Raw genomic sequence first — 72089 nt, forward strand, 5'->3', positions numbered from 1 at the left:
ATAATAAAAACAAAGTACAGAAACATAGAAAGAGTGAGAAATAAAATACGTTAATAGAGCATTAAATATAAGGTTGCAGCATAAAATAATGATTTGCTTTAAAATCATTAAAAGGACATAGAGTGCAAATGAAAGATAAAAATTAAAAGTGCTTTGAAAGAGCTCAATCATAAGCACAGGAGAAGAGAAGTGTTTTTAACCTGGATTTAAAAATATTCACAGTTGGGGCTGATTTCAGTTCTGCTGGTAGTTTGTTCCAGTTGTGTGCAGCATAACAGCTAAAAGCTGCTTCACCATGTTTAGTCTGAACTCTGGGCTCCACTATCTGACCTGAGTCAGTAGAGCTCTACTGGGTTTATATTCTCAGGGCTCTCAAGTTTTGAAGTGAGTTCAGAGTGAGATTTTACCAGCGGCAGCGGGGATTTGGTTGAGCTGGGGATGGATGTCTGACAAATGACGCATAACGCATAAATTCATTCAAACAAAACTATTTATTGACTTCAGATTAAACTTTGTGAGCATTTTACTGCATGTGTGTGTGTGTGTGTGTGTGTGTGTGTGTTACAGGGATGTCACGGTTATAAATCTTCTTGGCACAATTATTGTCAAAGAAATAATCACGGTGTTAAGATTATCACAATTATTATGCAGTAATTAATTTCACAACAGTATGAATACGTAAAATCAAATATAGTCAAAATATAATTACATTACTCCTTGTATATATTATCTAATATGACCAATTCTTAATCCCCAGGGGAAATGTTTGAAATATTCAGATCATAAATTGTCATGTATACCAAATGTTTGCATTTATTTTAATCGTATTTTGTTTTGCTTTTTTTTTTATTAATAAATGACACGTTAACATTTAAATTCCCACCAATTCAATGCTACGTTAGTTAAATGGACCAGTATCTGTGCATTTACCTTTATTTTTGCACACATCTGCCGATATGGTTCCAACATCATCTTTTTGTGAAAGTAACAGTATTTAAGAATCTTTACGATTAATTAATTGTGACGTTTAATACCACAATTAATTGTGAAGACAAGTAATCGTGACATCTCTAGTGTGTTATTTTAGTGCATGTGTGCGTGTGTGTGTTGTTTATTGTATGTGTTTGTGGCTTTCTTTGAGGCCTTCAGGACGGGGGTTGGTGTGCTGCACCATTGCAACAGCAACCTTCACCTCAGCTCTCCTTGTCTGCAATAGAAACAACTGATTAATAATCATAAACATTAGATACGTTTTTATGGAAATACAACAATTTGATGGACACTGCAATTAATCAAACATTAGCCATTTGATTTTCCTGTGCTATATACTTTGGCCTCTTGTACACTCATGCCTCCAACAGAAGTTGCTGGTGTGTAGAACTGTGTAACACTGCTGGCTGAGTTTAGAGCCTGTTTTTTGGCACGATGTCCCTTGCCTTCTACATGCCTGCTTATGTCCCTCACGCCTTGATGGGCACAGGAGTTTTCTTGTCTGCAGACTGAGCACCAGTAGAAGGAGCTAGTGGTTCCCATTGTGATGAATGGCCATTGGGTTGACCATTCCTTCTTAAAGGTACACCTATAGGTGGCTGCTCCACTTAATCCTCTGTTCTTTCTTGTTTCCAGTGGCTTTTCCACTGTCTCATCTATGGTGTCCTCCACAGTTTCTTCCACTGATACATTCTCTACTGGCACCATAGCTGTCTTCTTCACTGCCTCTTCTACAACCTCTTCTACAGTGTCCTCCTCAGTTTCTTCCACTGACTCATTCTCTACTGACACCATAGCTGTCTTCTTCACTGCCTCCTCTACAGCCTCTTCTACAGTGTCCTCCACTACTGCCCTCTCCACAGTCTCCTTTTCTTGGCCTAATCTGGCCACCTTTTTAGGGAGCTGGGAGAAGCATGAAAGGATGCTTTTTTGCCTCTTCCCTGACATCTTTGAAGGCAAATGCAAAAATTACTACTATGCATTGTCTGGATAAAATACAATGAAATATTTGTCTCACACACACACACACACACACACACACACACACACACACACACACACACACACACACACACACACACACACACACACACACACACACACACACACCAGAGATGGAAATTAACTTTTTTGTAAATTTAAAAATCTACCTTCCACTACCAGCCACTTTTATACTCAAGGATTGATGTGTGCATAACAACCTAGAAACTTTTTTTTGTGCAAGACATGAACATAGTATTCCCCCATCAGTACTTGTTACCATAACGTTAGCTCATTTACATTATTATGCCATACCAATAAGGCTAGGGGGGATCTTAATCTTGCCTTGACTTTAGTTCATGTAAACTCCGACAAAAAAAATAGCTCCTCCTGCCTACCTTTCTTCTTGCACCTGAAAAATACTTTTTACTGGATCTAAATAGATTTGTAGAACCCAGATCTGACTGGAATAAATTAACCTAATCTGCTGCTAGCTGCTAACTACTAGGCTAACTTCCATCCCTGACACACACACACACACACACACACACACACACACACACACACACACACACACACACACACTCGCTCCCACTGCTCTGCCTGGACAAAATATTCATAGACAGTATAAAAGAGACTATTCCACAGCAACAAATAAATGATGACGTGACTTACTGTAATCATTGGGTCTTTCTGTCCTTATGAAACCACCTGCTTCATTTCGGCGAATGTCTGGATGTGTTTAGTCCGTCTCTCTTTTTTTTTTTTTTTTACCGCGGAATATCAAAATACAGCAGTGCTACTTTCTGATTGGCTGTTCTGTAGATATAGATTTATTTGATTGGCTTGCGCGTGGCACGCGCACGCAGCTTCTGATCTCTCGGGGGAGGGGGAGCTTGGTTCCTACCTGTTGTTAAAGCGGTGCGGGTGCAACTTGGTGGACGTCACCGTGGTAATTTAAATGCGTGAGAAATGCAATGTGTGGCGTGTGAGCGTGTGAACTGGTGGGAATGCGTGTGTCACACGCCAAATGCGTGAGACTTGAGAGCCCTGTATTTTACTAACATGTCATTCATGTATTCTGGACCTAAACCATTCAGTGATTTGTAGACCAGTAGCATAACTTTAAAATCTATTCTATAGCTGACTGGGAGCCAGTGTAAATACTTTAGAACTGGAGTAATGTGCTCTGATCTCTTTGTTCTGGTCAAAACTCGAGCTGCAGCGTTCTGAATGAGCTGCAGTTGTTTAATGCTTTTTTGTTGGAGTCCAGTCAGAAGACCGTTACAGTAGTCGAGTCTACTGGAGATGAAAGCATGAATCAACTTCTACTGGTCTGTTTGAGACATAAAACCCTTCACTCTGGATATGTTCTTAAGCTGATAGAAGGCTGTTTTGGTGATTGATTTGATATGACTGCTGAAGGTCAGATCTGAGTCTATCAGCACGCCAAGGTTTCGGACTTGGTACCAAGTTTTTAGAGAGAGTGACTCGAGATGTTTACTGACAGCAATCCTCTTCTCTTTATGCCAAAAACAATTACCTCAGTTTTGTCCTGATTTAATTGAAGGAAATTTTGGTTCATCCAATTTGTTACTTGCTCTAAACAGTGACACAACGACTGTATTGGACTGTAGTCATCCGGGGACAGTGTTAGGTATATCTGCGTGTCATCTGCATAACTGTGATAGTCTACATTAGAGTTCTGCAGAATTTGACCCAGAGGCAGCATATATAGACTGAACAGAAGGGGTCCAAGAACTGACCCCTGAGGAACTCCACATGTCATAGCCACTCGATCGGATTCATAGCTTCCAATGGTCATAAAATAACTCCGCTCCTCCAAGTAGGACCTGAACCATTCTAGGACTTTTCTGCTGAGTCCTGCCCAAGTTTCCAACCTTTTCAACAGTATACTGTGATCCACAGTGTCAAACGCAGCACTGAGATCCAACAGGACCAGAATTGACACCTTGCCTGAGTCAGTGTTTAACCTTATGTCATTTAACACTCTAATAAGAGCTGTTTCTGTACTGTGGTGAGGTCGGAAGCCTAACTACTAACACAATCTAATGGTTGTATCTTATTTTGTGTCATATATTCTTCAAATATTTGAGATCGATAACCACAGTTTGTAATTTAGTTACATTTGGTGAAACTGGGCGACTATTACAGTGCTGAGTTTGATGTCAATTTAGATTAAGAGACCCACTGTATTTATAGTACTTCTATATTAATGTTATACTTTTCTTCTTCTTTTCAGGGGAGCCAAGCAGACATACACATTCCCAGAGGCTTATGCTTTTGTTGCATACCTTACAGAATTTTTTTTTCTTTCCTTTTGTATCAATTTTGAATTTGATGACATAACTGTTATCAGAAGAGCTATATAAACTGAGTTGAGCCTATGTGGTTGCTATAGTAACACTGCATGTTATGGTTTAAGGATAACCAGACTTCATGAGTAAAAGGCTGATTTATGCTTCTACATTGGGTCGATGTCAAGGGGTGTGGGGGGTCCCCTACTCCGTCTCCTGACGTGCACCTCCCCAGAAATGTAACTATGCATCGAGGCAACGCAATCAAGTTAACATCATTATTATTATGAGTATTTTATAAAGGCTTTTTATATGAGACTTTTTCTTGTCACAATGATTATTATAATTTATTATGATTTTATGTGTAATTCTAAATACATACAGTATTTACAACTTAATGTTACTTAGCATGTAAAAAAGTTGTTTTATGAGTGATGAAAAGTTTGATTCCTTGTTTTTATGCAACTGATTTTGCCAAGAAACAACGGCAGGGAGTAGCTTTGTTTTGAATGGAAATACACTAACAATAACAGTGGCTCATGACATCACTACTGTGTTTATCATAAACTAGTCTGGATTTCCTTAAATCTGTAACAATATTATAGAAAATATCGGGGGGGTTTTAACAGATCGCAGAGATCAGTTGAAATCTGCAGCTGAAAAATAAGTCAAGGCTTTGTTTGATTATACTTTCATATTTACTGATGCATAAAACAGAACTTGTTCTTCAAATAATAAAATATATTCATACAATGGAAAGTTGTTTTTTTGCATTTTTATTCCCAAAAATGATCCATTATAGCTTTGAGAATAAACATCACACATTTATTAAACAACTGGGATCAAGTTTCCTGTGAGACTAACCATAAAGAAAATTGCTGCAATGACCTTACTGAAAAAAACATCTGGCCTCCACCTTGGAAAAAGTGAACATTTTCTCTGATATTCCTCCCCATAAATTAATGTTTAACCGTTCACAGATTTCTGCTCCAGCCATCTTGTCCTTTGTTTTTCTTTTTTTGTTTTCTCACTAACTGAAGAAAACCACCAGAATATTATATTTCATCATTAGAAACAAATGTTGTTTTTAGGATACTGCCAAAAATATTGACACTCCTGCACTTCTGTCAGATAATGCACCACTTCTCCCAGAAAATTATTCCAATTACAAATGTTTTGGTATTCACACATGTATTTCTTCTGTTTGCATTGGAACAACACAGATAAAAAGTCAGAACAGATAAACATGTCATACAGAACTCAAAAAAAGGACTTGGCAAAAATGACTGGCACCCTCAGCTTAATATCTGGTAGCACACCCTGTGGAAAGAATAACTGAAGTTGAACTGAAGAACAGTTTCTTACACCTCTCTACTGGTATTTTAGACCATTCTTCTTTTGCAAACTACTCCAGCTCTTTCAGATTTGAGGGATGCCTTCTCCCAGCTGCTGGTTTGAGATCCCTGCACAGGTGTTCTCTGGGATTCACCATTTTTGAGAGTTTTTTGGGTCATTGTCCTGCTGGAAGACACATTACCTCTGGTAGAGACGCTGCTTTCTGACACTGGGTACTACATTGCGCCACAAAATCCCCCCCCCACACACACACACACACACACACTAATAATAAAAACAAAGTACAGAAACATAGAAAGAGAGAGAAATAAAATACTACAATAGAGCATTAAATTTAAGGTTGCAGCATAAAATAATGATTTGCTACCCAACAGGGTAGGGTTAGGGTTAGGTATAAGTATAAGTATATAGTGACTATAGAAGGTATAGTAAGTATAAACTTTAGATACATTGGGAATTGCATGTCGACTGAGGCCGCTACACTGTTCATGAATGCCATGATCATATCACACCTAACTTACTGTTTAACAAGTTGGTCACAGGTAAGTAGCTCAACCTGGAGGCCACTGGAATCACTATATAAACAAACCATGAAACCCCTCAACAAGAAACCCTAATAGCTTTCACCACTGCAACATACTGGAAAAAATATTATCTTTTGAGCTGGTAAAACCTGATAAAGTAGCTTTGTGCGTCATCGAATACATTCAAATCAGATTACCAGATAATTAACAACATGGTTTATCAATCTCCAAATCTGTCAACACTAATCTGGATGAACTCATCACTTGACAAAACATTCAGAACTGCTCTCCTGTCACCCGTATTTGTTTTTATCTTACGATTTTATCTTTTAAAAAATATTTTTATCTTTACTGGTTCCTGTGAGTCTGTCTTAGTGTAAGCTGATGAATTGTCTTGTTGCCTGACCTGCCCTACTGTTATTTTATCAGGTTTATTACACTTGTTTTTCTTATGTCAGGGACTACAGATGAAGACTAGCCTTTGGGATAATTCTGCCATATTTACAGGAATGTTTATTTATATGCACTGTCCCTGACAAATAAACAAATAATAATAAAAAAAGAGATCCCTTGGTGGCTGGTTCTGGCCCGCAGGCCGTATGTTTGACACCCTTGATCTAAGCAGATGGTGCCACGATAACAATGTCTCTCTTAATGACAGTAAGATAAAAGAAATCCCTGTTGACTTCAGAAAGATGAGAGAAAATCACATTCCCAATTCCATTAATAGATAATCTCTTGACATGGTTGATAGTTTTTAGATTTCTTGTTAAATACATCTTAAACACCCTCACATACATGGTCTCTCAACGCCAAGGAAGCTCAGCAGAGACTGTACTTTCTGAGGTGTTTCATACCCAAAAAAACAATTCATACATTTTTGCTGCTGGGGTCAATCTCATGTACCAGGAAAACCAAACCTGGAAAGTCCCAGGCACACCATGTTATGCAGTCTTTCAGGAATAATACCTTTGTTCTGCATATTCTACAAAAAGCCAGAAAAATAGTTTCACGTGGAGCAATAAAGACTCCTCCCTGCATCATCCAGACTTATATAAACCCTCAGCAGGCATACCCTGATGATCCTCGAGGAGTAAGCACATCTTTCATTCTTATTGTTTGTATCATCATTTCATACACAAACATCAATCATGGCAAGCAAACCCTCATTTCTCCGCACACCAGAGCTATCCAAGGAAACTGTCTTTAAAACGGTGGTGCACAGGATTCCTGCTCTAATCAAGCTCGCAGACGTCCTATGCAGAACGCAGGAAGACAAATGATGCCAGCCAAGCAGTGCTGGACATGAGAAAAGGAAAGGTGAACAGGAATAAGGAATCCAATCCTGAGGTGACGATTAAAGTGATTATCTACAGCAACTGGTTTATTTGTATATTACTTGTGACAACAGTTTTAAACCGAATCAATGCTAAATTAACCATTATATTTACACTTACTGTACACAACTTCAGGACCAGGAATAATTTAGGATTGTATCTGAACAAATCCCCAAAGCATCCAGAAAAATGGAGCAAACCCTCGATCATCAACAGTGGACCCAGTGTTTATTTTGAGTTTTATATTCCATCTTATATTACATTAATGTTTTTTTTTTTAAAATTGCTCTACACTTCCTTTATGTTCCTTTTATGTGAATTAATTTACTATACACATCAAGTTATTATTATTATTATGGGTATTTAAAAAGTCTCTATATTAACTTTTTCTTGTCACAATGATTATTTTAATATGCTGATTTTATTGTGCTATTGATGTAAATTCAACACATACGATATTTAGAGGGAGCTTAATATTGCTTAGTATGTAAAAAAGTTGTTTTATGAGTGGTGAATGGTTTTATTTCTTGTTTTTTACAAAGGAAACTGATTTTGCCAAGAAACAACAACATTAACATCACATCACTACTGTGTTTATCATAAACTAGTCCGTATTATTGTAAGTCTGTAAGAATATTATAGAAAATGCCTGTTTGTTAGAGATCACAGAGATCTGTTGAAATCTGCAGCTGAAAAATAAGTCATGGCTTTGTTTGATTGTACTTTCATATTTACTGGTGCATAAAACAGAACTTGTTCTTTAAATAATAAAATATATTCATATAATGAAAATGATGTTCCTGAAAATTATTTTGGAAGAGAGAGAAGGTTTTGATGGCGATGCAGAGGATGAAGTTTCAGAGTGTGAGGATCACATCTCAAATTCAGAGTCTGACACTGAGTTGGAAGAGGAGGAAGAGCATCAGCCAGCTCAGAAGCTTTTCATTATTCAAGATTGTGGCCAGCCACAAAAAGATACAGAACAGAAACAGAGAAACACAATATACATGCACCCAGTGCAAGAAGTACATTTGCAATGCACACACGGTGAAACTCTCCACCTTTTTTATGGTATAGTCTGGTATGAAAATGGCTGTGTTCAATGGGGCTAATGTGTTGTTCAGACAGATGTTAGGTTAAATGCTAATAAAATTCAAATAAAACACTAGTTTTGGAAAAAATTCCTTCATTTGTACATTTGTTGATTATTTTCTAGTTATTCCTGCTTTATGATGCATTTTCTTATTTTGTTGCATTTTAATAATAATTTAAAAAAAACAGTGACATTTCTATTCATAAATGTGATTTAACCAGGCGGGGAGTTCCAATCCTCTGAAATGATGCCAATGCAGAAGTAACTTAAAACTGCATTCTATCAAAAGGCCACCAGGGGGCGACCGTTTTGGTGTCAAAAGGACTTCCGTCTCTATACAAGTCAATGGAGAATTCACCAACTTCTCACTTGATTTCTAACCTCAGTAAACGTTTTCAAAATGTGTTTATGGTCTCAATCGCTAGTTTAAAGCCTTCTTCAATGCAGTATGATGTTCATTTGTGAAATTTTGGCCTCCCTGATTTTATATTTGACGATAAAGCAGGGTATGCATTAGGGCGTGGCTACGTCGTGATTGACAGGTTGATTGGTTCACAGGTTCAGGAGGGCGCCTCATGCTCCTCCTGATGCCCATATAAGTAGAATCCGTGTTTTTATTTTAACTGGCATGAACCGGAAGTTTTCAAGATGGCGCTGCCCAGATCCTAATTCCGAGCAGCAGTCCACACACCAATGGGTGACGTCATGCATGTTACGTCCATTTTATATACAGTCTATGGATTTAGAAAAGGTAAAGGGAACAAATTTAACATACAGTAAGTAACATACAGTCTGTGTTGTTTATATTACTCGCAATTGGGATGAAGTAAAGATCTGCTGAGTATTTTAACACAAAAAGGTTTGATTATGTTGAATTATCAGCCAGACCCAGCAGGACTCCCTGTGTAACAAAAAAACGAAGAAGGGTTAAACAACTGGGATCAAGTTTCCTGTGAGACTAAATATAAAAAAATAGCTGCAATGACCTGACTGAAAAACATCTGGCCCAGTCAGCCTTTACCATGTCTCCCTCTAGTGTTTAGGAGGAATATTACCCTTTAACCAAATCAAATACATGGCTCCTACAACAATAATAACCCTTACATTAGTGTCTGCGAGTCATGGTATCATAGGTTTATCTGCCCAATCAAGCAACAATTAAGGTATGTATTATTTCTTTAATGATTTATGATTCATGATTTTATGATTCTTTTTTAAATATTCAGTCTCACAGGAAACTTGATCCTAGTTGTTTAAGAAATGTGAGATGTTTATTCTCGAACCTGTAATGGATCATTTTCATGAACAAAGATGCTATAATTCAACTTTTCATTATATGAATATATTTTATTATTTAAAGAACAAGTTCTGTTTTATGCATCAGTAAATATGAAAGTACAATCAAACAAACCCATGACTTATTTTTCAGCTGCAGATTTCAACAGATTTCAACAGATCTCTGTGATCTCTAACAAACAGGCATTTTCTATAATATTGTTACAGACTTACAATAATACGGACTAGTTTATGATCAACACAGTAGTGATGTGATGTTAATGTTGTTGTTTCTTGGCAAAATCAGTTTCCTTTGTAAAAAAACAAGAAATTAAACCATTCACCACTCATAAAACAACTTTACATACTAAGCAACATTAAGCTCCCTCTAAATATCGTATGTGTTGAATTTACATCAGTAGCACAATAAAATCAGCATATTTAAATAATCATTGTGACAAGAAAAAGTCTCATATAGAGACTTTTTAAAATACCCATGATAATAATAATAACTTGATTTGTATAGTAAATTAATTCACATAAAAGGAACATAAAGGAAGTGTAGAGCAAGGTTTTTTTAAAAGATAAGAAAAGAAAGAGGAAAGAAATAAAAACATTACAAATACAACTATCTAAGGAGGAAAAAATAAAAACATTCATGTAATATAAGTTGGAATATAAGACTAAAAATAACAACAAAAATAGTACATGGTTACAAAAAGAATAAAATCAAGTAAAATTCAACTATTAAAAGAAGTGCAGTAGTAACTGATAGAAGAGCTAATTAAAAGCTAAAATGAAGAGATACGTTTTAAGCTTTCTCTTAAACATATTTAGTGAACTGGTTTCCCTGATATCTAAAGGTAGTTTGTTTAATAGTTTTGGGGTGTAATTGACAAAGACTGCATCCCTGATTTTCTCTCTGCTGTTTAGTCAGAAGGCTTCACCTCAGACTACTCTGCAATGGCCTGCTCGACATCATTGTAGCTAAAAATCCGACAAGCTATCTGCTCAGTTTCTTTATCCTCCCCACACTCCATTAAACAAACAAACCAACCATCACCAATGTAAGCCAGGTCTGAATAACCACTGGGTCCACTGTTGATGATCCAGGGTTTGCTCCATTTTTCTGGATACTTTGGGGATTTGTTCAGATACACTCCTAAATTATTCCTGGTCCTCTCAGTCGGGTGGCTGTAGAGGAGCCACTTGTTATGAACTGGCTGCACTTCACTTTGATCTGGAAAGGAGACTACACTTCCCTGACAGCCTGAGTCTGTGTCCACAAGTTTAGACTTGTTATCAGAACTGGCGGGTTTAAACTCTTCTCCTCCATCATGGCTGACAGCTTCTACTCGATAATTATTATGACGGGCATTGCAGTAGATTTTGCTGCCTTTATCATCAAAAATCTCTGCCATTTCACATTCATTTGAATGCGTTTTAAGTTTATTGCCCAATTTCCAAGTGTTACCCTGATCATCACTGTACAGGCAGAGGGAGAAGCGAGAAGACTTTTCACGATAATAAGCATAAAGTGGGACAATCAATCTACCACTCTCCATTTGAATACCATGGCCTGGCGCAACAGCCATTGTGTCCCACTTCTTGATTTCAACCAACTCATATTCAGTGAATACAGTCACCTCACTCCAGTTTTGGCCATCATCAGTGCTTTTGATGTAGCAGAGATGGGTCTCGTTTTTGTTGTTGCTTATCTGCCATTTCTCTGTGACTCCGTCTTTGACACAGATGAAAAACAGGAACAGTGTTTTGCTTTTCTTCTCATACACTGGGCAGGGGTTCATTGGATGGCATCCATGAAGTTGGGCCTCCTTAACTGGATTTGGCTCTGACCACTAAAAAAACAAAATCAGGGATGTGTAAATATAATGATTAACTTAGCATTGATTCGGTTTAAAACTGGTGTCACAAGTAATATACAAGTAAACCAGTTGCTGTAGATAATCACCTTAATCGTCACCTCAGGATTGGATTTCTTATTCCTGTTCACCTTTCCTGTTCTCATGTCCAGCACCGCTGGGCCAGCATTCTTTGTAGACATCCGGTGCTCTGCAAAGGACAGGATCTTGTCGTCTCCGAGGTAGATTAGAGCAGGAATCCTGTACAACACAGTTGTAAAGACAGTTTCCTTGGATTGCTCTGGTGTGCAGAGAAATGAGGGTTTGTTTGCCATGGTTGATGTTTGTGTATGAAAGGATGATACAAACAATAAGAATGACCTGCTGAGGGTTTATATAAGTCTGGATGATGCAGGGAGGAGTCTTTATTGCTCAACCTGAACGTTTTTGGCTTTTTGTTTTCCTTGATGACTAGGGGGAAACAAATATGCAGAACAAAAGTATTCATCCTGAAAGACTGCATAACATGGTGTGCCTGGGGCTTTCCAGGTTTGGTTTTACTTGTTCTATCTGTACTTGAGATTGACCCCAGCTGCAAAAATGTATGAATTGTTTTTTTTGGGAATGAAACACCTCAAGTACAGTCTCTGCTGAGCTTCCTTGGTGTTGAGAGACCATGTAGATAGATAGATAGATAGATAGATAGATAGATAGATAGATAGATAGATAGATAGATAGATAGATAGATAGATAGATAGATAGATAGATAGATAGATATACTTTATTGATCCCAAGCTGGGAAATTACAGTGTAGCAGCAGCATTACACAGACACATAGTGACTATACGTAATAAAATAGCAATAGTAAATAAAATCAAATGTAATGTACAAAAGTATATACAACACATTGGCAGTGTTGATTTTAGTGCAAAGTAATGTATGTGAGGGTGTTTAAGATATATTTACCAAGAAATCTAAAAACTATCAACCATGTCAAAAGATGAGCTATTATTGGAATTGGGAATGTGATTTTCTCTTATCTTTCTGAAGTCAACAAGGATTTTTTTTTTTTTAATCTTACTGACATTAAGAGAGACATTGTTGTTTTGGCACCATCTGCTTAGATCAAGGGTGTCCAGCCCACCAAGGGATCTTTTTTTAAAAATTATTATTTGTTTATTTGTCAGGGACAGTGCATATAAATAAACATTCCTGTAAATAAGGAAGAATGAACCCAAAGGCAAATTTTTATCTGTAGGCCCTGACCAGGTGTGAATTGGCAGCCTAAACTAACTGCATAAACAGGGACAGACATAAGAAAAACAAGTGTAAGAAACCTGATAAAAAAAATAACACTTAGGCAAGTCAGGCAACAAGACAATGTATCAGCTTACACAAAGACAGACTCACAGGAACCAGTAAAGATAAAAACGTAAGATAAAAACAAATACGGGTGACAGTAGAGCAGTTCTGACTGTTTTGTCATGTGATGAGTTCATCCAGATTAGTGCTGACAGATTTGGAGATTGATAAACCATGTTGTTAATTATCTGGAAAATGACCAGTTTTATCTTGGGACCTCTCTGGTAATCTGATTTGAATGCATTCCTTGACGCACAAAGCTACTTTATCAGGTTTTACCAGCTCAAAAGATAATATTTTTTCCAGTATGTTGCAGTGGTGAAAGCTATTAGGGTTTCTTGTTGAGGGGTTTCATGGTTTATTTATATAGTGATTCCAGTGGCCTAAAGGTTGAGCTACTTACCAGTGACCAACTTGTTAAACAGTAAATTAGGTGTGATATGATCATGGCATTCATGAACAGTGTAGTGGCCTCAGTTGACATGCAATTCCCAATGTATCTAAAGTTAATACTTACTATACCTGCTATAGTCACTATATACTTATACCTAACCCTAACCCTACCCTGTTGCAGACCTTTTGAATCTGAGTTTTAAAAGAAAGATTAGAATCTATCACAATCCCAAATTATTTGACTTCTACCATTTCCAGTCTTTGTCCAAGTATAAATATTTGTGGCTCAACAGTATTACTGGCTTTCTTAGTAAAAATACATGCTAGTGGTTTTTGACACATTAAGTTGTGGACAGCAATGGTTTAACCATTCAGTAATATGAGTCATTGCATTGGATTAAGATGGAGGCAACGTGACTTTTTGTATTGCTGTGTACATATATTACAGTGTCATCGGCGAACGTTGCAGTCTCTATCTCAGGGCATACAGATGGCAGATCATTTAAGAATAGGCTAAATAGGAGAGCGCCCAATATGGGTCCTTGTGGGACACCAGTGGAAAAGCTGAGAGCAGTAGATTGATGATTATTAACTCTAACAATTTGCAATCGGTTGGAGAGGTAAGACTTTATCCAACTAAGGGTGAGAAATTAAAAGAAGATAACTTAGACAGGAGGACAGCATGAATTACAGTGTCAAAGGCTTTTCTAAAGATAGATCTACAAACACAGCCCCAACAACACCATCCTCATCCAATAATGCTTTAACTTTCTCTATAAAGAAGCAGCTGGCCATCTCGGTGGAGTGTTTGCTCTAAATCCAAACTGCATTGGGTGCTGGGAGAAGGTGTAGTTCAGGTGTAAAGTCAGATTTTCTGCAACCCATTTCTATGCTATCTTTGATACTACAGGTAAAATACTGATTGGTCTATAATTGCAGGTAGAGAGAGGGCTACCAGATTTAGGAATCAGTGTAATGATGATAGCTGTCTTCCAGGCACTTGGGAAGACTCACTGGGAAAAGATGACTGATTTAGTATCTTTGTGAGAGGAGGGGCCAATGATGCTCTTAAATGAGGCCTTCCAAGGAAAGAACCCGGTCTCTTTGGTCAAACATGGTGGAGGTTCTCAGATGTTTTGGGTTCTATTTTGCTGCTTCTGGCACCAAATGCCTTGAATGTGAATTTTATCATGAAATCTGATGACTACTAAAGAATTTTGTGGCGCAATGTAGTGCCCAGTGAACGGTTAAACATTAATTTATGGGGAGAAATATCAGAGAAAATTTCTACTTTTTCCAAGGTGGAGGCCAGATGTTTTTTCAGTCAGGTCATTGCAGCAATTTTCTTTATGGTTAGTCTCACAGGAAACTTGATCCCAGTTGTTTAATTAATGTATGATGTTTATTCTCAAAGCTATAATGGATCATTTTCAGGAATAAAAATGCAAAAAAACAACTTTCCATTGTATGAATATATTTTATTATTTGAAGAACAAGTTCTGGTATATGCATCAGTAAATATGAAAGTATAATCAAACAAAGCCTTGACTTATTTTTCAGCTACAGATTTCAACTGATTTCAACAGATCTCTGTGATCTGTAATATAACAGACATTTTCTAAAATACCATTACAGACTTAACGAAAAGCTTCTCCCTGCCGTTGTTTCTTGTTAAAATCAGTTTTATAAAAACAAGGAATCAAACTCTTCATCACTCGTAAAACAACGTTTTCACATACTAAGTAACATTAAGTTCTAAATATTGTATGTATTTTGAATTACACATTAAATCATAGCAAATTACAATATTCATTGTGACAAGAAAAAAGTCTCATATAAAAAGCCTTTTTAAAATATTCATAATAATAATTATAATGACTTGATTTGTATGGCACCGTTTATATAATATACACCAAGTGCTTCACATAAAAGGGAAATAAAAGAAGAATAATGTAAAAAAAAAAAAAAAGAAGAAAGAACATAGAAGAAAGAGGAAAGAAATAAAAGCATTACAAATACAATTATATAAAGTGGAAAAAATAAAAATATTAATGTAATATAAGATGGAATATAAGACTAAAAATAACAACAAAAATAGTACATGGTTACAAAAATAATAAAATCAAGTAAAATTCAACTATTAAAAGAAGTGCAGTAGTAACTGATAGAAGAGCTAATTAAAAGCTAAAGTGAAGAGATAAGTTTAAGCTTTCTCTTAAAAATATTTAGTGAATTGGCTTCCCTGATATCTAAAGGTAGTTTGTTCAATAGTTTTGGGGTGTAATTGACAAAGACTGCATCCCTGATTTTCTCTCTGCTGTTTAGTCAGAAGGCTTCACCTCAGACTGCTCTGCAATGGCCTGCTCGACGTCATTGTAGCTAAAAATCCGACAAGCTATCTGCTCAGTTTCTATCAGCTTCCCACACTCCATTAAACAATAAAACCAACCATCATCAATGTAGGCCAGGTCTGAAAAACCGTTGTGCCCATGGTTTATGATCAAGGGTTTGCTCCATTTTTCTGGATGCTTTCGGTATTTGATCAGATACACTCCTAAATGATTCCTGGTCCTCTCAGTCGGGTGGCTGTAGATGAGCCACTTGTTACGAACTGGCTGCACTTGCATCTGTAGGCCCTGACCAGGTGTGAATTGGCAGCCTAAACTAACTGCATAAACAGGGACAGACATAAGAAAAACAAGTGTAAGAAACCTGATAAAATAACCCTGAGGCAGGTCAGGCAACAAGACAATTTATCAGCTTACACAAAGACAGGCTCACAGGAACCAGTAAAGATAAAAACGTAAGATAAAAACAAATACGGGTGACAGGAGAGCAGTTCTGACTGTTTTGTCAAGTGATGAGTTCATCCAGATTAGTGCTGACAGATTTGGAGATTGATAAACCATGTTGTTATTTCTCTGGTAAATGACCTGTTTTATCTTGTGACCTCTCTGGTAATCTGATTTCAATGCATTCGTTGACTGACAAAGCTACTTTATCATGTTTTCCCAGCTCAAAAGATAATATTTTTTCCAGTATGTTGCATTGGTGAAAGCTATTAGGGTTTCATGGTTTATTTATATAGTGATTCCAGTGGCCTCCAGGTTGAGCTACTTACCTGTGACCAACTTGTTAAACAGTAAGTTAGGTGAGATATGATCATGGCATTCATGAACAGTGTAGCGGCCTCAGTTGACATGCAATTCCCAATGTATCTAAAGTTAATACTTACTATACCTGCTATAGTCACTATATACTTATACCTAACCCTAACCCTACCCTGTTGCAGACCTTTTGAATCTGAGTTTTAAAAGAAAGATTAGAATCTATCACAATCCCAAATTATTTGACTTCTTCTACCATTTCCAGTCTTTGTCCAAGTATAAATATTTGTGGCTCAACAGTATTACTGGCTTTCTTAGTAAAAATACATGCTAGTGGTTTTTGACACATTAAGTTGTGGACAGCAATGGTTTAACCATTCAGTAATATGAGTCATTGCATTGGATTAAGATGGAGGCAACATGACTTTTTGTATTGCTGTGTACATATATTACAGTGTCATCGGCGAACGTTGCAGTCTCTATCTCAGGGCATACAGATGGCAGATCATTTAAGAATAGGCTAAATAGGAGAGTTCCCAATATGGGTCCTTGTGGGACACCAGTGGAAAAGCTGAGAGCAGTAGATCGATGATTATTAACTCTAACAATTTGCAATCGGTTGGAGAGGTAAGACTTTATCCAACTAAGGGTGAGAAATTAAAAGAAGATAACTTAGACAGGAGGACAGCATGAATTACAGTGTCAAAGGCTTTTCTAAAGATAGATCTACAAACACAGCCCCAACAACACCATGCTCATCCAATAATGCTTTAACTTTCTCTATAAATAAGCAGCTGGCCATCTCGGTGGAGTGTTTGCTCTAAATCCAAACTGCATTGGGTGCTGGGAGAAGGTGTAGTTCAGGTGTAAAGTCAGATTTTCTGCAACCCATTTCTATGCTATCTTTGATACTACAGGTAAAATACTGATTGGTCTATAATTGCAGGTAGAGAGAGGGCTACCAGATTTAGGAATCAGTGTAATGATGATAGCTGTCTTCCAGGCACTTGGGAAGACTCCACTGGGAAAAGATGACTGATTTAGTATCTTTGTGAGAGGAGGGGCCAATGATGCTCTTAAATGAGGCCTTCCAAGGAAAGAACCCGGTCTCTTTGGTCAAACATGGTGGAGGTTCTCAGATGTTTTGGGGTCTATTTTGCTGCTTCTGGCACCAAATGCCTTGAATGTGAATTTTATCATGAAATCTGATGACTACTAAAGAATTTTGTGGCGCAATGTAGTGCCCAGTGAACGGTTAAACATTAATTTATGGGGAGAAATATCAGAGAAAATTTCTACTTTTTCCAAGGTGGAGGCCAGATGTTTTTTCAGTCAGGTCATTGCAGCAATTTTCTTTATGGTTAGTCTCACAGGAAACTTGATCCCAGTTGTTTAATTAATGTATGATTTTTTTTCTTAAAGCTATAATGGATCATTTTCAGGAATAAAAATGCAAAAAAACAACTTTCCATTGTATGAATATATTTTATTATTTGAAGAACAAGTTCTGGTATATGCATCAGTAAATATGAAAGTATAATTAAACAAAGCCTTGACTTATTTTTCAGCTGCAGATTTCAACTGATTTCAACAGATCTCTGTGATCTGTAATATAACAGACATTTTCTAAAATACCGTTACAGACTTAACGAAAAGTTTCTCCCTGCCGTTGTTTCTTGGCAATATCAGTTGTATAAAAACAAGGAATCAAACTCTTCATCACTCGTAAAACAACGTTTTCACATACTAAGTAACATTAAGTTCTAAATATTGTATGTATTTTGAATTACACATAAAATCATAGCAAATTACAATATTCATTGTGACAAGAAAAAAGTTTCCTATAAAAAGACTTTTTAAAATATTCATAATAATAATGATAATGACTTGATTTGTATGGCACCGTTTATATAATATACACCAAGTGCTTCACATAAAAGGGAAATAAAAGAAGAATAATGTAAAAAAAAAAAAAGAAGAAAAAAAAAGAAGAAGAAAGAACAGAAAAGAAAGAGGAAAGAAATAAAAGCATTACAAATACAATTATATAAGGAGGAAAAAAATAAAAACATTAATGTAATATAAGATGCAATATAAGACAAAAAACCCAACAATAATAGTACATGGTTACAAAAAGAATAAAATCAAGTAAAATACAACGATTAAAAGAAGTGCAGTAGTAACTGATAGAAGAGCTAATTAAAAGCTAAAGTTAAGAGATAAGTTTTAAGCTTTCTCTTAAAAATATTTAGTGAACTGGCTTCCCTGATATCTAAAGGTAGTTTGTTCAATAGTTTTGGGGTGTAATTGACAAAAGCTGCATCCCCGATTTTCTCTCTGCTGTTTAGTCAGAAGGCTTCACCTCAGACTACTCTGCAATGGCCTGCTCGACGTCATTGTAGCTAAAAATCCGACAAGCTATCTGATCAGTTTCTGTCTGCTCCCCACACTCCATTAAACAAACAAACCAACCATCATCAATGTAAGCCAGGTCTGAATAACCACTGGGTCCACTGTTGATGATGGAGGGTTTGCTCCATGCATTTGGATTCTGTGGGGATTTGTTCAGATACACTCCTAAATTAACCCTTTTGTACGTCTTAGTCGGGTGGCTGTAGAGGAGCCACTTGTTATGACCTTGTTTTTCACTTTGATCTGGAAAGGAGACTACACTTCCCTGACAGCCTGTGTTTGTCTCCACAAGGGGGCTATGACCAAGGGAGCAAAAATCTTCTCCTTCATCTCTACTCTCAGCTTCCACTCGACGCCATGCATGACGAGCATTGCAGTAGAGTATGCTGTTGTCTGTAACATCAAAAATCTCTGCCATTTCACATTCAAGCGAATGTGTTTTAAATGTATTGCCCAGTTTCCAAGTTTTACCCCGATCATCACTGTACAGGCAGAGGGAGAAGGGAGATTTTGCCTCATAATAAGCATAAAGTGGGACAATCAATCTACCACTGTCCATTTGAATACCATGGCCTGGCCCAACAGCCATTGTGGCCCACTTCTTGATTTCATGCAGTTTGTCAGTCAAATCATTCACCTCACTCCAGTTTTGGCCATCATCAGTGCTCTTGATGTAGCAGAGATGAGTCTGGTTGTTGCCGGAATTTATCTGTTTCCACTCTGAGATTCCGTCTGTGACGCAGATGAAAAACAGGAACAGTGTTTTGCTTTTCTTCTCATACACCGGGCAGGGGTTCATAGGACGGCATCCATCAAGTTGTGCCTGCTTAACTGGATTTAGATCTGACCACTAAAAAAACAAAATCAGGGATGTGTAAATATAATGATTAACTTAGCATAGATGCAGTTATAAACTGTGTCGTCACAAGTAATATAAAAATAAACCAGTTGCTGTAGATAATCACCTTAATTGTCACCGCAGGATTGGTTCCCTTATTCTTGTTCACCTTTCCTGTTCTCATGTCCAGCGCCACTGTGCTGGCATCATTTGTAGTCTTCCTGCGCTCTGCAAAGGACAGGATCTTGTTGTCTCCGAGGTAGATTAGAGCAGGAATCCTGTACACCACAGTTGTAAAGAGAGTTTCCTTGGATTGCATGGTTGGTGTTTGTGTATAAAATGATGCAAACAATAACAAAGAAAGATGTGCTTACTCCTCCAGGATCATCAAGGTATGGCTGCTGAGGGGTTTTATAAGTCTGGATGATGCAGGGAGGAGTCTTTATTGCTCAACCTAAAAGTATTTTTCTGGCTTTTTCTTTTCCTTGATGAGTAGGGAAAAACAAATGTGCAGAACCTGTTTATTCATTTGTCAGGGACAGTGCATATCAATAAACATTCTTGTAAATATGCCAGAATTAGCACAATGGCTTGTCTTAATCCGTAGGTCCTGACCAGGTGTGAGTTGGCAGCCTAAACTAACTGCATAAACAGGGACAGACGTACGAAAAACAAGTTTAAGAAACCTGATAAAAATAACACTAAGGCAGGTCAGGCAACAAGACAATTTAACAGCTTACACAAAGACAGACTCGCAGGAACCAGTAAAGATAAAAAGATAAGATAAAGAGAATAAGATAAGATAAATACAAATACGGGTGACAGGAGAGAAGTTCTGGCAGCATGACAGTTTTGTCATGGGGTTGAGTTCATCCAGATAAGTGCTGACAGATTTGGAGATTGATAAACCATGTTCTTAATTCTCTGGAAAACGACCTGTTTACACCTGTGACTTCTCTGCTAATCTGATTAGAATGTACTCGTTGACGCACAAGGCTAGTTTATTAGGTTTATTAGGCTGAACAGAGCCTCACCTGATTTAAGTCAAGTCAAGTCAAGTCAAACTTTATTTATAAAGCACATTTAAAAACAACCTCAGTTGAACCAAAGTGCTGTACAGTTATTAAAATACAATATAATCATACACAAATATAATAATAAATAAAACAGTAAAGGAATAAGTAAGAGCTCAATTTAAAAAAAAGAGTAAAAGTAAAGATAAAAATAGAATAGAATAAAATAAAATAAAAGCCAAGGATTCTCGCCTAGCTGGGGCTGATCGCCAAGGAGAAAAGATGGGTTTTCAGCAGTGTCTTAAAGTGCTCTGTGCAGCTCTAACCTGGAAAGGTAGGCTGTTCCACAGCTTTGAGGCCGCCACTGAGAAGGCTCAGTCCCCACGAGTACAGAGTCTGGACGGAGGTACTGCCAGGAGCAGCTGGTTTGTCGACCTAAGTGCTCTGGAATTACTGTGAGGCTGTACAAGCGCTGATAAATAAGATGGTGCCAGACCATTTAAACACTTAAAAACAATTAATAAAACCTTGAACTGGATCCTAAAATGAACAGGCAACCAGTGCAAAGATGCAAGGACGGGACTGATGTGATCACGCCGTTTATTTCCAGTCAGCAGGCGGGCGGCTGCATTTTGGACTACCTGTAAACGGCGCAGTGCTGACTGGTCGAGACCAACAAGCAAAGAGTTACAGTAGTCTAAGCGTGACGTAACAAAAGTTTAAGTATCTGTTGAGCGATATTCACTTTCGGCAGTAGATGGCGGTAGCGGTTTTGGTAAGTTAGTGACTGGGGCTGTAGTTCTTTGTAGAAGAATGTCAATGAAGACAGAATACCAGCAACAGAGACGATTTCAGTACAATAAAATCATCTGGCACCTGGATGAAAGGTGTGTTAAATGTGCAGCTCTTACAGACTGTCCTCAGTTAAAATGTGATGAATAGTTTGTGTTGTCAGTGTACACTTTGTGTGACGTCACCGAGTCAAGTCAGCACTTTATGGCCTCCCTGATTATTACTGTGGTTTTTATCCCACTGCTTCATTTATTACGTTGAAAATGAAACACTTCACCCTTTGTTGGATTATTCTGCTGAGAATAAAATCAGGTGTTTATATGTTTGTGTCATTTTGGGGGGAAAGGGAAACATCGACTGGTGTTAAAGTGTGTGATGGATGCGATTGATTCTTCAAACCAGCTTCTTGAGAAACTTTTACTTTAACATTTCATCAAGCTCATAATACTTTTGTACTTTTACTGTAATACTTTAACTACATCAAGCTCATAACTCATTTTCAAAGCTTTACAAATAAAATATGCATGTGCTATAAATGCATGACTATCATTTTCGCATCTGCCTTGTAAAATCAGCTCAATTACGGGAGTGTTTAAGGGCATTTGGGTAAACAGAGCATGCTGTTAATATTAGTATCTGACTATTTATTATGTCAAGTTCAATTCATCCAAGAAGAAACATGCATTGCATTGCTCGATGACATCATCAGTTTAAAGCGCAGCAGCTGTAAGTTTCATTTGTAGGAAAATCGAAAGTAATCTGTAGCTTTCATGAATCGTGGGTTTTTCTTTAAGGCTAAGAGGGCAGAATTTTATATGTCAGTCTGATATGAAAGAAATGTTGAATGAATAACTTTAAATTGAACTTTCGCTGAAGATAACACAATTAAGAAGGCAAGTATGACATATCATGCCATACGGTGTTTCACCCTTTAAAGGTAAGCTATGATACCTGCAAATATGTTAAATGTCCTATAATTTATCTCAATTTAAGCCGTAATATACCATATTTAAGTGTTATGCTAATTAAAGTGAGTGTTTACGTTATTCGTCAAATCGTAATGAATTCCTCTCGTTTATATTTTGACAACATAACAAATCAAAAGAGACACTGTTGTTTGTTAATTGATGTAGAGCTTTTGTCACCTTTTTTGCTCCGTAAAACTACAATTAAATTACAAATGAAAGTCAAAACATTGTGTTGACGTGTTACAGCAGAGTGTTATGTTTAAGTTTAGCCTTAGTTTCGGTTAGTTAGTCGATTTTGAGTCAAGCCATTCATTTTATCAACTGGACCTTGGTGCGTCTGAGGGAGCTAGGACGACTGAGGCACAGCACATAATACACACAACAAGGCGTGGATGTTTTATGAATGAAGACAGTAAAGTTATTTTTTATCACAAGCAGAGGCTGTTTCTTTTGTTTCAGGCTTTTTTTCTCCACATTTTAACACATAGTTTTATCCATAACACAACACACAGGCACGAGTAACTCTGAACAGCCTCTTCAGTCGTTTAAGTAAATCATTAAAGAAAGAAGACATACCTTAATTTTGACTTGATTGGACAGATAAACACATGATACCATGACTCATAGACAGTAATGTGAGTGCTGTTATTGTTGATTTGGATAAATGGTAATGTTCCTCCCAAACACTAGAGGGAGACATGGTAAAGGCCATCTGAGCTCAGGTTTATTTAAGTGCATGCCAGTCATCACAGGTGTGCTGATGGTCAGAGGCAAACAAGCGTTTTGACTGTGCTCAGGAGTGAATGATCTATTTGTTGTTGTATTGTTTAAGTTATGTCAAAGGTTTACAGAAGTTGCAGACAATGCACACAAGGACATTTGGTAAGAAAATAGAATCATTTCATCAACTGGAAAAGACTGACTAACCTTTAGTTTATTTATGAGTACACATCTAAACAATCACAGCCATTAGCAACCAGTTTAGGCAAAATTTTAGGGTATAGTCACTATAGTTGTGTTTTCTGGGACTTGATGGTTGCAGATGTGAACTTTTTAGTTCCTCAAAAACACCTGAACCTCTTTACTACTGATCCATTTAAATGATCATCTCACTTTTCTCTCCATTGAAGTAGTCTTAATTTTACTTTTCCAGGTTCTGTCTCTGAGATTGTTGCCTCCATCTCAGTACTGTCAGGTTGATTTACTTCCCATGTAAATATATCTAAAGTATAACTATATTAACATTATTTATCCTGCTTAAAAAGCCTCAGATCTCTTCAAGCAAGAATGCTTCTTTTCGGGGCACTATCTGCCAGTTTTGCTTTTGGAGTGAAGAGTGGGGTGCTTTGTTGTAGTTTCATTCATATATTCACAGCAAGATACCATACACTCTATTAAATTGTAAACAAAAAAACAAAAAAAATCCTGTGTTTGAGTGACACACACAGTCAGATCGTTGTGTGCAGCATGTTTTAAAAGTTTGCATTCTGGCATTAATTGCAGAAATATGACAGCTGATCTGTTAAATCAGATTCTGATTGATCCTGTTTGTGTGTTAATAAAGTTACCAGTGCTGGTAAAGACAAATGAACTGAGGACATCTAGTGGTCATATAAAGTAGTGCAGGGTCTGAAATGAGAAAACTAAATAGACACAAACTGAAGTACATTCTCTGTGTCTGAACTTAACAGCAACAATCAGACAAGATGTATATCAGTAGAGAAGGTGGGGTGATAATTACAACTCATTAACACCAACATTCAGTGTGAGGAGACAGAGGAGGGGGTCCATCCCTCTGAAACCCCTCTGTGTGGGAAACATGATGACAGTCAGACTAAAGCTAAGAGTGAGATGAGGATCTCTAAATGTTTAAAATGGCTGTTCTCTGTTCCTGACATTACTCCACCATCTGAACTCAAAGTCAAATGTGTGTGTGTGTGTGTGTGTGTGTGTGTGTGTGTGTGTGTGTTGTGTTACAGTTTGGCCATGGAGAGCAAGTGGTCTTCAGAGGAGTAAGTCACCATTATGTTACTTGATAATGTTAAGTGTAATGAATAATGTAAAATTCATGTTGTCCTGGATTGATTTCATATGATTGAGCAGGATTGATGTTGATATAAGAAGCAGCGGGAAATTACAGAAACCATTTTAACAACAGTCTTGCATAATAATCTATTTTATGCTCCTAGACATGTGTTAGAGTATCTCAAAGTCCAGGAGAGGGATCCCAAAGCACACAAATTCCTCGGACAGCTCTACGAGAGAAAGGGAGACATCAACAAGGCCGTAAGATGTTTCATGGTAAGAGGCATATGAACTTGGGGAAAACCAAATGTGCAGAACAAAGACATTCTTCTTAAAAGATTGCATGACATTTTGTTCCTGGTTCCTCTATGTGATATATGAGTTGAGCCCAAGACCTGCCACAATGAGCTCGTTGCTGGGTGATTAAATTGAGATTAAATAAAGATTAAATAGAGGTGTGTGTTTACAGACTTCAAGTATCAGTCAACTCAACCAAACAGGTATTTCAGGCTGTAATTAATAGCTGCTTAGGGAGGGGAAATTACATTCATACACTCTGAATGTAGTTTGATTTACTGAACGGGAAGTGCTTTAAAAGTAATCTATGAGTTGTGTGTGCTTTCTGCTTCTGTTGACCAATTCTTAAAGCATTATGTGTGGTCAATTTAAATTTAGCAAAATAAAACCCCTCAAAATTTGGTTTGATTGAGTAGGTAACCCATCAGTTTATGTTTAAAAATGAATGTCCTTTTAATTGTTTTATTTGTTAACAACTCTGCTCATTATTTTAATTCATTCAGCACACCGAAGGATTGATAGCTGGTTGCAAAGATCCACAATAAGCTTTTCTGGACAGAAAATCTAAAGTTGGTCCAAAAAAAAAGAGAACTGTATCTTCACTGTGATGTATCATCTACCTCAAGCAAATTCAGGGAGTCTTAAGTTGTTTGTATTTAAAGCACACTGATTGGAAATACATTTGTAGTACATTGCATGTATTAAAAAAACCCATAGTCATTTGCACTCCAGCAGGGCACACACGCTGTCAGAAAGGCTCCATTAAAGGTCTTAGGAGAGTAAACATTTAATAGAGCACATGATGCACATTTTGAGACCAATTTTGTGATTTTAAAAGCTTGATTCATCGTGTTTATTCAATAATTTAATTTCCTCCTCCTGATAACTTCTGCAAGGTATAAATCAAGTAGCCAATATAAATGCTCTTTCTGTCTTTGAGTCTTGCCTGTTGGGTAGATAGTCTGCAGGCTTCTGTAAAAACTGACACCACTATGTCTTCACTTCTGTGTGTGTGTGTGTGTGTGTAGCGATCGGTGGACTTGAACCCGTCACAGAGCGACCTGGTGCTGAAGGTGGCTGAGTTACTGGTCAGTAAAGAGGAACATGACAGCAGAGCAGAGGTGTGGGTGGAGAAAGCTGCCAAGCTTCTGCCAAGAAACCCTGCAGTCTTTAACCTGAAGGTGAGGCTCCTTTTCCTCTGCATCTGTCAGCTGTTTATGGGTCAGTGGCAAATAAGGGTTGACAAGATGAGCAATGCAAAAATACCTAAAAAAATCTTTAAAAGCAGCATCAGGCTTATTAAAATGCACATTTTGTATTTTTGTTGATTTTATGTCATTTGAAATGAAATTTGCAACATTTTTTTTTATTACCAAAAGTAATAAAAGTGTGAAATGGTGTAACCAAAAATAATGATACATATTTTATCCACCTACAGTGTATTTAAGTGCACTTATAAAAGTAATTTCTTCATTTAAAAACATCAAATGAAAACAAAAATAAATCGTATTTCTTCATTTAAATTTTAAAGCATTTTGTCAATACTGAGCAGGAAAAACCCTTTTTTTCTAAATAATTTATGACGCATGATGTCAAATTTGTTAAAAAAAATGCTCAAAAAATCATTTTATTTTATGTTTTATGTATATCTACTTTTTCCAACGTGGAGGCCAGGTCATTGCAGCTATTATTTATGTTCAGTCTCACAGGACACTTGATGTGTGATGTTTATTCTCAAAGCTATAATGGATAATTTTCAGGAATAAAGATTCAAAAAAACAACTTTTCATTGTATGAATGTATTTTATTATTTGAAGAACAAGTTCTGTTATATGCATCAGTAAATATGAAAGTACAATCAAACAAAGCCATTCAGCTGCAGATTTCAACAGATCTCTGTGAATATAACATAACTAACAATTTTCTATAATATTGTTACAACAAAAACCAGACTAGTTTATGATAGACACAGTTGTGATGTCATGTTAATGAGTCACCACTCATAAAACATTTTTACATACCAAGCAACATTAAGCTCCCTATAAATATATGTGTTGAATTAGCATCAGTAGCATAATAAAATCATAGCATATTATAATAATCATTGTGACAAGAAAAGTCTAATAACGTTAACTTGATTTTTATAGCATAATTTCCTTTCTCTCTAGTGCTAATAAAGGCATCTATGCCAGAAAAAATCTTGGCTTCCCTGATATCTAAAGGTAGTTTGTTTAATAGTTTTGGGGTGTAATTAACAAAGACTGCATCCCCGATATACTCTCTGCTGTTTAGTCAGAAGGCTTCACCTCAGACTACTCTGCAATGGCCTGCTCGACGTCATTGTAGCTAAAAATCCGACAAGCTATCTGCTCAGTTTCTATCAGCTTCCCACACTCCATTAAACAAACAAACCAACCATCATCAATGTAAGCCAGGTCTGAATAACCACTGGGTCCACTGTTGATGATGGAGGGTTTGCTCCATTTTGTTGGATCCTGTGGGGATTTGTTCAGATACACTCCTAAATTAACCCTTTTGGACGTATCAGTCGGGTGGCTGAAGAGGAGCCACTTGTTATGAACTGGCTGCAGTTCACTTTGATCTGGAAAGGAGACTACACTTCCCTGACAGCCTGTGTCCACAAGTTTTTCAACAGAATTGGCAGTACCAAACTCTTTCCCTCCATCTTCACTGACAGCTTCTACTCGATACTTTGTATGACGAGCATTGCAGTAGATTCTGCTCTTGCCTTCATCATCAAAAACCTCTGCCATTTCACATTCAAGCGAATCCGTTGTAAGTTTATTGCCCAGTGTCCAAGTTTTACCCCGATCATCACTGTACAGGCAAAGTGCAAAGGGGCGGGAAGAGTTTTCACGATAATAAGCATAAAGTGGGACAATCAATCTACCACTCTCCATTTGAATACCATGGCCTGGCCCTACAGCCATTGTGTCCCACTGCTTGATTTCAACCAACTCATTTTCAGTGAATACAGTCACCTCACTCCAGTTTTGGCCATCATCAGTGCTCTTGATGTAGCAGAGATGGGTCTCGTTTGTGTGGTGCTCTATCTGCCATTGCTCTGAGACTCCGTCTTTGACACAGATGAAAAACAGGAACAGTGTTTTGCTGTTCTTCTCATACACTGGGCAGGGGTTCATAGGACGGCATCCATGAAGATGTGCCTTGGTAACTGGTTTCAGCTCTGACCACTAAGATAAAAAAAGAGAGATGTGTAAATATAATGATTAACTTAGCATGCAGTTAAAAACTGTCGTCACAAGTAATATACAAATAAACCAGTTGCTGTAGATAATCACCTTAATCGTCACCTCAGGATTGGATTCCTTATTCCTGTTCACCTTTCCTGTTCTCATGTCCAGCGCCACTGTGCTGGCATCATTTGTAGTCTTCCTGCGCTCTGCAAAGGCCAGGATCTTGTCGTCTCCGAGGTAGATTAGATCAGGAATCCTGTGCACCACAGTTGTAAAGACAGTTTCCTTGGATTCCTCTGGAGTGCGGAGATATGAGGGATTGTTTGCCATGGTTGGTGTTTGTGTATAAAATGATGGTACAAACAATAAGAAAGAAAGACGTGCTTACTCCTCCAGGATCATCAAGGTATGCCTCCTGAGGGTTTATATAAGTCTGGATGAGGCAGGGAGGAGTCTTTATTGCTCAACCTGAAAGTATTTTACAAGCTTTTTCTTTTCCTTAATCAGCCGACACACAATAAGTAGTCTTGGAGTGAAACCAAGGTAAACTGATAGGGGTTTTTACACAAGTCAGATAATACTTCCTGGTAGTTTATTCCCATAAAGTTGAACATATAGCTATCGCAGCAGTGTATGTTTCAACCATGCACCGATAAAGCAATATAAAAACAATACAAAATTACTATCATTAGCATGCAATAATATATATTTGTGCCCTCTGGTGCACAGTAATGGGTCAGTGCAGCTATCCCAGCTGCAGTGATCTCTAACAAATGCTGCCTGCAGCTTATTATGTGCCTCAGAAAGGGCTAACAAGGTGGACCATTTACTCAATTATCAATGTTCATAACAGCAGACCTGATAGTTTATTAGAAAACCAGAAATGTATAACCCTAACACTTACTTATGATTTACAAATTATTATTAACTTCAGGCATGATGACTCTTAAGAAAGTGACTGTGACTGATTAATGGAAAATAAGGGTTGGCAAGATGAGCAATTCAAATGTATCTTTAAAATAGTTTGAAAAGCAGCATCAGGTTTTTAAAAATGTACATTTTGTATTTTTGTTTTTTTATGTCATTTGAAATGAAATTTGCACCATTTTTTTTAACCAAAAGTAAGACTGAATGCTCCTGAAAATGTCAAATGGTGTAACCACAAAAGAATGATACATATTACATATTTTATCACCTACAGTGTATTTAAGTGGACTTATACTAATAATGACTTCATTTAAAACATGTAAATGTTTCCTGATCTCCATGGTTACCAGATTAAATGTAATATTTAGAACAATTGTATTCCATTACCTTTATTTAATATAAAGTTATAATGTAAGATCATGCCAAACTAGTTGATATGGTGTTTTATTGAGAATTTACTGTTTTAAAGCAAGTCTAATTATTTGGTACAAAGTTTTTACGGTTACCCCACTTAGACATTTTTGCCATAATCCTCTAATATATTCTCTCTAAATGGATTAAAAGCAGAAATTTGATGCTGGGTTCACAAAAAAAGAATGTGTGCAAGTTATTCATACGTTTATTTTCACATTTTAACACTTTAAATTTGACTAAAACACATGGACACAAACAAACGTCCTTTAACCCATATACACAGTTAAAAGTCAAACCATCCAATCCTGGAAGGAGGTGCATATCAGTTAAAGGTGGAAAAGGTCTCCACACTGACTCTTTTTGTTTAACCTGTTGCCCTCTTTGCAGGAGTGTCTGTTGATTCGTCAACATCAACAGTGTTGGAAAAGGCACTTTGACCTCCTCCAGGACGAGCTGGCGGTGCGGCCAGCTGATGTGGACGTGAACATGAAGCTGGTTCAGCTGCTCTGTCGGGACGGTCGGCTGGATGAGGCCGTTAAGCATTGCCTGGCTGCTGAGAAACGGGGATTACTTCGCCCCAGTCTGGACTGGTACACTGTGGTGGTGCGCACCCTGCAGGTCAGCGTGGACTCTAATGTTGAAGGAACAGTGTGCAATTTTTAATACGTTGATTCTTGCTTGTATTTCATATCATTAAAATGTATGTCTTAATTCAAAATACTACTAAAAAACAGACAACCTTTGTTTCAGATGTATCTGTCTCAGTCTAGTGTCATCAGCAATGAGAAGGTGTGTCGTCGTCTCCAGAGAAAGCTGCTACTGGCTCACTGCAGCCTGCTGAGACTCACACTGTCTGGGAGCGGAGTGCAGCCCAGTGTTGATGCCCTCAGAGGGTAAGTGTCTGGGGTAATAGAGTGCAGACAAACATCTTCTATGCATGGCATGTAACCATGAAACAAAATGTAATCCTAGATATTACTTGAAGACTGGTAAAGTGAATTCAGACATTTTCTTCTAAACACATTAAATAGGTCATAAATGTATTTCTAAAAAAGGTGTAAAAAGCATTTCAACCATTTAGATTTGAATTGTGGAGCTAGGCTTCACAAACTGTGTTTCAAGATTTCTGTGTTCTGGATTTAATGGGCGAGTCTTAAAATCACCACCGCGTTACGTAACGCAGCGGTGTTAACCAATAGCACGGTTACACACCGGAGCATAAACCCGCCCCTGCTGCTGTACAGGTATAAATACATTCAGCGCACATTACTACTACCACCGAGTTAGCCACCGAGCTAGCAGCTGAGTTAGGCGCCGAGCTAGCAACAGAAAGCTCTCAGGCCTAGCGTCCATGTTTCTGGTAGAGGTGGTGACTTTGATTGACAGGTGACACTTGGTAGGGGGCGGGGCTTCGGCGGGCACTCCCACAGCGTTTGGGAGAAGAGAAACAGGCAGGACTTTTACACAACTTTGAAGCCTAATTTCATATATTTTTTTAATCATTCAAATTTGGCAGGGTGGTTAAAAACAACCAACTTTTCTGTGGTATGTCAAACTCAGAACACATATTTATTTTTACTTTACACTGACTTTAAGATTATAGACACTCAGTACAACAACTCTGCTTTAAATTCTACATTTATGAAGTTTATACATTTTCAGTTTTTTTTGTTACATTGTCAAGAAAGTGATAATTCTACTTGTTCATTTGTACATGTTCATTATTGAGGTTGTACTAAGTGGTGGTGCATTAGGGTGCATTATATTGACTGGTGTTATATTATATATTATATATATTTAATATTTTGCCCCCCTTATGTATATTAATGGAGTGGATAAAATATAAGGTAAGCGATTGTGATAAAATGTGTGAGGGAAAATGTGTCCTTCAAATCTGAATCTTAAGTTGGACGTCATCGGGAAGATCAGAAACCTTGACTGTCAATGGAGAGTTTAATAAACAACAATAGAGATATGTCTTATTGAAAAACTTTCATTTCTTTTCTGCAATTTTCACACTTTGCAAAGTTATCCAGTTCTGGCCTTTGACACCCTCTGGTCTAAAGTCAAATGTCTCTGCCTGTAAAGGACATACAACATTGTAGGTCTGCAACTAATGATTATTTTTTATTATCGATTAATCTGCAGTTTCATTTCTTGATTAATTTGTTAGTTTTTTGGTCTTTAAAGTGACAGGAAATAGTGAAAAATGCCAGTAACAGTTTCCCAGAGTCTAAGGTGTAAAATTATATAAAAACAGATAAGCAGCACATCCTCATACTGGAGAAGCTGGAACCACATTGTGGCTTGAAAAATGACTCAAATGATTAATCAGTTATCAAAATAGTTGTAGTAGTAGTAGTAGTGTTCCATGTTTTTGCATTTTATCCAATGTAGTGTGTTTGTGTGTGTGTGTGTTTGTGTGTAGTTTTGACCAAACTATGCACATGCTGAGCAGCGCTGCAGGCCGCGGCGCAGACTCTCTCTGTGAGGTGTTCGTGGAGATGCGAGGTCACCTGTATTTGCATGCCGCTGCATTACTGTTGAAGCTGGCTCAGGATCAGCAACAGACCTGGGGGGCCGTCACTGACCTGGCTGCACTGTGCTACCTGCTGGCATACCAGGTACTCACACACCAACACAAATACAACCAGTATGTCCAGTCCCATCATGACGTGGACATACTAATTCAGTTGTTTATTAATCTAAATGTTGTTATTTTGTTTGTAGCCTTAATGTTGCCAGGATAGCAAATTAAAGTCAAGTTGCACATACAGGAGACATCTTATGGCTAGAAATGAGAGGAAAGTGTCTCTGTATATGGGTCAATGACATGATGCAATCCAGTGTCAAATGGTATAACCAGTATTTTTTCATAAATGTCTGATTATATCATAGACAGTATATAAGAAATGGACGTTCAGTAGCAATTCTGTGGCACTGATACAGAAATAAAAGCGGAACTTCTCCTTTAAATATATCTTTTACCATCTTAATAGTTTAATTTACTTATTTTCTACACACAGACTGAATTAGGTAAGTAAAAATTGCATGTAGACCGCTTTCAGGATACTTTTTTTATTCAGTTTTTTCTTCCACCAGGTCCCCAGACCAACGAAGAAAGTGACCCAAACAGACCAGTCAGCACCACAGCTGCTGGAGCTGCTGGCTAGCGAGCGACTGAGTCAGGCCGGCCACATGCTGCTCAATCTGAGCACCGACAGACCCACCATGATCAAAGAGGTCTGTCCATGTATCCTGAATCTGTTTAGTTGTAGCATTTTTGAGGGATTATAAAGAAGCTTTATTATAGGTCTGTGTGATTGATTGATTTGATTAATTCAGTATGATACATGGAGCTAAAAGTACCTTCACAGATGTACTTCTACTTCTGGGGATGATTAGTAGTAGTAGTATTAGTAGATGATGTATTTTTGGTCCTTATTGACAATTATCCAAAATAATGAACATAGAAATAAATAAAAAATAGGCAAAGGTAGAAGTAACAAATTACAAATACTCATGTTACTGTAATTTAGCAGCTATTTTGTTTACTTTGCTTACTTCTTTGAGTGTTTTCCACAGTCAGTGTAATAAATTGGTTTTGATGCCACCTTGTGGCTTAAATATGAAACTGCTGCTGTTAAAGTGCTTTATGGTTGGTTAACAGAATCTCTGTGTATCTGTACCAATAACAAACCTGTTATGTACTCCTTACTTTATAAAGTATGGTTTAAATGAAGTAAAGACTTTTCTTTTCATCACAATCTTTATCTTTTTATTATTGTTTTATGATATTTTGCACTGAGATTTGTTTTCAAATGTAAAGTGCATTACGAATAAAATGTATTGTTGTTATTATTATTATTATTATTATTAAAGTTGTTAGTTATATTTGTACATTCATCTGTTACTGAGCCCATCACCAACTGACATAATTGTATTATCTGTGTGTTTACATATATAGGTGGTTAAGACTTTTGGGAACCGTAGCGGTCAGAAATCTCTGTTTGGGCTCCTGTTTGGACCGCAGGCTTCTACCGGATCTTCCTTTATTGCCAACGATGACATCAGCTCCATTAAGGCTCTGAGTCCACAGATCTCTCAGCTGGCCGAGTGGGACGCTGGTACAGAAATCACACATTACAGATATAATACTAACCTTTACATACTGTTCATTTCAGAGTATCCCTTCATATTTAGACCCTATACAAAATATAATTTCACATATTTTCTGATTAAATATGAGTCAAACACTCAATAACAATGTGTATCAGCTGCACAAAAATATTATTAGAAAGTTGAAATATTTAAATGTTTGTATTTTCTGGGTCACATAAGATGAAAAGTCATCCGATTTCTGGCTAAAAGAAAAGTTTTTAAGGTGTTTTTTTCTTCTCTCAAATGTAAAAATGGATCAAATTAGACCCTCAGCAGTATGTAAGGGTTAATCTTATGAATGCAAATAAGTGAAGACAGTACAGATTATTATTAGTTTGATAAATACATCTTTATTTTTTATTTTTTTAAATGTAAACTTGATCGCACAAGCCTTAGTTTCTTTTTTTTAACATATAAACTAATTTACACCAGACTTGATTTAACTTCAGAGTGAGCAAATACCAGAAAACAACTAGGATGGAAACAAATAGAAACTTCCAAAGACAAATAAATCATATTACAATAACTGACCTAAGCACTTCTACTCCTCTGTAGGCTCCATCCTGCTGCACGGTGATGACTTGCAGCACCTGAGCTGGTTGGGGCTGCAGTGGACCCTCGTGGGCCAGAGACCAGCGCTGCAGGACTGGCTGCAGCAGCTCTTTCCAACACTGAAACTGGAAATCACCAAACTGGACACGAACGCACCAGAGTCCACCTGCCTGCTGGACTTGGAGGTGGGTGGCATTGTGTGGGTTCTTATATCAAGTTCACATCACAACAGGAAGAAGAGAGAAGACAATTAAGATCATTTTATTAGATTTTTTATATAAAACAAAAGGGGATATTTATATTCTATAAATATTCTATATTTATAGAATGAAAATGCACAAAAATTGCAGGATGAAATTATACATGGGTCAGTGACAAATAATGGTTTTAAAAGCAGCATCAGGCTTGTTAAAATGTACATTTAGTATTTTTGTTGGTTTTATATCATTTCAAATGACATTTGCACCATTTTTTTTTACCAAAAGTAAGACTGAATGCTCCTGAAAATGTCAAATAGTGTAACCACAAAAGAATGATAAATATTTTATCCACCTAAAGTGCATTTAAGTGGACTTATACAAATAATTGGCTACTGATTTACATGATTCCCCAGATTAAATTTAATATTTAGAACATTTGAATAAAGTTAATAAATAAATAAGAAGTAAGTAAGAGTAGTATTTTCAGTAATCCTTAACTTTCACCTGCAGAAGACACCTCTTGCAGCTCATTATTCGTATCAGTTCTGAAATGTTTCTGCGCGTCTGTATTTCTTTGAAAATGTAAAGCCACCTGTTTCTCGTCTTGTTTTTTTTTTCCCATCCAGGTGTTTGTGTATGGTGTTGTGTTCTGTGGCCGCTGTCAGCTCCAGGAGGCGGTGAAGCTCAACGGTGGAATAAACCAGCAACGCCATGAGCCTCGCTGCCTCCCCCCTTCTCTCCTTCGCCTCTTGACCACCGACAGACAGAGGGAGTGGTGGGACGCCGTCTACAGCCTCATTCACAAACGAGCTGCGTGAGTGTCAGAACTGCTGGGATCCACACTAAATATGACACGCAGACTGTCAATGAGGAACCCTGAGCCAAATTAGGGTTGCACCATAATATAGATGTATAAAATCTATCTTCGCCTCACAACAAGAGGGTCTAGGTTTGAACCTGTTTGGAGTTCATATGTAAAGTTTATTGACCCTTGACAGTTGTATATATGTGTGTGTGTGTGTGTGTGTGTGTGTCTGTGTCTTTGTAGTCCTGACATGTCAGCAAAATTGCAAATGATTGTGCAACATGGACTGAACACTCTGAGGGCCGGAGAGAAACACGGGCTCCAACCAGCGCTAGCCATCCACTGGGCTCAGTGTCTCAGCCAAATGGTACACAACACACACAAACATACACACACACACACACACACACACACACACACACACACACAAACACACACACACACACACACACACACACACACACAGACAGCACACACAGACAGCACTGCCAGATTATTGGCACTTGCTTGCCTTTATACCTGCTCCTTACCTGTCACTCACTACACACCTGTTAAGGCCCGTCCACACTAAGAACTATAACTATAACTATAACTTCAACATGTGCTGCTGTGTGTCGGCTCAGTTTGGACATCACAGCAACTAGTGTCTGAAATACTTCTGATCAACATTAGTCATAAGTGTGCTGTACTTCATCTCTGCATTTAGCTCCTATGACAGACTCACCTTCTCTCCTTGATATCCAAGCTGTGTTTTTGCATGTTTGACCACCCAGAGTGAAGCAGTAAACTCGGACTCTGACAAGAAGGACTACATCAGCCGCAGTGTCCACTACTGGAAAGTTGTCCTTCCACTGTTGGACAGCATCAAAAACAGATGCAGCATACCCGAACTCCTCGACCCGCTCTTCAAACACTTTCCCTCCAAAGATTTTCAGGTTAGTATTTGTTGTCATGATTTATGATTTATGATGTTTAGTTTTATTTCAGAACTTAATTAACAGTTACTCTATGGCCCATGCAATGTTCCACATGTTTAACCCTACTGTTGTCTTCCAGTCAAGGAAGGAAAGGAGGAAGAAGGAAGGAAGGAAGGGAGGAAGGAAGAAGGAAGGAAGGAAAGGAGGGAGGAAAGGAAAGAAGGAAGGACGGACGGAGGAAAGAAGGAAGGAAGGAAGGAAGGAAAGTAGGAAGAAGGAAGGAAGGAAAGAAAGACAGGAAAGAAGGAAGGGAAGAAGGTAGGGGGGAGGAAAGAGAGAGAGAAGGAGGGAGGAAGGCGGGAAGGAAAGAAGGAGGGAGGGAGGAAGGAAGGACAGAAGGAAGGAAGAAAGGGGGATGAAGAAGGAAGGGAGGAAAGAGAGAGGAAGGAAAGAAATAGAGAAGGAGAAGGAGCGAGGAAGGACAGACGGAAGAAAGGAAAGGAGGAAAGAAGGAACAGTCAAAACAGACGGGGTCAATTTGACACGGGAGGACGACACAAAGGTTAAAGCAGTAAGTAGTTCTGTAGGTCAGATGATAGCGCACTGTAGAGCTTAGGGGAAGGGGTTTGACAGATTTTGATAGATCTAAGTTGTATCAGGACTTACAAACTGTGTGTATCTCTGTGTGTACATGTCCGTGTCCCTCTTCAGATCTCATCTGTGAAGGGATATGAAGAGGAAGCCAAAATTGCATCTGCAGCTCTCCTTGATATTGAAGGCAAGACAGAGGAGGCCATCGCTACCTTGGAAACCGTCAATAACATAACGTCCACCTGGCATCTGGCTCAGGTTGGCAATTAACTTCTACACAGCTGGGGATGGGTTCTTCTTTTGGCCATCTGACTTTAACGATGGCTGTCTATTTATAATCATGTCCTTTTCACAGATAAAGAACTATTTTGAAGTATTGTCAGTCAACTTACATTCATTGCAGGAAAAGCGCATTGAAGTCAAAGCTCCAGCAACACCTGTAGTATAGAAGAACTTTATTATTAGACCTACGCGTTTCGGCTTACGGCCTTCATCAGGGTCATCAACACACACAAAAACACATCGGTCTATTAATAAAGTTGTTCTATACTACAAGTGTTTCTGGACCTTTTTTTTTTGACTTTTTTCCCCTTCCCCATGCACCTTGGAAGTAGGTGAAGTTGTGCCAAAACCGTCACCCTGTTTCTACAGGAATAGTGCATTGCCAATAATAATTCATTTATATTTCAATTACAATAGATGACAAACATTTTTGGAAGATTAAAACAAATAAGGAGAGATAAAAGTTGAGTGGATTTCCACCTGAGAAATGTTGCCAAGAGTGTGGCAGTTTTTAACCAACAGGATGCTGAGAAATGAACACATTCTTTCATCACTAGCAGGTTAGATTACTGCAATGCACTTTTACCCGAGAAAGTGTATTAACAAATTACAACTCATACAGAATTCTGCATCAAGACACCAATCCTGACACTAAACATACAGTTGGCCCACCAAAGTATTTCATGGTTGTAGCTCATTCAGGTTTTGGTTTGTCATATCAATCCAAGATAAAATTAAAATATCAAATTCATGCCGATACCTCATAATTCACTTGTATCTTGCATCCCAAGCATTGATGCTAATGCTAGTCTGACACCTGGGCTTGTGTTTGCATTTGTTTTTTTCTATGATACGCTGTGTTTCCTTGGCAGATCTACCAGCAGCGGTCAAAGGAGACCAGCAGGAAGCTCAGGACCTATCTGTCCAAGATCAACAATGCCAATCCAGATGAGATTAAGAAGGTAAATCCAATATTTTGTAGCTCTAAGCAAGATGAAATTTCAAAACAATAAAAAAACATCTTTGTTCACATGGTTTATCCTATTGTGAAATGTAACAATCCCACTGAAATAAAAGCATTGTATATATTTTTGTGTGCCAGTTACCTGTGTCTAAGGAGAAAGTTGTGGACCTCCTGAATGATGTGAACAAACAGCTGGGGGAGAGCGGAGAGGACATCAAATGTTCCAGTCTCTCCTCTAACAAAAGCATCGTCTCTCCTTTCAAAACACATGTGGTAGGTTCAAATCAGTGATTATCATTTAACCATTTGAGATTTCACTGTGAGGCAGGAAATCTCAATCTATGCTATTCTGCTTTGTGGTACCCTTGTGGTGGAAGTTACCAAACTTAATTGGGTCAGCAGAATACAAATATGTCTTCATAAAACACTTAAAGATCTACCTCTTCCAAATTTAGCATGTTGAATGACATTTTCTTTTCTTTTATTTTTGCTTTACACAGGGTCCAATGTATAGTATGAACCATATGCCACCTCAGCAACAGGTCTTTAGTACCCCTCTTCAATGTAGATCACTAGCCACGAGCCAGAGTGTAACCCAACAAACCACCAACCTTCCCTTACCTGGCCACTTCACAAAACCCTCTGTAGTCCCTGGTCAGTCACCAAAGAGCATTTTTGGGAAGCCTGAGAATTTTGGGAAGCTCAACTTATGCCAGCAGGCAACTACTGAAGTTCCCAAAGTGCCTAGTTTTGGAGCAGGTGTCCAGCCAACACCTTCAGCTGCATTTAAATTGAACTCCAGTTTTAAATGCAAAGATGGAGATTTCACTTTTTCTACTTCTCAGGCCAAGCATAGTGAAAGTTTGCTTGGTCTTCTTACCTCAGACATTCCCCCCAAAAAAGATACTGCTCCAGAGAAGCCCATAGCTCAAGAGCAACCCCCCAGCCAAACAGGCCTCTCTACATTGGCAGCAAAGTTTGCACTCAAAGAAGGGGAATGGGACTGTGATGTGTGCTGTGTAAGAAATAAATCCAAGGATAGGCAGTGTGTTGCTTGTCAAAGTGCCAATCCCAATACTTCATCAAAGCCAGACATTCAGGCTGTAAGTGAAACCAAAGGCAGTCCCTTTACTTTCAAATTTGGGACTGCCTCCTCAAAAACCAGTAGTTCTGGCTCTCCATTTGCTAGATTTGGTGGTTTTGGAGCTGCATTACCATCTGCATTTGCATTTGACTCAAGCACCTCAATGCCTTCTAACACAGTAACCAGTGCATTTGGTTCTGGCTTTGGGGTTCAGTTTGGCAAGAAGCCTGGGCTGTGGGAATGTGGCACATGTTCTGTAACAAATGAGGCCTCTGCGGACAGGTGTTTTTCTTGCAAAGCTCTGAAAACTTCACCCAAAACAACTGCCACAGCAGAAGTTGAACCAGCTCCTCGCTCCTTAGAAGACAAGTTTGCCAAAAAGGATGGAGAATGGGACTGTGTCATGTGTCTGATGAGAAATGATGCCTCTGCCAGTAAGTGTGTGGCCTGTCAAACACCAAATCTCAATGCTAAAACCATAACCAGTGCTGCTCCCTCACCTCCCACCTTTAGCTTTAATTTTGGCACAAGAATCTTTAAACCTGCTGACACAGTAACCAGTGCATTTGGTTCTGGCTTTGGGGTTCAGTTTGGCAAGAAGCCTGGGCTGTGGGACTGTGACGTATGTTCTGTAACAAATGAGGCCTCTTCAGACAGGTGTGTTGGTTGCAAAGCTCTGAAAACTTCACCCAAAACAACCGCTACAGCAGAAGTTGAACCAGCTGCAACAGCACCTGTAGTTAAACCCTCAGAAGTTGTTGACTCTGGGTTTGCTGCCCAGTTTAGCATAAAGCCAGGACAGTGGGACTGTGATGTATGCAATATAAGAAATGAAGCTTCAGCTGATAAATGTGTTGCCTGTAACACTCCCAACCCTACTGCTAAATCAAAAGAGGGTGCTCCAGTTGCATCCTCCCAGTCAACAGCGCAAAACATTTTTGCCAAAAAGGATGGAGAATGGGACTGTGACATGTGTCTGCTGAGAAATGATGCCTCTGCCAGTAAGTGTGTGACCTGCCAAACACCAAATCCCAATGTCAAAAGCGTAACCAGCACTGTTACTTTAGCTTCAAACTTTGGAACGAAGAATTCATCAAGCCATCCTGCTGGAACTGGATTTACAAAGCCTTTTGGAACAGGCAACACGTTTCAGTTAGGTCAAAACAAAGATAACAGCTCCAAATGCTTTAGTTTCATTAATTCTGCTCTGTCAGCAGTGCCGGTTGTTGACTCAGGTAGAACAGCACGTCTCATTCAGAAGGCTGAGGAAATGAAGTCTGGTTTGAATGATCTAAAAACAAAGATAAAAAATGAAGACAGCCAGGGAGACATTACAACAACCAGCATTGTAATCAAACCTCACGGTGAAACCACTGGCCCCACCCTAGAGTGTGTCAATGACCTTAGAGGAGAGGCTTTAGATACTGCTGACTTATCAGTCTATACCGCTCCCCTCACCAGTAGCCCCCTGAAAAAGAACAATTTCCATTTTGGGGAATCCACTGCTGGATTCAGCTTCAGCTTCCAACTTGGCATTAGCCCCTCCAAATCTCCTGCTAAGCTTAACCAGAGCAGAGCCTCAATGGGCACGGATGATGAGCAGGATGTAACCCAGAATGAGGACAGAGATGGCCAGTACTTAGAACCTGTGGTCCCCTTACCTGATCTGGTGGAAATTTCCACAGGGGAGGAAGATGAACAGGTAGTCTTCTGTCACAAGGCCAAACTGTATCGCTATGATAAAGAGCTGAGTCAGTGGAAGGAGAGGGGTATTGGAGACCTCAAAATCTTGCAAAATTGTGACACCAAACGAGTGAGGTTGATAATGAGGAGATACCAGGTGCTCAAGATCTGCGCCAACCACTGGATTACAATGGCTATGAAGTTGGAACCTATGAAGGGTGCTGAGAAGGCCTGGGTCTGGAGTGCCTTAGACTTTGCTGAAGTCAATGAAGGTAATATTGAGCAGTTAGCTGTGAGATTCAAACTGCAGGACACTGCAAACACATTTAAACAGGTCTTTGAAGAGGCTAAGGTTGCACAAGAAAGGGGGGAACTTATGACCCCTGTGACATCCAGGATTACCACACCTCAAGACGGTAGTCCTGGAGTGGTGTCGCCCCGTAAATTTGTGTTTGGCTCTGATAGCTTTCAGAAGATATTTGGCAGTCCAAAATCTCACTCTGACACAGAGGACTGTGAATCCAGTTTGAAGGCCAAAGATTCTGAAGATCCTGCCCGGGCTTCATCTGCAGTACCTGAATTCAAAACCCCAGAGAAAGGTAAAAATATCTCTTAATGTTAATGGAATAATTGTTTGATTTTCTGAATAGGTATCTTGGCTGTTTTTGTTTATTTGATTTATACTCCATTGTTTTGTTCTATCTGCATCTCATTGCTCCATCATCTTTTTAGTTGACCCAGCCCAGACCCTTCACAAGTTTTTGTTGGACAGTTGATGGACAATTGTATTTAAAATATGCAGCCACTAAATATGATATACTGTATATTATTTCAGTATGCTTAAGATAACAGTTTCCTGTCGGCCTGCCCTGAATGTGGTGTTGTACTTTAATGTGTCTGTTGTAGGAAAAGCACGTGCAACGTCAGATGATGACTCTGAGGTGGAGGTTATGAATGTCAGGGAACCCACTGCTGAACAGGCTGCTTTAGCCATGAAACTCCTGCTGCCTCTCACTTTCTTCTGCTACCAGAACGAACCAGGCTACACCAGCAATGAGCAATCTGATGGTGAGATCAAAGTATAAGAAACAGTATATATTAAACTACCTTGAAAAGTTTAATGGTGTGCTTGTGAATGAGGTTTCTTTAAAAAAAGGAAAATGACATTTCATCTGAAATAATGTGTATGGTAAGAGACATCATGTCAATAAAGGTATAAAACACTGTATTCAAATGCAGTTGCAGAGGTTATCAGTATTTGAAAAATGTTTGAACATCAGTCAGAAGGCTAAGAAAAGGTTCCTGTTTTCAGTCAGGTTGTTGTGGGAACTGTGGAACCAACACATCTTCCTTGTATTGGAACAAAATGTAATTTAAGTGACATATGTGTTGATTTATTTTTATTTGAATCAGATGAGGACTACGAGTCAGCTGTGAAAGCCTTGAACGGAAAGCTCTACCCAGATCCTACGAAAAAGGCAGCGACATATGGTGATGGTTAGTATGTCATGTCCTGTCAAACATTATGTTCCAAACCTCAACCTGACTTTTATCATTTTTCAGTCACCATTTTGCTTAGATTAATTTCACTTACAGCGCTGTGACAGATGAAGAATTATCTCAACATGTACAGTATACACTACATGGCCAAAAGTATGTGGACATTAAAAGTCATGCTGACCTAAACTACCAGTCCTTCTCTAGACTTAAACTTGTGTGTACTCCTTTAAGAACCAAACTGCCAGATGGTCTGGGAGAAGAAGCCGATGCCAGAGGAGGACGAGGAGGAGGAGGAGAAGGCCAAAAGCCTCCAACTTCCACCCAGTGACTCAACAGACACTCACAGTGAAGCTCCTAGCAGCATCTCTTCACCTGAGAAGAGCCCAGAGCCAGAGTCTAATACTGCGACTGCCATAGCTACGACTGCCATAGCTACGACTGCTACAACAGCGAGTCAAGGTATAGACGACTTCTGTTTCTTTACTACAGAGGTACGACCTCTGACAGTCTACCTGATGTTTGTGGATCAGTACTGGTACATTAAATTTGAGATGCAGCAAAAGTCTACCACCATTTTCAGGAGAGTACTTTCTGATAAATTTACCTCTGTGGGTTACATACAATCATATAATAAATGTCTCCCTCTTGGTGTTTCCCTGTTGAGCTGTGGTGGAAGTATAGTAACAAAAAGACTTTGGTACTAAAAACACTGTAACGATGAAACATATCTACTTGATTTGACAGTTTTGGACGGCTGAAGCCTGGGGGCCGATGGCAATGACCAAATGGTAACTGTATCTCACATGTGGAAGGGATGTATGCATGTAACCCCACTAACAAAGTTCCTCTGTGGTCCTTTAGGGTGGTGACATCACTAAGAGCGATGGCACGGAGGTAAGTCTATCTATGGCAGCCAGTTTGAGGACGAGAACTTTGATGTTCGACACACAGGCCCAGGCATACTGTCCATGGCCAGTCGGGGGCATGACACCAACAACTTCTTCATCACCCTGAAGAAAGCCGAACACCTGGACTTCAAACACGTGGCTTTCGGTTGGGTGCGGGATGGCATGGATGTGGTGCAGCAGATGGGAGAGCTTGGAACAAAGGGGGGCGAACCCAGTAAAAAGCTCGTCATCACAGACTGTGGACAGCTCTAAAAGAGATCAAGATTTACAGCTCAGTTTAAGTTATAATGTTAAGGGCGTTGGATAAAGGTGTGTTTCTTGTGCAGTTACTGACATCCTCCTGAAACTGAATCCATACTGATTCAACATAGGACTACTTCTCAGTCCTTTCATCAGAGACACTTTTAGAAATGATTTTTGCTATCCGACTGTGAGGTCTCAAATGGGAAACATGGGAGGAGACATTTGGACTTACTTTTGCTCTGTTGCACTTGGATATCCATCATCTGTCAATAAATTCTCAATTTTTTTTCCATATAATTGTACATTGACTACTTTATGTCAATGTCCATTTGTGTTCTTTTGTGTTGCATTTGCTCAGCTTGAACATGCTGGTCCTCTTAAGTAGTAGTTAACGATAACATTAATCTGGTTCAGGTTTTACATAGATGATCCATTATAGTCTGAGGTTAATGTTAAAATGATGTGTGTTGTGCAAAAAATAATGCTGATAAAGTAAACAAGCTATAATATAAATATGCAAAGTTCCTGTTTTCATCATCTTAGCACAGTTCCTGTTTTAATAACCGGAACTGCTGTTTCCTCCTTTCAGTGTTTCTTTTAGGTATTCGGGATAACTGGTAGATATTTTATAGATTGGTGGTGGTGTTTTTACCACAATATATTTAATCTTGACTGATTTTAAGCCATTAAATTAACAGCAGAAGGATCCTTAATTTCCCCGTCAGGATTTTATTCCTGGCATTGTGCTAAAGACTATGAAACAACATTTAGATTTTCATGTTGGAAAATAGATTTTACAGACGATGTATCTGAAAATTCAAGTGAATAAATATTAATTATATTATTTTTCCAGTAAAGTTTTAAGGGAAACAGACTCATGGTTTACAGATTTGATAAAAAAAAATAGAGGTGCACTTCTTTAGCCTACTTCAGAAGGCACAAAGTTAACTTCTTTCTTGATGAGTCAATCGAACATATATTAGTTTGAGTGGGAGCCAAGTTGTTAAGTCCTTGAGTTGAAACTAGTCAATACCACAAACAAATATACTTTTACAAACAGGATACAAACATATTATTTTCTTTGATCTGTTGCTATTTGATGGTACAATTACCTAAGCACTGCTCTTGTACTTACATTTTATGCTACAGGATACTTCTCCTCTTCTACATTTTAGAGGGAAATACATGCATTACACTTTTTGCACCACTAACTTTGTTTGACAGCTTTAGTTCGTTTTCAGAATCAAAAAATCAAATTTTACACAAAATAACATAATGAGTTTATAAATTACACTGCATTGTTGAAGGACAGGTTCTTTTTTTCTTTAAGTCTGTCTTAAAGCAGCAATCGGGTGTCCATATGAACGGTGAAAGGTTTTCCTCACTGTAATTATTCTCTTGTTCTTAATGGTAATTTAAAAAATCTCTTCAAATGTGCTTTCATCAGTTCAGCCGTTTCAACTTGAAATCTGCACACACATCACATAAGCTTAAAGGGGGAGGAAATGAAAGAAGTAAATGGAAGAAGTAAGTGTTTCAGTAAAAGTATTATTTTTTAGAGAAGAGGTTAAGAAAGAAAGAAACGAAAATAAAGGATGTCAGTGATGGGAACTGTAAATATAATCAGTGGGTAGAGGAGAGTAAGGGGGGGGGGGGGGGGGGGGGGCATGAGTTATTATAGGAAGACAGTCCAGAGAAGCCAAAAAGTGATCACACACTCTCTTGCAAGAGCATGGAATCTTTTTTATGAAATAGTTGTTTTGATGCAATTCAACTTTAATATTATATTGTTATAGTGCATAGATGTTGTTTTATCAGAAATGACTTTTCACTTTGCAATATAGTTTTTTTTTGTGGTTGAAGGGGATGTGTGATGTGCACAGTCACAGGTCACAAAAGCAGAAGTGAGAATGCATAATGCAAATGTTCCCCAAACACTGTCATAGACACTGTCATTTGACAGTAGATCAACAGAGGATTACGGGAGAGAGAGGGAGGTGTGACATGCAGAAAGGTCCGCCGGCCAGGACTCGAACCGGGGATCGCTGCGCACATGGCATGCTCTCTTAACCACTCGAACACCTGCGCGCCTGGAACCATTGACGTGCCTGTGACGCACTACATTTTACTCTTAAAAAGGTAACTGTACTTTTTATATACTTCAATGAATCTTATGAACTAATGTTAACATTTAGGATTTATTACTAGAAATCAACCGTTCTATAGTATTAACTATCAATTTCTTGTTGAGCAGAAAGTTTAACGTTAACTTCCAATTAAAAGGAACTCTGTGTTGTATTCTGATAAAAGAAGAACATGACATATCGGTATGCATTAATGTATTTGAGTGTTTTGGTGCATCATCGACCAGTGCATAGTTCATTCATGTCTCTCTGTTTGAGTTTCCCTCCGTCACACACACACACACACACACACACACACACACACACACACACACACACACACACACACACACACACACACACACACACACACACACACACACACACACACACACACACACACACACACACACACACACACACACACAAACTCACTCTGTTTGCCATTGTACTTATAGTAGTTGGGTGTGTTTGTGCGCAGGTCTATTTTCACAATGAACCATGAGACAGAGGAGGGGGTCCATCCCTCTGAAACCCCTCTGTGTGGACAACATGATGACAGTCAGACTGAAGATCAGAGGTGAGATGAGGATCTCTAAATGTTTAAAATGACTGTTCTCTGAGATTTCTCAAGGAGCCATTTGCACCAGTTTTTCATAAGCAAAAATTCATCCTGGGTATAACATCAATGTTTACTAAGTGTAGATTTATACATCACTAAATTAAATATGGACCACACAAACTATTTCTTACATTGAGATCAGTTTTTACTAAATATTTACAGCTATTAATTGCCTGGTTCAACCATTGTCCAGCTAACTGAACTATGGTCATCACATCTGACATGAAACAAAAATAACACAATATACATAAAGTTATTTTAACAGTCTGTGGTGCCGTGGTGATTTCTTTTTATACTGATGATTGCTTTTATTTGAGCAGATGTTTCTTATTAAACACTTTATTAAATGATGCAACCTGATTGAGATAATGAATAGTGTGAACATGACACATTAAGCTGGTGATATATTAATGAAAAGCTGGTGCAACCCAACAACAAATTACTGTTCCTTTTGTTCCTTGATGCATTTGTGTTTTCTTGGCTGAGTATATCTACATTTATTTTCCTGTCAGTTGCATCTAGACTTACAGACACTTAACCTTCGTGTCGTCCTCCCGGGTCAAATTGACCCCGTCTGTTTTGACTGTTCCTTCTTTCCTCCCTTCCTTCCTTCCGTCTGTCCTCCCTCCTTCTCTCTTTTTTTCCTTCCCCCTTCTTCCCTTCCTTCTGTCCTTCCTCCCTCCTTCCTTTCTTTCTTCTTTCCTCCCTCCCTCCCTCCTTCTTTCCTTCCTTTTCCCTCCCTCCTTCTCTCTTTCCGCCCTTCCTTCTTTCCCTCCATCCCCCTTTCTTCCTTTCTTCCTTTCTTCCTTTCTTCCTTCCTCCCTCCCTCCTTCTTTCTTTCCCTACCTCCTTCTTTACTTCCTCCCTCCCTTCCTTCTTTCCTTCCTTCCTTCCTTCCTCTTTTCCTTTCTCCCTCCCTCCCTGCCTCCCTCCCTCCCTCCCTCCCTCCCTCCCTCCCTCCCTATTTCCTTTTTTCCTCCCTCTGTCCTACCTTCCTTTCTTCTTTCCTCCTTCCTTCCTTCCTTCCTTCCTTCCTTCCTTCCTTCCTTCCTTCCTTCCTTCCTTCCTTCCTTCCTTCCTTCCTTCCTTCCTTCCTTCCTTCCTTCCTTCCTTTCTCCCTCCCTCCCTCCTTCCTTCTTTCCTCCCTCCCTCCTTTCCTTCTTTCCCTCCTTCCTACCTCCTTCCGTTCTTTCTTTCCTCCCTCCTTTCCTTCCTTCTTCCTCCCTTCCTTCTTTCCTCCCTCCTTTCGTTCCCTTCTTCCTTCCTTCCTTACTCCCTCCCTCCCTCCTTTCCTTCCTTCTTCCTCCCTCCCTCCTTTCCTTCCTTCCCTCCTTTTCTTCCTTCCTTCCTCCCTTCCTTCTTTCCTCCCTCCCTCCTTTCCTTCCTTCTTCCTCCCTCCCTTCCTTCTTCTACCTTTCTTTCCTCCCTCCCTCCCTCCCTCCCTCCCTTCCTTCCTCCCTCCTTTCCTTCCTTCTTCTTCCCTTCCTTCCTTGACTCGAGGACAACAGGAGGGTTAAGTCAGCAAAATCAACTTCAGTTCACTGAAGGTCAAAACAAACCCTCATAATATTCCTATTATCTGAGAATGATCCCATATGATACAGAAAGATTCATGTTGAGGTGACAAGTCGGGGAAACTACAGTACCTTAAAAACTAATGCAGTTTCCCTCTCCAGCCCAACCTCTGAAACCAGGCGTGTGTCCGTGAAGCGTATCAGGTCACGAGGTTTCACTGAAGACTTTAAAGGGTAAGTACCTGCAACCAGGAATTAAAAAATATATAATTTATAGTGAATTAAATGTATTCTTAGTGAATTGTCATGGATCACTGGTTATGGTTGGCCCTAACCCTAACTTGAAGATATATATATATATTCTTGGTAATGCTGATAATATTTGTGTATATTATTGACAATTTGCAAGCAATGTCAACATGATTTAATGAGTGGTGTAAGAGTGGAGACCTAACTTAATCAAAAACAAACAACAACAAAAATTCTGTATTTACAATAATATAAAAACGTTACTTAAGTAAAGATAACTGTTTATAGAAATAGGTAAATATCTTGAGTTTGTTGTATTTAACATTATGAGGTCATAAAATATTATATAATTCATATAAGTGCAATTAGGTTAAGTTTGGAAATTACCTATATGGTGAGTTAATAGAATATAAAGCTTTATTTTAATTTGGGTTGCTTAACTTTGAATCTGCGAGTTCAAATACAGTGTAAAGTGTACAGAGATGAGCAGAAGATGTCTTTATATAAAGGAATACAAATTAGAAAAATATGTTAAGTCTAATCTGTCTGAAAGTAAAATATAACTATGCAGAGATAAGATGTGGTATATACTGCCTCAATATTTTGAAACTCTGTGCAGTGCAAATTATGTTCTTTGTTTTTATCAGGGAAAAGAAAAAGAGGAACCCTCCCACCACACAGAAGTTTGTTGTTGGAAGTAATGCTCGGATGGAAACACAGTGAAGGAAACACTGGCTGCTGCTGCTATTGTGCTCACAACAGACCGGATTGCTCCACACTGCCACCTAGTGACCAGTTGTTTCACCACTTGTAAATTTGTCTTGACCAGGCGGGGAGTTCTGGTCCTCTGCAATGATGCCAACGTGGAAGTAATTTAGAACTGCATTCTATCAAAAGGCCACCAGGGGGCGACCGTTTTGGTGTCAAAAGGACTTCCGTCTCTATACAAGTCAATGGAGAATTCACCAACTTCTCACTTGATTTCTAACCTCAGTAAACGTTTTCAAAATGTGTTTATGGTCTCAATCGCTAGTTTAAAGCCTTCTTCAATGCAGTATGATGTTCATTTGGGACATTTTGGCCTCCCTGATTTTATATTTGACAATAAAGCAGGGTATGCATTAGGGCGTGGCTACGTCGTGATTGACAGGTTGATTGGTTCACAGGTTCAGGAGGGCGCCTCATGCCCCTCCTGATGCCCATATAAGTAGAATCCGTTTTCTTTTTTCCGCAACATGCACCTCAAATTTTCAAGATGGCTTGTTAATTAGTTTTCTAAAATGTAAATTTGTTCCCGGACCGCTAAAAGTATTTTGCTAATGTAAATGTGAAACTAGCTTCCCCTCCAGCAGTTACAACAGTAACATGATTACACTCCTCTTCAACATCAACATGCTCTACATCACAACTGGAACAAACTACCTGCAGAACTGAAATCAGCCCCAAATGTTAACATTTTTAAATCCTGGTTAAAAACACTTCTCTGCTCCTGTGCTTATGATTGAGCTCTTATTTTAAAGCACTTTACATTTTAATCTTTCATTTGCACTTTATGTCCTTTGAATGATTTTAAAGCAAATCATTATTTTGTGCTGCTACCTTATATTTAATGCTCTATTCTAGTCTATTTTTTATTTCATTTTTCTCTTTTTCTATTTTTCTGAACTTTGTTTTTATGTATTTTGTTTAAATTATTGGTATTTTTCAAATTGCACGTTTTTTGTTTCCAATTCTTACTGTTAAATGTTTGTTTTATGTAAAGCACATTGAGTTGCCATGTGTATGAAATGTGCTATATAAATAAAGCTGCCTTGCCTCCTGTGCAGTGTTGGGGAGTAACTAGTTACATGTAACAGCATTACGTAACTTAATTACAAAATAAATGTAAGTAATCTGTTACAGTTACTGATGAAAATGTTGATGATTACAAAGGAGGTTACATCTGAAGTCACACCTTTAAGATTTTACTCAGGAGGGTTTTTTCCTCATTTTTTAATATTTAACATGTTACTGAATACATATATCGCTGTTTTTAATTCTTTGATATCAATATTTATTTCATATATTTAGTAAATAAATCATGACATGGGCTTAAATGGAGTCACAGTACCAATTAAACCCACTTTATTCATCAAATATCTTTATTTTATATTCTAAAATCTACATGAACTAATGAATACATTTTGAAATGAGAGATAAATGTTGCTTGATAAGAAATGATCTCCCTTATAAATCATGTCTGTATCCATGAAAAACAGCTGGACTTAGATGTTGGTGCTTAATGGGAATATTTACCCTAACAGCTGAAAAACATTCATTTGTATCATCAAATTATCATTCAAACTTATCAAAGACCATTTCCGCCAATGTGATGAAAAAAAAAAATCCTGTAAGTAAATATGAGAAGAAACTCAAAATAATGAAATAATATTTCAAAAGAATGCCTTAGTATCTCAAAATGACATCTCAAAATAATGAAATGTCAAATTAATGACCCAGTAACTCAAAATAATGAGAAACTATCTCAAAATAATGAGATCGTAATAAGTCATTTTGAGATAATATATCATTATTTTGAGATAATATATCATTATTTTGAGATAATATATCATTATTTTGAGATAGTATCTCATTATGAGAATTTACAGGTTCTTTTTTTCTCCATCACATTGTTGGAAATGGGCTTCCATTGAAACTAAAGTATTTCACATACATAAAATCATACTTATATCATGTCTGTGAGAGGATCTTTATTTTTATTCCCTGCTCGCCTTGCTGTGCTGTCACTGCGACTACCTAAATCCATTTAAACAAGGAGGGAAATCTAAAGACGGTGTAAATGCATTACAACATAAAACCTTTCATTTAAAACGCTGATTTTACATTTTTACAACACCAGGCAGATATTTAAAACATATCACTGCCTTAAATATTTAAAAGCCAATCAACTGTGCACACACAATTAAAACTGAGCGTTATCCAGACACGCGTCCACCCCTCCGGCTCGAGTTGGTATCGCCCGTGTCTCCCCTTCCAGCATCAGACGCACATGTTGGGTGTGTTGTGCTGAAGGATTTCACTCACTATTTCAGCCTTTTGCAAGCCGGTGTGTGCTGTCACGCTGCTGTTTGCTGTCCACAGAGAGCACAGACAATGAGATAAGTCAGACAGTCACAGAGAAACACTTTAAATATCCGAGTTATTGCATAAAAAAGCACTTTGAGAGGAGGTGAAGAGGCTTGACACGCGCCTCCACCGGCGGCGTGGCTGCTACTCTTGGACCTCCACTGGTACTATATAGGTATGTACACCGAGCACACACTGTCTGAATGAGTGTGTTTAAACACCAGAGAGGCTGTTTCATTTAGGAAATCTTTCTTGAAGCATGCACGTGTCTCATAGCGTTTGTTAAAGTCAAAGTTTGCTGCTGTAGCTCTGTTAGCTCTCAGCTGTCAACATGTGAGAGGCTCCTGCAGACACAAAAAAATACAGATTAAACCTTTAACTCACAGTCAGAGGGAGGAGTGAGGTGATTGCCAGGGTTGATTGGTAGTATTAGCTCAGGAGTTAGCTGCTGTTTGGATGATAAAGAAAGGGGGGATAAACAAAAATGCTAGCCGGCTGCTGCTGCTCAGCTGTGCCACGTAGCTAACCTGGCTAATGGGAGGAAGAGCAGGAGGAGGAGGAGGAGGAAAGCTGGGGAAGTTCTGCACAATCACTGCTGGATGCTGCTGCAGATCATCATCATGGTCATCAGCAGCAGTGGATACTTACTCAAACACTGTACTTTACTTGTGCATTTCCATTTTATTCTGCTTTATACTTACACATGTCAGAGGTGATTGTTCTACTATCTCCTCCACTACATTTATCTGACAGCTTATTTAGGGTGAATTAGGGTAATATGGGACATGTGGGACATCTAAGCTCCAATACATTTCTCTTTTTCTATTCAATTATTTTAAATATAGCTTGTATAAACCAGTATACTGTGTAAATTGTATTGCTTAAAATGACACGTGAACATACAGCCTACTAGTTTTTAAACCTTAAAACTGTTGGCCTATGACATTAAATGACCAAATATGGGTATGCACATTCAGATGAGGCTGCTTTGTATAAATTAAAGTATTTCTAAGCCTTAAAACTAGTGTCCCAGGTTATAAAATCTACAAATTCTGAAGCGATTTGGAATAAGAAACATTAAATAAGCTCTTCCTTTTGAGTACAATATCTAAAAGTTGTCTTCTAATTTAACAAGCGAACATCTCAGGGATTTCATAATGATATTAAGTGTTGATGTAATGTATTGGATTCATATGTTAATAAAGTAAACAAGTCAGAATTGCAGAAAGTCTTCTACATTACCCTAATCCACCTATCAGCATATTTATAATCTTATTTATATATATTCTTATATATCAGTCAGGCTGTAGTTTATACATTGGTGGAAAGTAACTATGCACTTTAAACTTAAATACTATTTTAGGTACTTACACTTGCTGCATTCCCATTGTATGTTACTTTATACTTAATTTCAGAGGGAATATTGTATTTTCTACTCCACTACATTTACCTGACAGCCACAGTTACTAGTTTATCAGATGAGGTTATTTTTAGGTTTATATAGTGGTTGAAAGTAACTCATTACATTTATATTAATACTGTATTAAAGCACATTTTAGAGGTGCTTAACTTGAATATTTCCATTTTATTCTACTTGATACTCACACATGTCAGAGGGGATTATTATACTTTCTCCAAATCACTACATTTATCTGACAGCTTTAGTTTGTTTTCAGTACATTATGCTCTACTACTGTGCTTAAATGTCATTTTTGACGTACTTGTACTTGTGTATTTCCATTTAAAGCTACTTTATGCTTTATTTCAGTAGGGAGATAGTGTACTTTTGTAATGCACTTCATCTATTTGACAGCAATAGTATGATTTCAGATGATGTTTTTATTCAGTTTATACTAGGGCTGACAGCAATGGAGTAAAATAATGTGATATATCAATCGATAGTCCTACATGTGTATATCTATACTGTATGTATACACATTAAGGCTGCACGATATAGACAAATGATTGTGTCTCCATATTGAAACGATATGACTTTTATTTCACACTTGTTTTATATTCAAAGTGTAGCAACAGTGAAAATTAAGCACTCTGAACAGATGGGGAGTTCAGGTCCTCTGAAATGAGGCCAACGTGGAAGTAACTTAAAACTGCATTCTATCAAAAGGCCACCAGGGGGCGACCGTTTTGGTGTCAAAAGGACTTCCGTCTCTATACAAGTCAATGGAGAATTCACCAACTTCTCACTTGATTTCTAACCTCAGTAAACGTTTTCAAAATGTGTTTATGGTCTCAATCGCTAGTTTAAAGCCTTCTTCAATGCAGTATGATGTTCATTTGGGACATTTTGGCCTCCCTGATTTTATATGTGACGATAAAGCAGGGTATGCATTAGGGCGTGGCTACGTAGTGATTGACAGGTTGATTGCTTCACAGGTTCAGGAGGGCGCCTCATGCTCCTCCTGATGCCCATATAAGTAGAAGCCGTGTTTTTGTTTTTCCCAGCATGCACCGGAAATTTTCAAGATGGCGCTGCTCAGATCCGAAACTATTAGCCTCCGAGCAGCAGTCCACAAACCAATGGGTGACGTCACGGATGTTACATCCATTTTATATACAGTCTATGGTTCTGAAACAAAACAGCATAATAATCCCCAATGGACATTACAGACAGACCAATAACAATAACTTTCTGCAACAATACTTTAACAATATTTTAAATGTCTTTTTTTCCCATCAGGCTTTGAGACTGAGCGTCGTGCCACCATGAGTCCCAAAGTATGCAAGAACTGCGGCGGCTCGGACATCGATGTGGACCAGGCGAGGGGCGACGCCGTCTGCATGACGTGCGGCTCCGTGCTGGAGGACAACATCATCGTGTCCGAGGTGGAGTTCGTGGAGACGGGAGGAGGAGGATCATCGGCCGTCGGACAGTTTGTCGCTGCAGGAGGTGAGAACGAGACGATCTGGTTCACCTGTTAGAAGAAGCTGTACCTGTGTCCATGTGGTTTAGTTTAAATTTAAAGGGTTAAAATGTGAAAATAAACGTATGAATAACTTGCACACATTCTTTTTTCGTGGACCCAGCATCAAATTTCTGCTTTTAATCCATTTAGAGAGAATATATTAGAGGATTATGGCAAAAATGTCTAAGGTGTGTAACCATAAAAACTTTGTACCAAATAATTCAACTTGCTTAAAAACAGTAAATTGTCAATAAAACACCATATCAACTAGTTTGGCATGATCTTACATTATAACTTTATATTAAATAAAGCTAATGGAATACAATTGTTCTAAATATTACATTTACTCTGGTAACCATGGAGATCAGGAACCTTCTTTCTTTCTTTCTTTCTTTCTTTCTTTCTTTCTTTCTTTCTTTCTTTCTTTCTTTTTCTCTTTTTCTCTCCTCCAACTTCTTGTTCTTTCTTTCTTTATTCCTTCATTTCTTTCTTTCTTCGTACTTTTTAGTTCTTTCTTTCTTTCCTTCTCCTCCGTCTGTTCTTTCTGTTCTTTCCTCCTACTTCTTGTTCTTTCTTTCTCTTCTTCCTACGCTTTCTTTCTTTGTCTTTCCTTCCATCTGTCCTTTCTTTCCTTCTTTCTTTCCTTCCTTCCTTCCTTTCTTTCTTTCTTTCTTTCTTTCTTCCTTCCTTTCCTCCTACTTCTTGTTATTTATTTCTATTCTTCATACGCTTTCTTTCTTTCTGTCTTTCCTTCCACCTGTCCCTTCTTTCCTTCTTTCCTTCTTTCCTTCTTTCTTTCCTTCCTTCCTTCCTTCCTTCCTTCCTTCCTTCCTTCCTTCCTTCCTTCCTTCCTTCGTGGTAGATAAAATATGTAATATGTATCATTCTTTTGTGGTTACACCATTTGACATTTTCAGGAGCATTCAGTCTTACTTTTGGTAAAAAATGGTGCAAATGTCATTTCAAATGATATAAAACCAACAAAAATACTAAATGTACATTTTAACAAACCTGATGCTGCTTTTAAAACTGGTTCTTAAAGATATATTTTTTAAATGTCTCATCTTACCAACTCTTATTTATCACTGACCCGCCTGCTGAGAGTGTTCGGTGGCCTTCAGGGACAAAGACCAAAAAAGAAAATCCAAACACTTTCAGCTAAAAAGATTTTACCGGCCTGTCTGAACTTTTATTGATTTATCTGACGAAGCTTTTACAGGAGTTTGTTTGGTGTTGATTGTGTGAGATGACTCATCAGAAACAGACAACACAACACAATAAACCACTGACACATCATCACATGTTTAACCCTCACATAACGTTCAGGGGCAAATTGGACCCATTTCTTTTACATTAGAGAGCTGTAAAAGCACCATATACACATTTCTCTTAGCCGCTCTTTTCTTAACCCTCCTGTTTTCCATCTCTTTTGACTGTTCCTTCTTTCTTTCCTTCCTTCCTTCCTTCCTTCCTTCCTTCTTTCCTTCCTTCCTCCCTTCCTCCCTCTTTCTTTCATTTTTCCTTCGTTCTTCCCCTCCTTCCCTTTCTTTGCTTCCTCCTCCTTCCATACTTCTTTCCTCACTTCCTTCCTTCCTTCCTCCTGTCCCTCCTCCCACCTTGCCTTCCTTCCTTCCTTCCTTCCTTCCTTCCTTCCTTCCTTCCTTCCTTCCTTCCTTCCTCCCTCTTTATTTCATTTTTCCTTCGTTATTCCCCTCCTTCCCTTTCTTTGCTCCCTCCTCCTTCCATACTTCCTTCCTTCCTCCCTCCCTCCTTCCTTCCTTCCTTCCTTCCTTCCTTCCTTCCTTCCTTCCTTCCTTCCTTTATCCTGTCCCTCCCCCCACCTTGCCTTCCTCCCTCCCTTCTTTCCTCACTTCCTTCCTACCTTCCTTCCTCCCTTCCTTCTCTCCTTACTTCCTTCCTCTTTTCCTCCCACCCTCCATCCTTACTCCCTTCCTTCCTCATTCCTTCCTTCCTTCCTTCTTCCTATCCTTCCATGACCTGAGGACAACAGGAGGGTTAATGTGAGAATTAGGGGGGAAAAAATCAGCATTCAAACATGTTTTCATGCGGATTCATCGTAGTCTTTAAAATATTCTTGCAGATCATAAAATAGTGATTGTGAATCTCTTTTTTCCATAAGATTATTAAAACATTTATTAATGACTAATGGTGAGTTTATGAATGTGAATTGGTGTAGAGACCTATAATGAGTCAGAATAGGAACAGTAAGTAAAGGGTTAAGTTGTTAAGTTGAACTTATTTCCACATCCAGCAGTTACTCTTTACTCTCTACCAACTCCTGAGGGAAATATCTAAATTCTCCACTATGTTCACGAGCTAGTCTACAGATAACTGTGTCTGCTGTTTGGTGCTGAGCAGGAAGTGAACAGTGGTGTTTTACAGCTTTAACTCTAAAAAAAACGACGCTATGAGACGCTGAGAGTGAACTAAAACAGTAAAGTTGCAGCCGTTAGTGAATGAATGCAGAATAGTCTTTATAACTGTAGTTTACGAGGTGCACCTGAATGCACCATGAAGTGTCTGTTTACAAAAATAGAAAAATCTATTTGTGGCAGGTCGCTATGAATGAATGAATGAATGAATGAGTGAATGAATGAATGAGTGAATGGGGGGAAACCTGCATTTTATAGACTAACTGACTGAATATTGGATTGATTGAGAAAATAATCAGATAATTAATTAATTGATCCTGAAAAGTAACTTAAAGTCTCCTTCCACTCAAACATGTGTTTTTCCTTCAGTTGGATTTTTTTTTATTTTTTATGTTTGATTTTCAATATACAAAAAACATGTATACAAAAGACCTCATACATATGAATGAACAATAATAGAGGTGTTGATTTTCTAAACTAAGGTCCTAACAAAGGTGAAGATGCAAAATGTACCTTCAGTTGGATGTTTGCACTTTAAATTCACAGTTTACAATAATCTTTGTGGCTTTTTTTGTTAAGAAACTGCACCAACGCAAGTCTGATTTGTAGATATTTAAAGTTTTTATCATGGTAGATTTTTATTCTTTATTACTTATATCAAACTTTATCAAATTAACCGAGGCCTACAATCATAAAAAGAAGAAATAAATCATTTAAAGGATGATTTTAGTGCTTCAGAAACACTTTTGTGAGTTTCCACTTGTCCAGTTGAAGTGTGTGTTTATATGGAAACAGCTTGGCTCTTATGTAACACCGTCCTGAGAGTTTATATATGTGTGTGTGTGTGTGTGTGTGTGTGTTGGTCCACAGCTGCTTATCTCAGTGTGTAACTTTTACCTCCACATTATCTCTGACCTTCAGCCGCAGGACGTTTCACTGCTGCTGAATCAGCACCAGATTCACCTGTTTTAGATCTTTATGTGTTGTAGTTCCTCTGATTGTCCACCAGAGGGCGCTGTTCCTCACACTGTGGTGCTTCCACCTGTTCAGGACACTTCTGGCAAAAACCCCACTTATATTTAGAGCTAAAAAGATTTGTTAATTAGTTGATTGACAGATTAATTGCCAACTATTTTGATAATTGATTTGTTGTCATTTTTCCAGCAGAATCTCTAAACAGCTTCTCAAATGTGAAGATTTGCTGCTTTTTTTTATTATTATAAATCATTATAAATTGCATATCTTTGAAGATTTCTGTGAATAACTGGGACATTTTTCACAGTTTCCTGAAATTGTAAAGACTAAAAGATTAAGATGGGATAAGATAAACTTTTATTGATCCCACAGTGGGGAAAATGAACTGCTACAGCAGCTCAAAAAGATATGAGGGATATGAGAAAAACAATAAAACTAAAAAAGGACATTAAAGTGCAGGAGTGCACATCAGAAAAAACAAATAATTACATTTTAAATTAATTTAAAAAAAAATTAAAAGAAATTACATTTTAAATTAATTTAATAAAAATGAAACAATGAAGATTATCATTGGTTGCAGCTGTACTTATGCTTCTATAATTTCTCTCTCACTGATGGAAAAATCAGCTGTAATTAGAGTTAAGTTAATTTATCTTCAAAGATTCTTCGCAGGGCTTCAGATACTAATTATTTTCATTGTAAATCAATCTGCTGATTATTTTACTCTTAATTAAATAATGAGGCCAGGGTAAACTCATCTAATTACTTATTTAGTTTACTTTAATAATATAAGACAAGGAGAAGCAGATCATTTAAGATGCTTGAAACATCAAATTGTAGTTATTTTTACTTTAATGATACTTTAATGATAATAGATAATCAATATAGTTGCCATTTATTTATTCATTTATTTTGTCAGCTGGTTAGTTGAATGGTCTTTCAGCTGTAGTTTATTATGGTTGACCTGCAGTGACAGGACTTTTTAAATGTATAATTTATTGAACATTTTGCAGAAACATTGATGCTTAATTTGCATTTTCAGTGCAGAATCTGTGATGAATGAGTAGAGAACATGATGCGGGTTTGATGCTTAGTATGAGGAAAATTAATGGAAGTTTTAATATCCACACAGACTTATACATAAAACAATTAAAGGAGGAAAAAGATGAAAATGTATCCATTTAAGGCAAGAAAAAGTCCTCTTTATCGTCTATTAACTAAAACATCAACAGGAAAGAAATGACACAGCAGAGGTGTAAAAAGAGATAATTTAAGTTATTTTAATTGAGTGTGTTTTCAGACTCATAATAAACATTTCTGTGTGTTTTGTGTCCTCAGGTGGAAACAGGAATCCCTCTTTTGGAGACGGACACTTCACAGGTGTGGGGAGAGAGTCCCGAGCTCAGACGCTGCAGAAAGGTGAGCGACCAGCAGAGGGCGCCACTCACTTACTCACTTACTCACTACTTTACACCAGACTCCAGACATTTGTTCCTCTTCATCTCTGAAAGTGTGACAGCTCCTGCTCGATGACTCTTATTACTTTTAAAAAGCAGATGTTTGAAAACCTGGAAGTATAAAGAGACAGTTTGCACACATGGCTGCAACCAAGGGTTTATCTTTTTAACCTTTGTGTCGTCCTCCCGGGTCAAATTGACCCCCGTCTGTTTTGACTGTTCCTTCTTTCCTCCCTTCCTTCCTTCTGTCTGTCCTTCCTCCATCACTCCTTTCTCTCTTTCCTCCCTTCCTTATTTCCTTCCTCCATCCCCCCTTTCTTCCTTCCTTCTGTCCTTCCCTCCTCCCTCCCTCCTTCTTTCCTTCCCTCCTTCCTTCCTCCCTTCCTTCTTTCCTCCCTCCCTCCCTCCTTCTCTCTTTCTTTCTTCCCCCCTACCTTCCTCCCTTCCTTCTTTCCTCTGTGTCCTTCTTTCCATCCTTCCTCCCTTCTTCTTTTCCTTTCTCCCTCCTTCCCTCCCTCCCTCCTTCCCTCCCTCCTACCTTCCTTCTTTCCTCCCTCCTTCCTTCCTTCCTTTCCTCCTTTCCTTCCTTCCTCCCTCCTTCCTTCCTCCCTTCCTTCTTTCCTTCCTCCCTCCTTCACTCTTTCTTTCTTCCCCCCTACCTTCCTCCCTTCCTTCTTTCCTCTGTGTCCTTCTTTCGATCCTTCCTCCCTTCTTCTTTTCCTTTCTCCCTCCCTCCTTCCCTCCCTCCCTCCTTCCCTCCCTCCCTCCTACCTTCCTTCTTTCCTCCCTCCTTCCTTCCTTCCTTTCCTTCTTTCCTCCTTTCCTTCCTTCCTTCTTCCTTCCTCCCTTCCTCATGTCCTTCCTTCCTTCCTCCTTCCTTTCCTTCCTTCTTCCTCCCCTCCCTCCTTCCTTCCTCCCTCCTTTCCTTCCTCCCTTCCTTCCCTCCTTCCCTCCTTCCTCCCTCCCCTCCTTCCTTCCTGAGGACAACAGGACGGTTTAAAGGACGGATAAAAACAATGGAATAAAACTCTTAATCTTTCAGACTGAGGTGTAGATCTGACAGAAGAAGCTTCTCCTCTCTGAGTCTCTGAGTATGTTTTTCATTTTTGAGTTAATAGCAGCTTTCTGAGCCGCGTGCATTAACATATTTTATTTAATCGTCACTCACAAAACAGTCGAGTAATTAAAGGCTTTTTAACATTCTCAGAGATTTTCCTTCTTTTCTTCTCCTTCTTGTTCCTTCCATCCATCGTGTCGGCACCTTTCTTTAAGTCCCAGCGTTTACTCTCTTTACTTTTCCACGTGTATTTAACAGCTGGGATAAAGTGTAATACTGTGTAATTGTACATAGATGTAAAGGTTGAAGTTTAACGCTAAATTAAAAGTTAGCTTAATGATGGATTATATACCTGCAGTACAAACTGTCATTAACTGCAGTATCGAGTTTTTAATTGTAGTGTATTTTTCTCAGGAGAATATAAATAATTACACACTTTCACCTGCAAATCATCACAGCTCCAACAAGCTCCGATCAGAGAGTCTGAGAGGAGAAAAAACAGTGAAAAAAAGGATTAGTTATAATTTAAAGTGACCCACATGAGAACATCTACATCCGCTGAATAATTAATTGTCAGAAAGTTAACTGGCAATATGAATAATTATTGTTTTTTTAAACAGAAACGCCAACGCAGAGTCTCAAATGTGAGGATTTCTGTCTTGTTTTTCTTGTTTTTTATGTTGTGTTGTAAGCGTATCTTTGGTTATGGATGTTTGTTGGATATAATGAGAGCTTTTAAAGACGTCACTTCAGGCTTTTTAAACTCTTTTTAAAACATTTTGACACTATTTTCTGCTGTTTCAGTGTTTTTCACTCAGTCAGATTCTGTTTGTGGTGGTTGAAGCGATATTGAATATGCCTTTATGTAGAAATTAATGTGATTTTGTTCTTGCTTATTTTAGCAGCTAATTATTTAAAATGATGCAGTAAAAGAAAAACAAACTTTTCTCGAACCTTTTTGGCCGTGTGAGTAGAGATTTCTGAGTTTATGAGGTGCAATTGAATGCACCATGATGCCTCATCTCAAGCTTTTCCATTCAAAGTGATGTAGATGTCAGCGTTTACAAGGTGCACCTGAATGCACCATGAAGTCTTTTTCTTGTTTTTACAATAATGGGAAATCTGTGTGGCAGGCCGCCATAAATAAATAAATGAATGAATGTTAATGGATGTATTTTACAGACTAATAAAATATTTGATTGATTGAGAAATCATGAATTGAGCCTGAAGAGAAACTTAAAGTCTCAATCCGCTCAAAAATATGTTTTATTTCTTGTTCCTTCAACTTAATCTGCTGAAAGTTTCTCTGAGCTCAACTTTAAACCAGAGTTTAAGTTTAAGCGTCGTATCTATCAACATGATATTTGTGACATCACAAATAGTCTGTAAGCCAATCCTGGTTCAATATTCAGCTTGTACAGGTGTGATGTGGAAACTTAAAGCCTGAGAATCGACTTTACAGTGAAGGAGGAAACATCTTTACATATTTATAGATCCTGGAGGTTTTAATGAGGGAGAAGCAGGAGGTGTCATTTTAAGGATTATAGCTGTGGCAGCTGTAGTTTGTTTCACAGGTTTATACAGTGGTGCATATGCTAAAATACTGTACTTAAATATCATTTTGAGGTACTTTTACTTGTGTATTTCCATTTAGAGCTACTTCATACTTAATTTCAGTAGAGGATATTATACTTTTGTACTTTTATTTGAAAAAAATTTAGCTTTTTTTGGTGTAAAAATCATATCAGACACATTATTATTCAAAGTAGAGAATAGTAGTCTCTAAACATGTCTGCAGAGGATCTTTAAGTTGCAGTTATTATCACGTTATAGTTTCAGAGGCAGTGAGAGGACACTGTTCAGAGGTTTTAATGAGTAAATCAAACGTTAAACTGACAGGAGTTTAGATCTTATGTCCTTTAGCTGCAGCAGAGATGTTGCTTTCCTTTCTCTTTTACATGTTTATGTGTCTAATGATGAGCTCGTCTGTGTCTATACATGGCTGTCAGGCTCCTGTAGAGACCCCAGATTAATATAACATTCTTCTGGGGCCCTCGGAGGAACCCCGTAGGGCCCCGAGGTTTGTCCCCCGGACCCCCTTCGCTGTCTCACGGGGGGGTTTTAATCTCACTCACTCCGCTCTGCGTAACACAACATCAACAGACAAATCGCTCGGCTCGCGGTTGGCAGGCTGCCGTGCATAGAGGCGACGAACAGCTGGTTACCGCGGTGACGGCCGTCTGCTTGGCTGATGATGTTTGAGCGACGGAGCCGCAGAGTCACCGAGCTGTCAGACTGCAGCAGACGCTGAGTAATGCAAGAGTGTGTGAGTGTGTGTGTTTGAGACAGCATGGAGAGGGGGGATTAGTTTAGTCACAGCGTGTGTGTGAGAGAGAATACAAGGATGAGGTTTGGGGAATACTTCTGATATTGTGTGTGTGTGTGTCAGTGTGTGTGTCAGAAGCTGCTTTGAGAGACAGATTTCAGACTTAAGACCAGTTCATTGGGGACGGGAACAAAAACCCGATTGGTAAAATGCTGATTTTTTGTCAGTTATTACTGTAAGTCTCCAGGAAATGAATGTAAGTCGATGTAATGTCCCCAAAACAGACCTAGGATCATTTTTGTGTGTGTATGTGGTGTGTTAGGCTACTTTTTGGGACAAATTTCAGACTTCAGAACAGTTGTGCATATGTGGGGGAAAAAGCTGATTATTTTGCATCAGAGGTTATATCAGAGTTACTGTAAGTCTCCAGGAAATGAATGTAAGTGTATGTAATGTCCCCAAAAAAGACCAGTAACCCTAATATAACTTCTGACCCAATATCAGCTGGGACATGGCTTTTGTCCCTGAGCCACCCCCAATAAACTGATCCCAAGCCTGAAATGTGTCCATAAAAATATCCTATGACAAACAAACTTTATCCTAGTTGTTCTCAAGGAAATTAATATAAGTCTATTTAATGTCCCCAAAAGTGACCTAGGATAAAATGCATGTGTGTGTGTGGTTTGTCTTTGACTACTTTTGGGGACACATTTCAGACTTAAGAGTTGTGCAACTGGGGGAAAAGCCATGTCCCCACCTGGGTAAAAGCAGATTTTTGGGTCAGAGGTTATATTAGAGTTACTGTAAGTCTCCAGGAAGTTAATGTAAGTCTATGTAATGTCCTCAGAAGTGACTTAGGATGAATCTTGTGTATGATGTCTGTCTTTGACTACTTTTGGGGACACATTTCAGACTTAACAGCTGTGCAACTGGGGACAAAAGCAATGTTCCTGGTTGGGTAAAACTAGATTTTTGGGTTAGAAGTGATGCTTACGGTTACTGTGGGTCTCCAGGAAGTTAATGTAAGTCTAAGTAATGTCCCCAGAAATGATCATGGATAAGTTATGTGTGTGGGTTAATTCTGATTATTTGAGGCCGACATGACTATGCACAATTGATGCCGTTTCTCACCTCCGCCTCCTCTTTATAGACAGGTGACTGCAGCACCTGGGTATATTAGTGTTGGCTATTGGGGCCGGCGGAGCTCTCGGTTTTTAGGCACGCAGCCATACAGTTTTAGACCGCTGCTATGTGTTGTTTTTTATTTTTGTTTGAACGAGTGGAAAGGAAGGAAGTGAACTAAGTTGATCTGTCTGTCACTCCATGCTGCGGTAAGCAACCTAAGTTTTTGGAAATAAATATATTGAACCAGAGAAGAGTGTTTGGATTTCATGGAAACCTAAAACCCTTTGACAGCGCTGGAGTGCGTCGGATATAGAGGCATGTAAACCGAGAAACAAGAGCACCTTTTATTGGAAAAGATTGTGCTTACAGAGACTAAGAAATATAACTATACTTTATACTAAAGATTGTTGATGTTTAGGCATGGTCAGTACTACATAGACTCCTAATATTTTGTCTACCCCCTTAACATACATGAAGGGTGCAAAAATCCCTGAAGGTAAGTTACCCCTGGCTGAGAATCACCTGGTGGGTTTCCATCCACCTATTTTTTTAAATTTGCATTTTCAATTTGTGTGTAAATTGGAAAAAATTTCAAATTTGGCAAAAAACTTTATGCTTGGGTACGTTATAAAACAGTACAATATAAAAAGACTTAGTGAATAATTCATGACTTAAACTTTTCACCAAAGATATTAAAACATCTGATTTGTGAAGCTCCTCAAATTTAACACATGAAACAAACAAAATTATGACCTCTTATTATTTTACTGTTTGGGGTTTTGACGTCCATCATCTCGTTGCCTCTTCTTCTTCTCTGATGGTTTAATTGGCTTCACCAACTGTTTATCTTCATGGACTCTTAATTCTCATTTTATTTTGATGACTTTTTTTTGTAAATTTGGTTAAAATTTGCGCTATATATGGTTGGAAACCTGGATACTGTTTGTAAATAAGGGTTATAACTCTCATAGTAGTGTGTGTGGGAGCTGAAGGTTTGTTGCGTGTGTTAAACTGTGTTGCAGTGCGAGCAGCTTCACCGTGTGTGTGTGTAAAGTCTGCTGGGAGATTTATGGCCGTCTGTGAGTCTGCAGGCATCTCTGAGAGAGGAACAGCTCGTCTTCTTCTTCTTCTCCTTTCTGTCCTCCGGTAACTTTCCCCAGCGGCCGTCTGTGCATCCTCTCGTCTGGCCACCAACTGATTCATGTCTGGGAGCACAAACCCCTCCTCATCTTCCTCCTACTCGTCCTCCTCCTCCTCCTCTTCCTCCTGTGTATTTGTGTATCTGTGCTGGGGCTGTAATGTATCACCAGGCAGCCCCTCATGTATCGGGCCTACAGTGTGATGCAGTGTAGGCGTCATGACTGGAATTTAAATGTGTATTTTAAAGCTGCCCCGAGCAAGATTTATGTGTGAAAACAGACTCGTCTGAATCACAAAGCCGAGCTGCAGCAAAAAAAACAGTGTGTGTGAATGTAAAAGTAGAGCTGGAAGTTAAATCAGTGCATTGATACTGCAGTAAGAGACCAGCTGTCCAGAGCAGATATGTCTGGATATTGTTATATGATGAAGCTTTTAAGTGTTTTTTTCTTTCTTTACATACAATAAAACAACTTTAAGAAGTGTTGCAGCTGAGTTAAATCAATAGCAAGCAGGGAGTTCTGGTCCTCTGAAATGAGGCCAACGTGGAAGTAACTTAAAACTGCATTCTATCAAAAGGCCGCCAGGGGGCGACCGTTTTGGTGTCAAAAGGACTTCCGTCTCTATACAAGTCAATGGAGAATTCACCAACTTCTCACTTGATTTCTAACCTCAGTAAACGTTTTCAAAATGTGTTTATGGTCTCAATCGCTAGTTTAAAGCCTTCTTCAATGCAGTATGATGTTCATTTGGGACATTTTGGCCTCCCTGATTTTATATGTGACGATAAAGCAGGGTATGCATTAGGGCGTGGCTACGTGGTGATTGACAGGTTGATTGGTTCACAGGTTCAGGAGGGCGCCTCATGCTCCTCCTGATGCCCATATAAGTAGAATCCATGTTTTTATTTTTCCCAGCATGCACCGGAAATTTTCAAGATGGCGCTGCTCAGATCCGAAACTATTGGCCTCCGAGCAGCAGTCCACAAACCAATGGGTGACGTTACGGATGTTACGTCCATTTTATATACAGTCTATGATCAATAGTTTAATCTACTCTGGACAGAAAGCATCTGATAGGATGCTGCATCTACTGTTAAAACCTGCTTTGATTCTTGCTACAAATAATAATTATATGAATTATTAATTGAGCTATAAATTGCTAAAACATGCACATAACAGTTTTCTTAGAGTTCAAGATGACGTTATGTTCAAATGTCTCGTTTCGTCCAAGATATTCAAGTCAAAACTGATTTATAAAACGGGAAAAAAAAGCTGTAAATCTGTTCAAGAGACGTCTGTGAGAAACAAATATGAGTTGGATGAGTCCTGCAGTGGCGTCATGAGTCAGATATGACAGTAAGTCTGTGGTTTTTAATGTCTTTCTCATAATGATGATGATGATCTCCAACCAGCAGATATCCAAATCAGAAATACTTTATTCATCCTGAGGAGTCACGTTACAGTTTCTCCCATTCGAGGCTAGAAATATATAAATAGAGAAATTAGGAGAGAAATAAGCGTTAGAAGATGTATAAAATAATGCTGAATCTATTTATCTATATTGTGTTAAATGCAGGAATAGTATTAATAAAGATACTTGTAGTTCCTCACGTTATCCACACCGATCACCTGTTTTTAACCCTCCTGTTGTCCTTGAGTCAAGGGAGGGAAGGAAGGACGGAGGGAGGAAGGAAAGGAAGGAAGGAGGGAGGGAGGAAAGAAGGAAGGAAGGAAGGAAGGAGGGAGGGAGGAAAGAAGGTACGAGGAAGGTAGGGGGGAGGAAAGAAAGAAAGAGAGAAGGAGGGAGGGAAGGAAAGAAGGAAGGAAGGAAAGAAAGAAAGGAGGGAGGAAAGAGGAAAGAGAGAAGGAGGGAAGGAAGGAAAGAAAGAGAAAGAAGGATGGAGGAAAGAAGGAAGGGAGGTAAGAGAGGGGAAGGAAAGAAAGAGGGAGGAAAGAAAGAGAGAAAGAGGGAGGGAGGAAAGAAGGAACAGTCAAAACAGACGGGGTCAATTTGACCCGGGAGGACGACACGAAGGTTAAATCCAGGTGTGTTTAGCTTCCTCTGGTATAAAAACCTCCTGCACATTGATGTCATGTAAATGCCACTCTGCCTCAAGGCGTCCTAGTTTCTATTCATGTAAATGTTACTTTTTTTTAAACGTGAATCAGTCATGTAAAGGTCACAAACTATTTTTTAACAACCTGAGAAGAAGAGTCCTAATTACAGCTGCAGCAGTGCTGAGTCTCTCTGTCCTACTTTATAGTCTGTAACACAAACTTGTCAGAAATTAGGGTAAAAATTAACTTTTTTTTACTCTTATTCAACAGTAGCTACTTCAAACTTAAATACAACAGATAATAAACGTCCTTTATAACTTCACACTACTACATTTCTACACTTTGATGGTTTTTATCCTGTCCTATGTCATGTTTTTAATGGCTGCTGCAACCTGAGTTTTCTTTTTTAAGTGAAACACAACATGAGCAACATATTAAACTAAGATTATTTAAGTCTGACTATAATTAAATTACCTTTTACTGTCTACTACAGCAGACATATCGACCCTGCACCGTTCCATCATCCACTTATGCAGCTGGAGTCCTGATTTCAATCCATCAAATCTTTACATAAAGTGATTTCATGTCTTTATATAATAAGCAGAGCACACAGGTCACACTGAGCCTGATTGCATCCTGATACACACGAGCTGCTCCTCTCTTCTTATCTTAACTTTATAACATGAACACAAGTCTTCTCCTGCTGTTAAACTTGTTGAATGAGTCACTTAGCAGGTTAGACGGCTAATTATCTCCTCTGCAGCTCATTAAACATACCTGCAAATGTCACTTCGGACCTGTTTAGATGCTGGTTCGGTTGTAGCTCTTCAGAAACCTTGTTAGTGACAGTCTTAATTCAGTAAGATGTGTTACTGTGTCTCAAACAGGCGGGGAGCTCCGGTCCTCTGAAATGAGGCCAACGCGGAAGTAACTTAAAACTGTATTCTATCAAAAGGCCACCAGGGGGAGACCGTTTTGGTGTCAAAAGGACTTCCGTCTCTATACAAGTCAATGGAGAATTCACCAACTTCTCACTTGATTTCTAACCTCAGTAAACGTTTTCAAAATGTGTTTATGGTCTCAATCGCTAGTTTAAAGCCTTCTTCAATGCAGTATGATGTTCATTTGGGACATTTTGGCCTCCCTGATTTTATATGTGACGATAAAGCAGGGTATGCATTAGGGCGTGGCTACGTCGTGATTGACAGGTTGACTGGTTCACAGGTTCAGGAGGGCGTCTCATGCTCCTCCTGATGCCCATATAAGTAGAATCCCTGTTTTTATTTTTCCCAGCATGCACCTGAAATTTTCAAGATGGCGCTGCTCAGATCCGATACTATTGGCTTCCGAGCAGCAGTCCACAAACCAATGGGTGACGTCACGGATGTTACCTCCATTTCTTATATACAGTCTATGGTCTCAAATCTCTTTTTCCTGTATTTAGACCTTTTTGATATTTCGGTGCATTAGTGCGTTCACACTGAGAAGTATGGAAACACGCAGCACTATGAGAACCTGGATGATTTCACTCAAAACAGTCAGAAAGTTGAGTAACTATGGATACTTCTCACCCTCAACGGTCGCCATCTTGGCTCCGTAGCAGAAAGCCGAGGACGTTGTTACTACGGTGAACATCGCTGCGTTATACAAATATAAATTATACATGTGTTTTTTACACTAAGCTCCATTATATAAATGGACTGATTGCCCCCCCGCCCCCCCTCCGTCCCCTCAGGCAGAAAGCTGCTCAGCATCAAGGCTTAAGGCCAGCTTCTTCTTCCCAGAGGCTGTGAGACTGTTAAACTCTTTACCTCACTAACTGAACCTCAGTGAACTGTTACTGCTGCGGCCATACAGATAAAGTATGTGAACTCTTTGGTATTATCTAGTTTTCTGCATGAATTGGTCATAAAATGTGATCCGATCTACAACTAAATCACAAGTATAGACAAACACAATGTGCTTTAACCTAATTACCAATTAATGCAGAAAACTATGTAATTTAAAGAGTTTACATACTTTTTCTTGTCACTGTATGCTGTTGTATTAAGTTATTTTAGAAAGTTCATCTTAGATAGGTTTTTTATTTTTAACCTTCGTGTCGTCCTCCTGGGTCAAATTGACCCCGTCTGTTTTGACTGTTCCTTCTTTCCTCCCTTCCTTCCTTCCGTCTGTCCTTCCTCCCTCCCTCCTTCTCTCTTTCTTACCTTCCTCTCTCTTTCCTCTCTTCTTTTTTTCCTTCCTCCATCCCCCTTTCTTCCTTCCTTCTGTCCTTCCTTCCTCCCTCCCTCCCTCCTTCTTTCATTCCCACCTCCCTTCTCTCTTTCTTTCCTCCCCATTACCTTCCTCCCTTCCTTCTTTCCTCTGTCCTTCTTTCCTTCCTTCCTCCCTTCCTTTCTCCCTTCCTCCCTCCCTCTTTTCCTTCCTTCCTTCCTTCCTTCCTTCCTTCCTTCCTTCCTTCCTTCCTTCCTTCCTTCCTTCCTTCCTTCCTTCCTTCCTCCTTCCCTTCTTCCTCCCTTCCGTACCTTCCTTCTTCCCTCCTTTCCTTCCATCTTCCTCCCTTCCTTCCTTTCCTTTTTCCTCTCTTCCTTCCTTGACTCGAGGACAACAGGAGGGTTAAGATGATTATTTAAGCTTTAATTTATCACTCTCACTTTAATACGCTGCTGGGACCTGAGTGCAAATGTTGTTCTTTCTGTGTGAAAGCACTGTGAACCTATACTGTTGTTGCATATAAGCCTAAATATATATATAAGATTTAGAAGTCTGTAATGATTTGGTACAGAGAACGCTACCTTCCTAACTTGTTATTGTCATTTCCGTCCATGTTTGATTTGAGATAACACTAACCTGTTGAAAGGACACCGTGTACTAACACAAGTATGTGATTTGAGACACAACAACAGAAACTGGCACACCTTTTATTCCTTTATTCTAATTGTACAAAACTATTAATAATACATTTAAAAAGACATGCTGCCATTATATTTGACTGCAGAGGGATCAAAGCAGCAGCTGTATGGATGTAATTATTACAGAAAACTCCAGTTGATGCGGTTTTACTGGAATAATGAGACTGATTCAGGCCTGAGAACGGAGATCCAGTCATGGTTGAGGCTGATGAAGTGTGTGTGTGTGTGTGTGTGTGTGTGTGTGTGTGTGTGTGTGTGTGTGTGTGTGTGTGTGTGTGTGTGTGTGTGTGTGTGTGTGTGTGTGTGTGTGTGTGTGTGTGTGTGTGTGTGTGTGTGTGTGTGTGTGTGTGTGTGTGTGTGTGTGTGTGTGTGTGTGTGTGTGTGTGTGTGTGTGTGTGTGTTGATATCAGCTGGTTTTACATGTGAAAGGCAGTTAAACCGAACAGAATGACGAGCCACGATGAGCTCAGAGTCTCACACATTCCCAGACATCACACTGTGTTCAATGGGTCACACACACACACACACACACACACACACACACACACACACACACACACACACACACACACACACTCACATCTGCTTCTGTGCGAGTGGATGATTTTAACATGAGCTCATCCCGAGGTCGTGAACTCTATTCAACACTTCTTTTCTCTTCCTTGAGTCTCCACCTGCTCTTACATTTGAAGTCATTGGTGTGTGTGTGTTTGTGTGTCTTCGGATGACGAACATGTGCTTTTTTTTGTTTGTGTGCGTTTGCGTGTAACGACATAATTATGTGGGTTTGTGCATGTGTGTATAATGAAAGCCTCGTGCTCATCTCGGCCGTATTTGTCCTGACTTGCTTGCAGAGGTGTGTTTGCATAATGTGATGTTTGTGTGCTTGTGTAATAACATGCTTGTGTGTGTGTGTGTGCTTGTGTAATAACATGCGTGTGTGTATCTGTGTGTGTGTGTGTGTGTTCTCGGCCTCGTTCCAACATTCATGCTGGGATCAGAAAACTGTGTTTACATTATTTGTGATGGTCATTGTGTCAGATTAGAACATCAAGTCCTGCACTGACTTCACTGAGGAACTACTACTAATATTAACAGCAGCAGCAGCAGCAGCAGCAGTAGCAGTAGTAGTAGTAGTAGTAGTAGTAGTAGTAGTAGTACTACTGCTGCTACTACTAGTACTACTACTACTGCTGCTTGTAAGTGACTCTGAAAATGGTCTGTTAATGGTAATAGTAATGGTAGCTACACTCCTACCAATAATATTACTACTTCTACTACGACTAGTATTACCACTGATGATGATGATGACAAATAACCTTGAAGTTAAATCATATTCCCTTTAAATATTCACGCTCTGCAGAGGATGAAAAACGGATCAGATGCTGAATATTAATAGTATAAAATAAATAAAAAGGTCTCATGTACTGACCTGCTCATGTTTTTGTGTCTCTCCAGCGAAGCAGAACATCAACACTCTGGGTCGCCAGCTGCAGATGAACCAGCACTGTCTGGACACCGCCTTCAACTTCTACCGGATGGCGCTCGGCAAACAGCTGACCCGCGGCCGCAAAGCCTCGCACGTCATCGCCGCCTGCCTCTACCTGGTCTGCCGCACCGAGGGGACGCCACGTATCCTTCATGTTCAATTTGTGTCTTTATAAAGGTGAAAAAACAGCTAGGAAATGCATTCAATGTGTCTTTATAGGTGTTAATGATGATACAAACACTGAATTTCAACTAAAACATTTTTATTTTTTAAGTAAATTGCACAGAAAGTCTTTATTCTCTAAAGGCTGATTTCCAGTTTTTCGCTATTATATTGAATTATGTCTAATGATAGTCTATAAATCCATTTAGAAATTATATAAAAATGCTGTTTTATAACTTAAAAAGAAGGTAAGGTATCATTATTGATCCCCTTTGGGAGAAATTCAAAAACTGACACAACAGTGGCAGCGTAATGGTCAGTAAGTAATTAAAATAAATAAAAAATACTGTATCTCTTCAGTGCTTTAAATATAAAATGTATTATTATTATTATAAATTCTTGATACTAATATACAAGTGTGCAATTGTTCCTGGGATTAAATAGTAATTAGGACAGCCTCAGTCTTTTTAGTGGGAGGTGTACTGGGAGCTGTGGTGTTGTGGTTGATGGTATATGGAAGAGTCAGGTGTTTCCATGGTTACGATGCAAACAGGAGCTGCTAATAGTACAATCAGTGTGACTTTCATGGTGTAGATTCCCCCAAAATATAAACAAATATACACTCCTTCTATCCATTCATATAGTGACATCAGTCCTGTTACAGTATATAAGTAACCTATAGATGTTGGCTGTTTGGGGTCATGTGACTCATCTTGCACCTTGTCTGTTGGCTGTTTGGGTCATGTGACTCTCATCTTACACCTTGTCTGTTGGCTGTGTGGGTCATGTGACTCATCTTGCACCTTGTCTGTTGGCTGTGTGGGTCATGTGACTCATCTTGCACCTTGTCTGTTGGCTGTGTGGGTCATGTGACTCATCTTGCACCTTGTCTGTTGGCTGTGTGGGTCATGTGACTCATCTTGCACCTTGTCTGTTGGCTGTGTGGGTCATGTGACTCTCATCTTGCACCTTGTCTGTTGGCTGTGTGGGTCATGTGACTCTCATCTTGTACCTTGTCTGTTGGCTGTGTGGGTCATGTGACTCTC

General features: G+C 38.7%; 5 protein-coding genes across 5 annotated transcripts in view; 2 read left to right on the forward strand and 3 right to left on the reverse strand.

Moving 5' to 3' along the window:
- Nucleotides 1-10827: 10827 nt before the first annotated feature.
- On the reverse strand, nt 10828-12071 carry LOC134001231 (sialidase-3-like). Its single transcript, XM_062440799.1, has 2 exons — nt 11847-12071; nt 10828-11733 (listed from the first exon to the last, which is right to left on the reverse strand). Exons 1-2 carry the CDS (start codon nt 12069-12071, stop codon nt 10828-10830), a joined length of 1131 nt encoding a protein of 376 aa, XP_062296783.1.
- A 6495-nt stretch (nt 12072-18566) lies between these two features.
- Nucleotides 18567-20319, reverse strand: LOC134000493 (sialidase-3-like). Its single transcript, XM_062439830.1, has 3 exons — nt 20223-20319; nt 19976-20126; nt 18567-19860 (listed from the first exon to the last, which is right to left on the reverse strand). The coding sequence occupies exons 1-3, from the start codon at nt 20234-20236 to the stop codon at nt 18967-18969; spliced, it is 1059 nt and encodes a 352-aa protein (XP_062295814.1). The 5' UTR covers nt 20237-20319; the 3' UTR covers nt 18567-18966.
- A 2056-nt stretch (nt 20320-22375) lies between these two features.
- LOC134001233 (E3 SUMO-protein ligase RanBP2-like) lies at nt 22376-44885 on the forward strand. The gene is given in 22 exon segments (XM_062440801.1): nt 22376-22590; nt 24601-24633; nt 24811-24922; nt 25972-26124; nt 29890-30120; nt 30253-30395; nt 31931-32126; nt 32605-32745; nt 33470-33629; nt 34219-34400; nt 35042-35229; nt 35464-35587; nt 35994-36155; nt 36849-36986; nt 37883-37972; nt 38113-38247; nt 38475-41340; nt 41648-41809; nt 42155-42238; nt 42473-42936; nt 43103-43127; nt 43130-44885. Coding segments are annotated over 21 exon segments (6054 nt in total). The 5' UTR covers nt 22376-22590; nt 24601-24607; the 3' UTR covers nt 43402-44885.
- Nucleotides 27198-28491, reverse strand: LOC134000587 (sialidase-3-like). Its single transcript, XM_062439973.1, has 2 exons — nt 28267-28491; nt 27198-28158 (listed from the first exon to the last, which is right to left on the reverse strand). The coding sequence occupies exons 1-2, from the start codon at nt 28489-28491 to the stop codon at nt 27256-27258; spliced, it is 1128 nt and encodes a 375-aa protein (XP_062295957.1). The 3' UTR covers nt 27198-27255.
- A 6191-nt stretch (nt 44886-51076) lies between the features above and the next one.
- Nucleotides 51077-72089, forward strand: part of LOC134001234 (transcription factor IIIB 90 kDa subunit-like) — a 153935-nt gene continuing 132922 nt past the window's right edge. Inside the window, exons 1-4 of the mRNA XM_062440802.1 lie at nt 51077-51201; nt 53725-53934; nt 58657-58737; nt 70851-71024. Of these exons, the coding sequence (XP_062296786.1) occupies nt 53751-53934; nt 58657-58737; nt 70851-71024 (439 nt within the window). The 5' untranslated portion in view covers nt 51077-51201; nt 53725-53750. The remainder of the gene's footprint in view (nt 51202-53724; nt 53935-58656; nt 58738-70850; nt 71025-72089) is intronic.

The sequence above is a fragment of the Scomber scombrus genome, chromosome 19 (genome assembly GCF_963691925.1).
Source record: "Scomber scombrus chromosome 19, fScoSco1.1, whole genome shotgun sequence".
Lineage (NCBI taxonomy): Eukaryota > Metazoa > Chordata > Actinopteri > Scombriformes > Scombridae > Scomber > Scomber scombrus.

Excerpts from the sequence above, each read along its gene's own strand:
- LOC134001231 (XM_062440799.1), bottom strand. The coding sequence starts at position 12,071 with ATGGCAAACAAACCCTCATTTCTCTGCACACCAGAGCAATCCAAGGAA. Across the intron at positions 11,734-11,846 it reads ATCCTGAGGTGACGATTAAG|TGGTCAGAGCCAAATCCAGT; the intron begins GTGATTATCTAC and ends TTGTTTTTTTAG.
- LOC134000493 (XM_062439830.1), bottom strand. Across the intron at positions 19,861-19,975 it reads ATCCTGCGGTGACAATTAAG|TGGTCAGATCTAAATCCAGT; the intron begins GTGATTATCTAC and ends TTGTTTTTTTAG.
- LOC134000587 (XM_062439973.1), bottom strand. The coding sequence starts at position 28,491 with ATGGCAAACAATCCCTCATATCTCCGCACTCCAGAGGAATCCAAGGAA. Across the intron at positions 28,159-28,266 it reads ATCCTGAGGTGACGATTAAG|TGGTCAGAGCTGAAACCAGT; the intron begins GTGATTATCTAC and ends TTTTTATCTTAG.